Genomic DNA, 62,096 nt, shown 5'->3' with positions numbered 1-62,096 from the left:
TTTTGCTAATCACTGCCCCACAGCTGGGGCCTGCTGCTGGTGGGCACTTGACATCGGGAGGCTCCCCTACCCTGACTCTCCCATCCTCATGACCTCTTCCCTCTTGTCTGTATTTATTTTCCGCGTGTCATCGTCATTATTTCTCTCGGTTTCCAACTGTCTCACACCATCTCGTCCCTGTTTCTGTGGGCTCTGACTAGTGTTAACATCTAATATTTTGTATAATGCTTTAACTATCCCCCCACTTCCTTCCTGGCTATTTCCTCACAGACTCTGTCTTGTCTCAGCCTCTCCCTCTCTGGTCCCTACCTTAGGGAACAAGCAGCTCCTATGTTTGCAGTAAAATGTAGATCTGCGCTCTGTGAGCGCGTGCAAATGGCTGCCTTTGTTTCTGTCTGGGTGGCTGTGCTTCCTTTCAGGGTCTCCACCTTCCCTGCCTCTTCCCTGCTCACTGTGCCTGGAGGCTGGGGTCTCCCTCCACCTCAGCCTCCATCAGCAGGCAGCTCACGCCCCAGGTAATCACACTGGCGGGAGACCTGATTAACTCCTCCTCTTGCCTGCAGATTAATCTTGCTCTCAGAGCACCAGCCAGCTCGCGGGCTGGCACACCCTGCTCTAAGCTGAGATAGGACCCAGGGAGGCAGCTCTACCTAGTGGGTGAGGGGCTAGAGCTGTCGTGGGGGGCTATGTCCTGGGCTGGGGCTCTGGCCACCCTTCTGCCACCCCCACAGCTCCCCCTATCCTTGACTTCTCAGAATCAGAGAGGGGGATGGTGACCAGAGCCTGACCGCCTCCACTCGCTGCCTCATCTCCTGCTCCCAGGGCCCAAATTGTCGTCACTTTCCCAGTGAAGTGTCTGGTCATTTTCAGAAGCAATTTCAGGAAAATATGCAGCTGCTGCTCCCTGTCCTGCTTTTCCTTTCCAGGGCTGAAGGCACTGTCAGCCCTCCGGGCTGGTGGGAGGCAGAAGGGTTGGGATTCTTCCCCCCTGAGTCATGTGGATGAATGCTAGGCTGAGGAACTTGGGGGGACTGGGGGGCTGGTGGGGGTAGTTTCCTCTCTTCTTTACTCTCCCATCTCTCCTGCCCTCCTTTTCTTTTCCATCTCTGCTTCTCTTCTGGGGCTCAGGAGAGTGTGTTTTTTTCCCCTGCAGGGGCTCTGTTTCCCTACCTGTGTTAGAGGGTTTGAATTGGCTCCATCATGATGGGAAAAGCTGAAGTTCCACTGCCCACCCAAAGTCTAGGTGGTTTGAGCCTCTGCGGGGCACAAGCCATCCTGGCGTCCCCTAACCTCTATGAGGGGCCATACTAGCATCTCATGGCACAAACCACCTCTGCCTCAGCCCTCCTGGATTGGCCCGTTCCTTCCCCAGGTCTGAGGGGCTCTCCTATTCTTCGCTCTGTGGGTCATCCCCCAGCTGTTGTCCTGGCTGCAGGATGACACAGGACACAGAAGCTGTCATCCTTCCATTCTTCACTGGATCTCCATCCAGGGCCTTGTGTGGCCCTGGACCCGCCCTCAGCACCCCTCCAGGACATTGAAGAGGTCCATGCGTTGCACCAAGCTGTGCATGTGGTGGACACACACAGGCCATCTGGTGCACACAAGCACATGCTCCATCTTGACCCCTGGGAACAGTCAGCCAATCTATCTCCTCTCACCTCAACCTTTTCCTGGCCTTACCCCAACACACCCCATCAACATAGAAGGGGAGCTCCAGAGGAAGGATCTGCTAGGGACCCTGCTCTTCTGGGCCAGTGACAGGCTCAAATGAAGAGCAAGTGTTCTAAGGAAAAACACCTAGGTGCTCTGCAGCAGCAACAGCTGCTTTACATGCTATTTGCATATGATCTGTGGGCAAAGAGAGGGCCAGCCTGTCCTAGCCCTCCAAAGCCTCCCTCCTTCATCACCTCTCTGATTTAGCATCAGTTCTTTCAAGTCCTTGCTAATCCCAGAGATCAAGGGGTGATCAATTCTCCCTGCCATTCCCTCACCCCCTCCAGCCTTGGCTCCTGCCATCCTCTCTGAGATGCCTCATCATCAAAGGACATTATTCATGGTGGACCTTTGCTGAAGCCTTGCTTCCCTAGTGCCGTGGCTTGGGGGCTGGGCTGGATGGCTTGACTGGGGGAGGGAGGCTGATGCAGAGATGGGACCCAGGAGGCTTTAGTCAGCCCTCAGTCTAACATGATCTTCCTCCTGCACCCCTAATCCCCTCTAGCCTGCCCAGCTTGGACCTCCTCTCCCAGATTGATGAGGAGGGAGGAGGGGAGGAGGTGGGAGTTGGCCAGGTCCGATTAGGAATAGCACCTAAACTTTTCAAAGGCATGAACCAGTCATAGCATTTACATGTAAACAGACTTCCACTTCTACCCTTCATCCCACCAAAGGATCCCAACTTTGGGTCCTGGGCCATGGTTGTCCCACATGGCCCTGTAATTAGCTGGGTAATGGGAAACTTTAAATGAGGCCTCATTAGACTCTCACATAATACGGGGGCCTTGAGATCTAGCTGCTGCCCTGACTCGGGGTGATCGTGGGGCCCTGTGCAGCCAGAATGACTTCTCAATATGACCCAAGCCACAGGGTGAGTGGGATGGGGAGACAAATATTTGGGGACACTAGCAGGGCTTGAGAGGCTCTATGAGCAATTCCTATTGTGGGTACAATGCAAGTAGCTGGACTTGGGCTTTCTTTTTTTTGTTTTATAAAATTTTATTGAGCACCTATTATACGCCACACACTCTAGAGCTAGGAATCCAGTAGCAAACAGATGAAAGTCCTTGCGCTTGTAATGCTGACTTTCTGATGGGGAAGTGGGATGGACAGACTATAAGTAAAATCACAGTATGTCTGAGGTAACATATACACGAAGGAAAGAGACAAGAGCATATGGAGAATGGAGTGGCAGCTGATTGGGCACGGTGCTGGTGAGCAGGAGTCTTTGTAGTAAATATACAACAGAGCTATGATTCCCTTCCAGGTCCCAAGATGTAGAAGAGTACAAGATCCCAGACCTTCAGGTCTGTTGGGAAAGTGAACCTCTGCTCCCTCTGGGAGATGCCACTGCTCCCTTGCTGTTCAAAGTACAGACAAGTGCAGTAAAATGAAGGGGAGGTTTGGTGTGAGAAAAACCTGAATTTGAGGCTGTTCTCCAGTAGCTCTATGTCCAGGAGCCTGTGACTGAACTTTTTGGGCCTCAGTTCCCTCATCTGAAAATAGGGATGTTTCTTTCTCACATGGTGGTGGTGGTGAAAATTGATCGGGTTTCTCTCTGCTGAAGCACCTTGCAAATATTCAAACCCCGCACCCACTGTAAATGCTGTGAGCGATGATTGCTCTGAAGCTGGCTTTCCCTTTGCCTCCCCTCATCTCTTGCAGCAGCGTTTTTCTCTGTGTCTGTCTCAAATCCTGACTGACTCAGACTGTCCCCTGGGGCTCTCTACCTTGGGTGTGAATTGGGCAGAATAAGCTTCCTCAACTGTGGGGTGGGAACTAGAGGCTTGCAAGTTCAGGGGAGAAGATGCCTGAACTGTAGGTAGACAGATCAGAGTGGGGAGAAAATGTAACTGTGAGGAGAAAAAGAAGCAATTAAGGATCAATGCTGGAATGGGGGCGAAGATAGGGGAAGAGCTCAGCTGTGGTGTTCTGCTCCTCCTTTCAGAGATGACTACAGGAAGGATACAAGTTAGAACCCTGGAAGGATGCAACCAAGTCAGTCTGATTCAGGGCCAAGGGGAGAGGCATTAGCGCTGGGGAGGTGGCAGAGGGAGACAGACACACTGGCGATCTCTGTATTCTCTGCAGAGGGAAATGCTGACCCTCAGTTGTTCTGAGGACCAATGCATGATGGGTCAGCTTCAGCCGGAAGGGGGATAGAGGGAGAACTGAGGACTGGAAGCGGGTGTCAGACTCACTGCCCAGTCCTCAGGGTCCTGAGCCTGGTCGTCCTGATGGGAGGAGGGTCAGAGAAGCCCCTGCGAGAAATTGTTTCAGACTGGCAGTTGAGGCTGGAAGTTTAAAGGGCAAGGAGCTGGCGGGTGGACAAAGAGGAGAAAGAACCCAGGAACTGCGCCTATTGAGTTAGATCTGGCATGGAAATTTTGTGACAAACCCTATGAGACACTGTCCTTTAGCATGTCCAGCTCAGGGGCTATTGGACTGTGGGCTGCTGTAACTCCAGCTTTCTGCTGGGTTTGTGGTGTGTGTGTGTGTGTGTGTGTGTGTGTGTGTGTGTGTGTGTGTGTGACTGTGGGCTGCTGTAACTCCAGCTCTCTGCTGGGTTTGTGGTGTGTGTGTGTGTGACTGTGGGCTGCTGTAACTCCAGCTTTCTGCTGGGTTTGTGGTGTGTGTGTGTGTGTTTGTGTGACTGTGGGCTGCTGTAACTCCAGCTCTCTGCTGGGTTTGTGGTGTGTGTGTGTGTGTGTGTTTGTGTGTGACTGTGGGCTGCTGTAACTCCAGCTCTCTGCTGGGTTTGTGGTGTGTGTGTGTGTGTGTGTGTGTGGCTGCAGCCTATATCCCCCTCTCCCCCCACCAATTTTCCCCTCCCCTCCAGCCACCCTGGGATTGGTGATTCTCAGCCCCTCCCCCGGCTCCCCCAGACCCTCCCAGAGCCTTTATCAGGGAGCTGGGCTGGAGTTCCTGCCACATTCCCAGAGCCCCTCCACTCCCCCTTTCTCTCTTCACAGCAGCGCCAGCAGCGTGTGTGGGGAGCGGGCAGTCTTCGGCCAGCTCCCGGATCTTGTTAGACCATTTGCCCTAGGCTCAAAGCTGCTCCACAGGTAGGCACAAGCGGGAGAATGTTGGCTGGTTGGAGGTGGCACCATAGGACAGGGCAGAGTCAGGAGGGAATAAAGGTGGCAGCCTTTGATCGGGGAGCAGGATACTGGGAAGATTAGCAGAGTCGATAGAGGTTGATGTAGTGATGTTTGGAGGTCATGAGTACAGACTGATTCTTCCAATATTAGAAAGTTTTTGCCTAAGTCTTGGGGCTACCTAGGGCTGGAAAATAGCATCCAGGATCCTTCTTCTGGCCAACTAAGGAAATAGACCCATGCATGTCCTATAAATCTATCATCTTCCCTGGGAGCCTAGAGTCCCCGGCACCATTGCACCATTGCTCATTGGCAGGTGCACATCCTGGGGAAATACGTGATGAGGGAGCAGGGAGACCGAGCCCCTTCTGCTCAGAGACTCTCCCAGCCCAAGGCTTGGGCAGGAGGATTGGAAGCGCTGGGGAAGCAGGGTCAGGCCAGGCCGTTGATCGTGAACATCTCCTGCATTTGCACCGAGTTGTGTCTCCCTCTTTGCCTTCCTGTCCTTGTCCCTCTGCTCTCCTAGGTATCATGCGAAGCACCCTGCTCTTCGTAGCCATCCTGGCCCTCAGCTTGGCTCGGAGTTTGGGGGCTGCCTGTGAGGAGTCTCAGGAGCAGCTGATGCCCGGTGGGGGCCACAGTAAGGTAAGGCACCCCCTCTGGCTTGCCCGCCCTGGCAGAGTCCTGGGCACCACCATGGGAGCCACACTCTGCCTGTTCCACAAGCTGTAGGGAGGAAGGTGGACAGGCAGATTGGGAGTTACGTTACCCATCGGAGGGTTAGACTATCCTGCCTCTCTGGTGGCCTCACTTTCTGTCTCCCAGTATGTCTGTCAGTGTCCCTGTCCCTCTGCCTGTCTTTGATACCTTATATGTAAAAGGTACCCCACTAATATATTGTTTGGTTGGTCGATTGTCTGATCACTTGGTGATTGTGTGGTACTAGGAGGGGCAGCTAGGGTCGTCTCTATTCCTTATGGTCCAGCTCAGGTTCTGTCCCTTTGCAGACGGACAGATCTTCCCCGCTTCCTGGATGGTATGAAACACAGAATTTCTCTCCCAAATGGTCATTTGTATGCTCTTTTACCTATCAGTTTTGTGTATTATTTTGTTTCCAAAATGTAGATAAATTCCCTTATCCCCCACTCATCCACCTCTAGTAACCTCAGGTTCCTAGATCCCAAATCCTTCTTCTCTCCTCTCCCATGTCCCCCTCTAGCCTCTGCTTAGTTCAGGATAGGAAAAAGACACAAAACAAATTGGGGCCCCAATTTCCAAAGTTTCTCTAAGAAAATGAATAGGACTTGTCAGGGTAGGGGTACCAGGGGAGGGCAGAGAGGAAGTCTTTTCAAGATTTTGAAATGACAGCAATTACATTGGTACGAATGCTTTTAAGATGATTACAGGTGGAACTTATTACAAATTCAGTGTGTGAAGTCTAACTGCCTCTCCAGCTCAAATCTGTTCAGCATCTCATTACAGGAGATGCACAGAGTATTTGAACCATTTGGGGAAGTAGCTGCATGGGAAGCTATGTGCTGGGCAAAGAGAGGGATCACTAGCCTTCGTCCAGCTGGTAGGGTGTTCCAGGGCGTCATAGGCTGGCAGCTTTGCAGGTGGCAGTAGTTGCACCAGGTCCAAAGGACCAGAACCAGTTCAGAAAACATAGAGAGAGTGCCAAATATGGGCTGGACACTGTATGTGGAACCCAAAGTTCCAGCTGGAGAGAGTCAGAATATCTGGGTCTGTTGCTCCAAGACAACTTTGCTTCGAGACCTTGCCCCTCTGGGTCAGTAAGAGAAAGAAATTGCTATCCTGCCTCTTCTTGTCACAGGTCTGTGAGGATGAGGGAAATTGGGATGGGAGAAGGATAGAATATATGTGTTCCTGGGCATCCAGATTGGCACGTTTGAGGGTGCATCTTGGGTAATACGCATCTGCTTGTGCTCAGCAGCCCCAAGGACCCCTGGGCTCTGCAGAAGGAGGCACCACTGAGATTCAAGATGAAAATCTCCAAATGTGATCATTGTCATTGTCTTCTGCAGCTACAATTAGCTGGGCGTGTGATGTATACCCACCAACCATGCTGCTGTCCCCAGGTTGCTTAAAAAAAAAAAAAATCAACAAGATGATTAAGAACCCCTGCTTGGCAGTCCATTTGGCATGGGGTTCAATTGTGGAGGAGATGAGCCTTCATTGTGAGCATGCTGCCTGCTGCCTTCCTGAAATTCTAAATGCAGGGCAGAAAGGGGAGAGGGAAAGAAAACCAGAGGCAGAAACCGATGGAGAAGAAAAGAGAGGGGGAGGCAGCAGGAAGTGTGGGTGGAGAGTCATCCACAGACAGAGTGCAGAGTGGGGCAATTGCAGGACCGCAGGTGTGCCCGCTACCTGCCCCCACCTGTCCCCAGGCTGGAGTCCTATCTGTGACCCAATTATGGAGCACAGAGCAGAGGGCACTAGCTCTGTCTGGTGAGCCTTTCTTGGGAAGGATTAGTGGCTCACTCATTTAGTAGGGCAACCACATCCTTGGTCAGACCACTTCAGGAGAAAAGAACCCGCAGTGTGCCCGCTGCCTGCCCCCACCTGTCCCCAGGCTGGAGTCCTGTCTGTGACCCAATTATGGAGCACAGAGCAGAGGGCACTAGCTCTGTCTGGTGAGCCTTTCTTGGGGGACTCGTGGCTCACTCATTTAGTAGGGCAACTACATCCTTGGTCAGACCACTTCAGGAGAAAAGAACCAAGGAGAAAAGAACCAGTGGCCTTTCTCACTGAGAAGTGGTAGGAGCCGGGAGAGGGGCCTGAAGGTTAGCCCCCTTTGAGCTTGAGAGATAACGTGATCAATTGTCCCAGTTTTCCCAGGATTGTCTCAGCTTAAGCACCAAAATCCTCACATATCTGAACAAACTGGGACACTTGGTCAGCACACAGGGGTGTCCAATATGTCCCCTTAACATGTGCTTCCCAAAACTTGCTGGGCATATGAATCACCTGGAGGCCGGCTAAAGATGCTGATTTTGTCTCAGTAAGTCTGGGGTAGAACTGAGAGAATGCATGTCTAACAAGCTCCCAGCGATAATGCTGCTGGTCCATGGACCACACTTTGAGAGCCCACTTTTCCTCCAGGGTAAACAAGAGGAAATAAGATCAGGTTCAGCTGCAATGGGCTCAAGAAGAGGCCATTTCTTGTGGGAAATGAGTGAGTGGATTGGGTGTGAGCTTCCTCCTCAGCCTTCTTTGTTTCTCTTCCCTAGAAGGACTCAAATCTCTACCAGCTGCCCTCGTCGTTGCTCCGGAAACTCTGTGACAGCCGCTCCATCTCCCTGGATGGATTGCTCAAAATGCTGAGCAAGGCTAGCGTGGGTAGGAAGCAGCCCCGGGGAGAGGGGCGTGTGGGCAGAATTCTGAGAATTAAATTGTCCCAGGAGAGGAGTTCCCGTTGTGGATCTGTGGTTAACGAATCCGACTAGAAACCATGAGGTTGCGGATTCGATCCCTGGCCTCGCTCAGTGGGTTAAGGATTAAGGATCCGGCGTTGCCGCGAGCTGTGGTGTAGGTTGCAGGCGCGGCTCGGATCCCACATTGCTGTGGCTGTGGTGTAGGCCGGCAACTGTAGCTCCGATTCAACCCCTAGCCTGAGAACCTCCGTATGCCGCGGAAGCAGCCCAAGAAATGGCAAAAAAACAAAAAGACAAAAACAACAACAACAACAAAAAAATTGTCCCAGGAGACCCTTTGTGTGCGAAGAAGACTGGAGATGGTTTAGTGAATAATTGAGGGCTGTGGAGTTCCCATTGTGGCTCAGAAGTAACGAACCAGGCTAGTATCCATGAGGACACGGGTTCGATCGCTGGCCTTGCTCAATGGGTTAAAGAACCTGGTTTTGCCGTGAGCTGTGGTATAGGTTGAAGATGCGGCTCGGATCTGGCATTGCTGTTGCTGTGGTGTAGGCTGACAGCTACAGCTCCATTTCGACCCCTAGCTGGGGAACTTCCATATGCCACAGGTGCGGCCCTAAAAAATACGAAAAAAGTGAGGGCTATGATCTGAACCCATTCTGATGGTCACTTCCCAGAGTATACCACACAGTTCCATGCCTGTTCTTGCTTCACAGGTGCTAAGGAATCATCGCTTCCCCAGAAACGTGAGTAGCCTCCTCTCCGTCCCCATCTCTGCTGACCACTTGCCTAGAGCTCCATGGGCACAGGGCCCAGTGACTATGTTGGCTGGCTCCCTCTCAGCTGGCACAAATGACATGCCAGCTGCAAATGTTCAGCCAGCCTTTCCTGAATGTGAGAGGCCACAGGGAGGTAGGAGGAAGCAGATGTGAGGAGCAGGGCAGAGTCTCCTCTCCTGGCTGGTGATTGGGAACCAAGAGGTCTCTTGGTGGCTGTGAAGATTCTAGGCCAGGCACCTGCTGGGTGAGAGAATCTTAGAGAGTTCTTGGAATGTGGGAGAGGGAGAGGTAGACAGAAAAGGTGGGCCTAAGAGATAGTCTGCTAACTATGGGGGATAGTGAGATAAAGAAACAGACCAGAAACTCATCCTCAGAAGTCTTGACACATGCCAGGGGCAGTGTATTAGCCCCTCATCAGCACTGGTGACAATTGGCCCTTTTTCTGCAGGTGACATGCATGACTTCTTTGTGGGTCTTATGGGCAAGAGGAACATCCAGCCAGGTAGGAGCATGTGGAAATGTGGTGGAAGGGGTAGGGTCCTGGCAAAGATATAGCAGAAGTCAACTGCCTATATTTGTCACCAGAGGGAAAGAGAGGACTTTTCTTAGCTACAGTGAGAGTTCCTCTGCCCCTCCCACCCAATTGGCTTGGACCTGGGAGCAGAGTCGGGAGGCCTTTACAGACAGTCCTGCTGCAGCTGAAAGGGGGTCAGGGAGGCTCTGCTTCCTCCCCATCTCTGGTACAGAGCATCCCTCCTCTTCTCAACACTGTCTTCTAAGCGGTCCTGCATAGTCAGCCCTTTGTCGTTGGGTCAGGGTGAAGGTCATATGAAGAAAAATCCCTCCTAAGTACATTGTTTACCTCACCCCAGGCACTCCTGTTGATGGGAACCAAGAGAACGTTCCCAGCCTTGGCACCTTCAAGTATCCCCCCAGTGTGGAGTGAGGTAAGGATTGCTGGTCAGGGAGAGGAGAGGGGACTGTGTGTGTATGGGGTGGGGGGAGTGGCCGGAAGAGCATTTCCTCTGATGCTATGGGAGTTAATCTCATTGTTAATACCTTAAATACGCTGCCAGTGCCTGACACTTAGAACTGCGTGCTTGGGAGTTCCTGTCGTGGCACAGTGGAAATGATCTGACTAGGAACCATGACCTTGCAGATTCAATCCCTGGCCTTGCTCAGTGGGTTAAGGATCTGGCATTGCCATGAGGTGTGGTGTAGGTCGCAGACACGGCTCAGATCTGTCATTGCTGTGGCTGTGGTGTAGGCTGGCAGCAACAGCTCTGATTAGACCCCTAGCCTGGGAACTTCCATATGCCACAAATGTGGCCCTAAAAAAAAAGGGCATGCTTATTTGTGAGTGTGCATGCACACATGCAGACACACATGCACACACCCCTTTCTCATCTCTTTCCTCTGTCTCATGGACCCTGGCTGACCGTTGAGCAGGAATGAATGGTGGGAAATAGGGGTCGAGGGGCTCCCCCTGGGGCTTCTTTGATGGGCAGCTTGTGTTGTTTGGACTCCATTCTCTCCTGATCTCTCGTGCAAAAGATGGAGAGATCATCATCTGATGTTTACAGGTCCCACATCTAAGTCATAGGTGAAGCATTTTGCTTCCCAGGCAGGCTGAAACTGCCCAGGCCACTCCAAATCTTGGGTTACCAGGTACTATATAGTTCTTTGCCAGGGTGATTTAGGAAGAAATGCAAGTAACTCTGAAATCTAATGGGGAGTACCTGGAAACTATATTTTAATTGCTCTGGGTAATGTAATAGATAAAAGCATGTCCTGAGTTTGAATCCTGGATCTGCCACTCCCGAGCTGTGTCCTCTTGGCCCAATTACATAACCCTTTTGAGCCTCATCTGAAAAACGGGGGTGATGACATTGTCTCGCAGGGGTGTGGTTTTGGGTATAGGCAAAGCATTCACAATAGTGACAGGCACACATCCCTGTGTGTTGGCTTTATTGCGATTGCTGCAGTCTGGGAGGTGTGGGGAATGTCCCAGTGTTGTCCCTGGCAGGCTCTGGTCTGTCTGCCTGGAGCTGTCTGGGCTGAACCCTGGGACTGAGTGGGCTGACAACTCTCCACTTGGTATGTGGGTGAGTGCCCCCGGGGACATGTCTTGTCAAAACACGGAAACTTCCCCCTGGACACCATCTTCCCACACACAGCGATAGCAGCTCACAGACGGCTTTCTTTGCACCAAAGAAAGAAAGTGTAGGGGGAGGAAAGGGGAGGATCAGGAAGCCTGTCTTCACAGAGACTCCTGCCCCTCTCCCTGGGGCTCTGTTACCCACACTCATTGGTCTCAAGGGAGACTCAAGGACCAGGAGGTGACTCTCCATGAACTTGCCTATGCATGACTCCCCGGGGGCCCAGAGACCAGGCCTGGCCCCCCATTCAGTGTCGGGTGAAAGGGCACAAAGAGCCGTAATAACCGTAACTTGCTGATTACATGGTACTTACTGTATCATTTTACTCTCATTAGATTGTTATTTCAGTCCTGCCCACGGCCAGATAATTATATGGGCAGCTATATCTGGATGACATACTCTCTCCAACGTTATGCATCAGCCATAAAGATAATTACAGTGCAATTTTGCTATAGTATTTTATACACATGGCAGAAACAACCATATTGTGGAAATCTACTTTTAATGCTTTCTGGTGAATCTAGGCTCTTTTCAGAGGGACCAGACCCATAACTGCAGCCTTCATAATCTCACCACTGATGGTGCATCCTCACCCTGCGAGGTACAGGGAAGAATAGACATGAGGTACAGGGGGCTGGCATTTACAGGAGATTAGATGAGATGGATCAACATAGATCATTGTGCCGTCTTATTTCATTCATGGGAAACTGTTGAAAATGGAAGTGATCCGTGGGCCTGTCCTTTCTCTCAAAGCTTTCTGGAAAGAGGAAGAGGGTCTGGATGAGGCTGGGAGAGCATTAGTGCCAGGGTCCATCGGATGGGGCTGTGTGTTTGCCTGGCTCATGGGGAAAGCCAGGATGATAAGAACTTTGCCATTGCATCTCTCTGGATGGGCCCCCCAGGCTATGTGCATGGTATTTACAAATGAGTAGCCTGATAAGCTTGGCAGCAGGGAAGATGCACACACCTGCGGTTAGGCGAGTTCAGTCTTCAAGTCCAAAGGCCACAGGGAGAGCTGAGGTTAAGACTTTCATTCTGTCTACTTCTCCCTCACAGAGGCCCCTCCCTCTCTCCCCTGCCTCTCCAGTGGTTGGTTGTGATTCCTTTTTTTTTTTTTTTTTGCCGCAGCACTCCACCTCTGGACTCCTGGGCTGCATCCTGAAGACACCTGTAACCCTTTCCCAAGCCCCAGGTGCATGTGCTCCTATTTCCCTTCCTCTTCCCCATCCTTGTAACCCCCTTGTACTTTGACTCCTTCCACATCCCTCTACCCCCACCGTCTGTAGAAACTGCCTAGTGAGCATCCCCCGTTCCTGTGGGCATTGACTATAGGTTGCCCTGGAGTTTCTGTAACGTCCTAAAAACATGAAGTTTCCCGCCGCCCCTTAACAATAAAGGATTTTTACATATTATAACATAGAGTGACAATATGGTTGGTGGGTAGGTGGGTTTTTCTCTTCTTTGACTCTTCTGGCTACATCATACACATATGTCTACATCTATATGACACACACACACAGCACATCATATATAAATGGAAGTATCGTTGTTTTGTACATGATTTTTCCCAACAGTGTCTTGCTCATTGCTTCATACAATTAGTTTCAGAAGATTTATTTGGTGATTGAAAGAAGAAATAAATGAATTTGGAAGATGGTTTCTAGGCCTCAGAGACTTTCACAGACTAGTTTTAGATTCAGAAAAAAACCAAACAGTTATTCTTTTTTTTTTTTGTCTTTTCTTGGCCCGCTCCCATAGCATATGGAAGTTCCCAGGCTGGGGGTCTAATCGGAGCTGTAGCTGCCAGCCTATGCCAGAGCCACAGCAACACAGGATCCAAGCCGCGTCTACGACCTACACCACAGCTCATGGCAACACCTGATCCTTAGCCCACTGAGCAAGGCCAGGGATCGAACCCATAACTTCATGGTTCCTAGTCGGATTCGTTAACCACTGTGCCACGACGGGAACTCCAACAAACAGTTATTCTGAATGGCTCATCTGTATTTCCAGGATGGGCCTGAGAGACATCAATCCCTGAATCTGAAGGAAGGTGGGGATAAAGGCTGTGCCAAGACCTAGCCCCAGAGGAGGATGCATCCAACACAGTACTATTTTTCTATCCCCCAGTATCAAGTTTGGGTCCTGCAACAGTGAGGGATGAGGTGGTGACCCATACACAGACTTTACAGTCCAGCAGAGATATGGACAAGCAAACAGCACTTGATCCTACTAGGACGGGGCATAGACAGGAGAGTTACTGTAGGGGCCAAGAAAGAGGAGAGCAGATGTAATAATAATAATAACTTCAGTTATTATTTCCAATTCTTCCTTAATGCAAATGTTACCACCCCCTGCATTGCTAGTCTAGTAGTCTGCAGTGTATGTAAGGCACTTAAACAAGGTGTATTTGGATGTCCTTTATTAATCTGATGTGCAAACTCTCACAGCCTACTGCTCCCAAGGAGAGTTCTCTACCCTGATGGAACAGCCTGGGAAGTTCACAGGCTCCCCGTCTCAGTCTGGCGGAGGGCCCCTGGCCATGCCCCTGAACCGTCCTGATACAAAGTCAATACTCAGCTCTCCTAAGGCTGTGTAAAACAGGCCATGGGGCCAGAGGCCACTTCCTGCAGGCGTTTCACTCCAGTGAAAGTTCTCTCTTCTCACAACCTGACTGGGGCAACTTTGGACCCACAGCTCTGTGGTGGGGGTAGGGGAGAAGGGAGTGCTCACCTCCGTGTACCTGCTGTCAGGTTTATTGCCACAGGTCAAAGAATGCCCTCACCCCAAATCCTCAAGTCTTTTCCTAGCGAGTTATCTTGCTGGATTTTGAAAATTATTTATCTAGAGGGTTTAAAAGTGGGATAACTTTTGTAGAGTCTGGGAAATTTATTTGAGTCACAAAAGCTTCACAGGGTGGTTCTGCTCAGACCTGTATGCTGAGAGTTCCTAAGTGCTTTGCTAAGCAGGAGCATAAATGCAGAAAGATTGCTCTCTGGTGGGAGTGACGAAAACTGCAGTACTGGGGATTCCAGGAAAAATGAAGACAAACTTTAAACCAGATTCCCGTTTTCGTGGTTGGAGATTGAACATCTGAAGGAATTCTGGCTTTCCTCTTCCTGTCATAAAGTGGTTGATGCCTAAGGAAACCTGGTCACCAAGAGCTTGGCTGAATTTCTGGTCCTTCTCCATTTATCTTTGTGTATATATGTCATTGTAATTATCTCGTGATTTACTTTAAAGACCTCAGTATTAAAGGTTCTGGACCCAACTCAATGTGTTTGGAGGGGGAGGTTTCCCACGCCAACAAGCAATGCTCTTACACAATCTACCTGGAGATAGTATCAGATTCTATAGGTTGAGGGTTCAGTCCTATAAGACACCCCCACCCCCATTCCTTCAGATGCCAATCTTAAGCCCAGGTTGTTAGCTGTCTATGGATTGGAGATTCCCACAACCCTCTTCTTGCTGAGTTCCATTAATTTGCTAGTATGGGCCACAGAACTTGGGAAACTCATCTACTCACTAAGTAACCAGATATTGTAAAAGAATATAACTTAGGAACACTAGGTGGAAGAGATGCATAGAACAAGGCATGGGAAGAGGGGTATGGAGCGTTCATGTTCTCTCTGAGCATGCTACCTTCCTCTCCCAGAATGTCCAGGTTCCACCACCGTGGAAGCTCTCCAAGCCTAGTTCTTTTAGGTTTTTAATGAAGTTTCATTACATAAATAGGATTGATTAAATCACTGACCATGGTAACTGATTCAACACCCAGTCCCTCTTCCCTTCCTAGAGGTCAGGAGATTGGGACTGAAAGTTCCAACCCTTTAACTATAAGATTTGTTCTTTTGGCAACTAGCCCTCATTTTTGTTTGTTTGTTTGTTTAGGTGCAGCCCAAACATTACTCATTGACATAACAAAAATCTCTATGGCTCTCATCACTTAGGAATTCCAGTGTTTTAGAAGCTCTGTGCTAGAAACGAGGATGAAAACCAAATACATATTTCTTTTCTTTTCTTTTTTTTTTTTTTGGGTCTTTTTAGAGTTCCACTGGTGGCATATGGCAGTTCCCAGGCTAGTCATGGAATTGGAGCGGTAGCTGCCAGCCTACACCACAGCCATAGCAATGTGGGATCCGAGCTGTGTCTTCGACCTATACCACAGCTCATGGCAACACCACATCCTTAACCCAATGAGCAAGGCCAGGGATCGAACCTGCGTCCTCATGGATACTAGGGTCTATTAACTGCTGAGCCACAACTCTGACATTTCTTATTATAAACCATAGAATCACAAACATAAACAGTATAAACTTTAATCTACATCTTTAGGGGGCTTGTTAGCATGTGAAGTACATGTACAGGGATCAATACTCCAGCAATGGTTAAGGTGGTTGGTTTGAAAGATTGAACAGGCCAGAGACTCTTTCAAGTCTTTCAGCCTAATGACTCAGTCATGTTGGAAGTTTTGGAGTCTATTGGTTGTGTTAAAAAAAAAAAAAACCAAACAAACAGGGCAGAGTTCCTGTCATGGCTCAGTGGTTTACAAATCCGACTAGGAACCATGAGGTTGCAGGTTCAATCCCTGGCCTCGCTCAGTGGGTTAAGGATCTGGCGTTGCCATGAGCTGTGGTGTAGGTCACAGACGCGGTTCGGATCCCAACTTGCTCTGGCTCTGGCGTAGACTGGCAGCTACAGCTCTGATTAGACCCCTGGCCTAGGAACCTCCATATGCCATGGGTGCAGCCCTAGAAAAGACAAAAAGACAAAAAAAAAAGCAAAAAAAAAAAAACAAAAAAAGAGGGCAAAAATGGAGTCACTTGTGCTAAGCTCCATGTCAGCAAACTAAGACTTAATGCCTAACTTAAATGCAGTTTTGGCCTCTGCATGGAATGTTACCTTGAACTTGACAATCTGGAATTACCTGGGGTTACCCAAAGGAAGGTAACCTTGCCTGAAATGACCCACTCTGTTAAAAAACAAAATTAACTGAGTAAATTTTAAGATCTCATTGGCTTTATTCAACAACTGATTAATGAATCAGGCAGCATTCCATCCTGCAAAGAGGAGCTCCAAAGAGCTGCAGAAAAGGAAAGGTTTTTATTTTTATTTTTTAATTTTTTATTTTTTTGCTTTTTAGGGCTGCACCTGTGGCATGCGGAAGTTCCTAGGGTAGGGGTTGAATTGGAGCAATGCCAGATCTGAGCCACATCTGTAATCTATGCTGCAGCTTGAGGCAACGCCAGATCCTTATCCCACCGAGTGAGGCATCCTCACAGATACTAGTTGGGTTTGCAACCTGCTGAACCACAGTGGGAACTCCAAGAAAAGAAAGGTTTTTAAAGGTAGAAAGGGGATAGGACAAGGAAGTCGTAAACAAAATAAAGGATAATTTCAAGCAAGGTCACATTCATTTGGGGGAAGGCAGTTGTCTGTGAGGTGGACTACTTCACTAGTGCAGGCCAGGTAATTCAATATTGACTAATTAAAAGTCATGTTTCTGGGAGAGGTTTTAACCACAATTAAGTCTTGGTTTGCTGACATGCAGCTTAGCACAAGCGACTCCACTCTGGGCCTATTTCTTTTTTTAACAACTCTTTGCTCAAAAATTTCTTTTCCTGCCCACCTTTGCCTATAAAAGTCTTCAGGTTTATAGAGTACCTTCAGGTTCTTTAGAGTACCTTTCTCCTTGCTATAGATGGGATCCTGTCCATTCCTGAATTGTTGAATAAAGCCAATGAGATCTTCAAATTTACTCAGTTGAATTGTTTTTTAAGAGATTTGGTGTCAGGAGTAGGACTGAAGGAGACGTCTGATGGCTTCAGGGACAACAAGAAGCATAGATATTGTCCCTGCAAATCCTTTTGGCTTCACTGTCTCTCTCCCTGTGAGTTCCTCTCAGTTCTGAGCTCTGCTCTCTGATCTAATTGGCTTTCCAATCTTGGGGCAGGTCAGCTTGAGCTAGCAGGTGATTCCATCCAGAACCTAATCCCCTAGCCCTCGGTGCAGGTCATAATTCTCCTAATGGAGTGGAAAATCTCAGCAGTTGGTTCAATCCCCAGACTCCATGGTGAGAACTGCTGGTGGCAGCTGTGGTTCTTTATTTGTTTGGAATCAGTCCTCAGTCGCCACTTGTTGGGGTCTACTGGTTCAGTCCTTTTTCCAGTCTGCACATAATTGCTGGCGGTCATGCACATTGGCATTTTTCTTCGCCAAACTTCAGTAACATCTCTTGATTACTTCTGGTGTGTTAAGATGTACTTGTTTGTCTTGCTTAGTATTGATAAATGCTATTGTTAATGGGAATCTTGGAAGCCAAAAAGGTACAAAAATTGATTAGCACGGGTCAAGCATTTAAAAGTTGTTAGAGTGCTCATCACCAAAACCAAAGACTCTTTTTTTTTTTTTTTTTTGTCTTTCCTAGGGCAGCACCCGCGGCATGGATATTTTCTTGAGTTTGATATCAATCTTACCTATTCCAAGACCAAATTATCCTGACACAAGAGTTTTTGGGGAGTTCCCGTCGTGGCTCAGTGTTTAACGCGAATCCAACTAGGAACCATGAGGTTGCAGGTTCGATCCCTGGCCTCATCAGTGGGTTAAGGATCTGGCATTGCCATGAGCTGTAGTGTGCGTCACAGTCACGGCTTGGATCCCGCGTTGCTGTGGCTGTGGTGTAGGCTGGCTGCTACAGCTCCAATTAGACCCCTAGCCTGGGAACCTCCCTATGCACTATAAAATACCATACAGTCTCCAACCCAGTGGCACATCCCTCTTAGGTATTAGTTTGGCTCCAAAAGACCTAAAACCTTAGCTAAAAATATTACAGGATCCTTAAGATCTGAAGAGTCAAGCACAATACCATCTAGTATACCTGCCTATTTTATGTCTATGAACTATGGTCCCAGAAGTTTATGTAAATAACCAGGCCAAGTTAAATGCAAATAAATTGATATGTTATCTTTGGGAAGAGATGGGAATCATTGTAGAGAGAAAAATTATGTTTTCACCTTTGTAAACTTTAGATTCTAATTCTGCTAATTATCTTTGAGGCTTTGCAATATACCTATAAACTGGATTAGATGCTAAATTCTTCTAGTTTCCTCAAATATCTGGGTACAACACTTCAAGCTAATGTTTCCAGTTTTCTCTCATCCTTCTGACTTGGAGTCACTAATAACAAAGAATGCCCTTAAAACTCCTTGGAAAGGACTATACCAGGTCCTACCCAGATGGCAGCCAAACTTCAGAGACTTGAACCTTGGGTCCAAATCCCCCACTAAAAAGGGGGTCCTTCAGATTTTAGGAACTGTGCACCAGCTGGAGATTTCAAAATCAAATTGACAAGGGAGAAAGGTAAATGACATTGATGTAGACTTCTACGCAAGACACCAGATCTAGACTTCCTACTTTAACTAAACATGCAGCCCTTCTTTTCTTTCTTTCCTTTACTCTGGCTTTGGTCTGGAAAGGTAACACCATCATCCATATCTCCTAGGCAATTTCTAAGAGGGGTAACACTTCGGTGCCAATTTTGTCATAAAAACTCTGATCTGTCCATTAATAGTGCCACCTTAATAAAATTTGTTGGTGCCCTGACAGAGTTTATGTTTGTCTATTGTGATTATGATTCTCCTTGGGTCTAGGGAATGCCTGAAAATGGCTAGTGCATAACTGGGCAATGCCTTTTAGGAAATTGTGCCCTTAACTGTTCACAGACAGACACCTCCTGAATTTGGTCAACTCCCCTGAATTTACATCATCAAATTAGAAAGGACCTACCAGCTGGCTTTCATGATTCAGGATTTGCTTCCTTTGGCAGGTCCCTCCTCCTGGTTAGGAATGAGTACAGATGAGGCTATGATCAGGAATCTCTCCTTAACTCTAAAAGATTTTGCAGAATCTGCTGCTAAAGCACAAAAATCCTTACACTCTCTGGCCAAAGTTGTTCTTGATAGTAGGATAGCCTTCAATTATCTTTTAACTAAACAAGGAGGTATCTGTACTTTGGCCAACACCACCTACCATACCTAAATTGATACTTCTGGGGAAGCTGAAACTCAGCTACATAAGATTACTGAACAAGCCTCTTGGCTTAAAGAGGTGACCCCTTTAATGGGTTCTTTCTTTGACTTGTTTAATTTTGATTGCTTTGGGTCTTGGGGACCATGTGTCTGAAGCTCACTGCAGACATTGGGAACTGTCCTGTTTATAATAATCATAGTAGTCTTGTTGGTGCCCTGTATTCTCTCAAAAGCTTTAAATGCGTGTTATCAGCTGCTAACCACCAAGCAAATGATCTCCCTGAAACTGGAACATGAAGAAAGGAATGAAAAAATATGACCAACTAAAAAATTGTGAGCCTGAAGTTGTGCTCTGTGAATACCACACAGATTCAGCCAAAAAACTTTCATGACCTGCAAATGCTGTGAGGAGAACTTCAGAGCTGGTAATGGTGCTAATGCCTGAAATTTAGATCACATCTCTCAGTTAAGGTCGGGCAGTTTTGGGTTGATGACAGTTTTTGAGCAGGAGCATTTGGAGGGTAACTGCACTAAAGGAGAAGGGTGAGTGGAAGCAGAGAAATCGAGTTCTAGGAAGAGCTGGGGAAGTAGGAGAGGAAAAATTATTTCCCCTCTACCTTCAAGGTTCTTGACTGAGTAGTTAATGAAATATTAACAGGAAAAAAAAAAAAGAAACAGAAATTTAATAACATATATACATGGGGGAAACCCAGGAAAACTGAGTTTCTAGAGATTTAGTAACCCTTCTCTTCCTGGTGCAGAAAGCTAGACACCCTTACAAGTGGACATTTCCCTTATAAATGTAAATGTCTCTTAGAAAAGAGTAACTTCAACTGTTTTCTCCCCTATCTGCTGCTTCTTAGTAATCCTGGCAGCCAAGGAGGCATATTTTGGGGTGTCAAGTTCTCCCCTCCAGGGAAGACAGACTGCCAGAAATAGGCCTGAGCTGCCAAGGTGCAGTGGGAGCCTGTGAATTCCTTCATTTGGCCACCCAGCTGGAAGGAAGAGCCGCAGTGAGTTTTCAGAGAGTGGTCCACCAGGGGTGCAGCCCTCAAGTGCTGGTTCATTCATTCAAGCCGACTTCATTAAGCATCTACCGTATGGAACAGTGGTGTGTGGTAAGCGAGGGGAGGCAGTAGTGCGCAGAATCACAGACCCCTGCCTTCCTGAAGCTCACTGCCTAGTGGAGGAGATACAAATTAACCGAATAATCTTACAACTTTATGTAAAATTACACAGCAGACATTTTGAGAGTAAACTTCTGGGAATATGAGAGTAGAACAGGGGAGGCGATTTAAGCTTAGAGTTGGGATAGGATTCTTCAGGTATCGGCCAAGGAGGGAGTGGTCCTACACCTGGAGATGATCAGGGCTTCAGAAAAGCCCGGCCTGGGGATGGGGATTTGGAAACATCCCCCCTACAGCCCGCTGGGGGTCCAGCGGCAGTCCCAGGGCCGCGCGGTGGTTGGAGGCGGGGCCTGGCGGGGAGGCTGGTGGGCGGCCGCAGGCTCGGAGGCTTCAGCGGGCTAGCCGGGCGCCCGGCCCCGCCGTGGGGGGGCGCTGCCTCCTCCCGGGCGGCTGGGGGCGCTGCGGCCGAGCGGCGGGGGGCGCTGCCTCCTCCGGGACGGCGGGGGGCGCTGCGGGCCGGGCGGCGGGGGCGGCCCGGGCCGGTGCGGCGAGCGGCTCGGCGGATGGAGAGTCTGGCCGCGGCCGGCGGCGCCGCCTCCTCGTCGGGCCGGGCACGGCGGGCCGGGGCCTTTGTGTGAGGCGGCGGCGATGGTGCGTCGGGTCCCGCGGAGCCGGGTAAGTACGGCCGGGCCGAGGGCTGCCATGGCCGAGGCCCGACCCCCGTCCTGCTCTTTCTCTCGCTCTCGCTGAGCACCCTCCTGTTCGCCCCACTCGTTCGGACCTATGCTTCCCCAGCCGCGCGCCGACCCCGGCCGGCCCCGCCGCCCATCCCTCTGCCCTCGTCGGTCCGCGCCCCGCCGCCACCTTGGCCCCCGCTCGAGGTCGTCCCGAGGAGTCCCCCGTTGTTTGGGGAGGGACCGAGGTGCTCGGTACTCCGCAGATGGAGTGCCCCAGGCCGATCCAACGCCCTTCCTCCTGGATTCGACCCTCCGGAGGGGAGACTGTGGCGCCATGGGGTTGTTGGGGTGCCTTCTCGAAAGTTCCGAAACCGCCCCCTCCCTCTCCCCACTCGGGCTTCCCGGTGCCCCGACCTGCTGACGGTTGATGTTTGGCCACCAGGGCCCGTGAGATGCCTTGCTGGTACCCAACAATGCTCCTAAAGCTTCCTGGGCCCCAGAAAAAGTTGGGAGTTAGTCGAAAGTGGTGAGATGGGGAAAGGGGCTGTGTTGCACAGGGCTAGTCGTGAGGTTGAAGGAGAAGGCGACTAGCTTGTCTTCCTTCGATGTGTAGGACTCAAAAAGGAGAAAAAGTGGTACTGAGCAGTACTTTAGGAGTTACCTATATAACTTGATGCTTCTTACCGGCATCAAGTAAATCTCTTAGTTCTGATCAGAAGCATAAATCCTGAAAGGGGGGGATTGAAGCATATTTAGGTAATATTAAATACCACAGTTATGCTCTGCTTTGCTTTACTTCTTTGGTTCTGAGTGCTTTACTTCACCCGCAGCATACAGGGAATGTGAGAAGCGTATCCCAATGGCTCTAGGCTGTGGAAGAGAGAAGAGGCAGGTATTGCAGGTAGAGAGAGATGGGAACTCAAGAATGAGCAAGAGGTTTATTTAGGGCCTGAAAAAACACAGCAAAGATAGGAAACTAAAGCATAGAACATCCTTATCTTTTTTTCAGCAGCTAATGGAACTTGATAATTGTGTTCAAGTATGTATATGGCATTTGGCATCGTAAGGGAAGAGAACATACTCAGTGAGATAGGAAAGCTTGTAGTCAGGAGGAAATTAATATGAGAAAAATTTGAGCTGGTTTCTCTGGTAATGCTAGAAGACTGTGCCTGAGAGGATGCTTCTGGCTTGGTTTTAAGGCACAAGCTTTGGTTCAGTCAGGCCTACAGCCTCTCTTACTGACTCTTAAATAAAAACCAAGCTAACAGATTTTTTTCAGTACTTTTTGATTTTGTTATGATGACTCTGTCTTTGGAAATATGCAGGGAGAGAGGTCACTGTCCTGTCACTTTTGCTGTCTTTGCCCCCCCAGCAGGATGGAGCAGGTGTATGCCCATTCACTTCTGCTCTCTTGGAAACCTGCAGACTGGTGGCATTTTCCCTTGAGGAGCTCATCACCTGCAGGGGTGTGTTTGGCCACCCACCTTTTCCTTTTGCTGTCCACAGATTAACCGTGCTGATAAGGAGGCCACTTCGTAGGAGCTGCTAAGATGGGCATGAGAATCAAATTGCAAAGCACCAACCACCCCAACAACCTGCTGAAGGAACTCAACAAGTGCCGGCTCTCAGAGACCATGTGCGATGTCACCATCGTGGTGGGGAGCCGCTCCTTCCCAGCCCACAAAGCCGTGCTGGCCTGTGCGGCTGGCTACTTCCAGAACCTCTTCCTGAACACTGGGCTTGATGCTGCCCGGACCTATGTGGTGGACTTCATCACCCCTGCCAACTTTGAGAAGATTCTGAGCTTTGTCTACACATCAGAGCTCTTCACGGACCTGATCAATGTTGGGGTCATCTATGAGGTAGCTGAGCGTCTGGGTATGGAGGATCTCCTTCGGGCCTGTCACTCCACCTTTCCCGACCTGGAGAGCACTGCGGTGGCCAAGCCCCTGACCAGCACCAGTGAGAGCCACTCTGGAACCCTGAGTTGTAACTCAGCAGAACCTGTCCCTCCCCTTGGAGAACTCCGGGGTGGAGGGGAGCACTTCGGTCCTGATAGGAACTCTGTGTTACCTGGTGATGCTGGAGGAAGCTATAAAGAGGACGAGAGAAATGTTACCAGTGACACTAACCATAGCCTGCCTCTGCCCCAGCAGCCACTGCCGCCAAAGACAGAAGACCACGATGCCCCTGCTCCTTTCACGTCTGTGCCCAGTATGGTGACCCAGCCGGTTCTAGGTACTGTCAGCATGGGCATCCAAACCAGCACGAGCTCCTGCCAGCCATACAAAGTCCAGAGCAATGGAGACTTCAGTAAAAACAGCTTCTTCAGCCCTGACAATGCAATAGACATTACCACTGGGACCAACTCCTGTCTGAGCAACAGTGACCACTCCAAAGACCCAAGTTTTGGGCAGATGGATGAACTCCAGCTGGAGGACCTGGGGGACGATGACTTGCAGTTTGAAGACCCCACCGAGGAGATAGGCACAGCTGAGGAGGTGATTGAATTGAGTGACGACAGTGAGGATGAGCTGACTTTTGGAGAGAATGACAACCGAGAGAATAAGGCCATGCCCTGCCAGGTGTGCAAGAAAGTTCTAGAGCCCAACATTCAGCTGATCCGACAGCATGCTCGGGACCACGTGGATCTGCTGACCGGCAACTGTAAGGTCTGTGAGACCCACTTCCAGGACCGAAACTCTCGGGTGACCCATGTCCTGTCCCACATTGGTATTTTTCTCTTCTCCTGCGACATGTGTGAAACTAAGTTCTTTACCCAGTGGCAGCTGACTCTCCACCGCCGGGATGGAATATTTGAGAACAACATCATTGTCCACCCCAACGACCCCCTACCTGGGAAGCTGGGTCTCTTCTCAGGGGCAGCCTCCGCAGAGCTGAAATGTGCTGCCTGCGGGAAGACATTGGCCAAAGATTTCCACGTGGTCCGGGGCCACATCCTTGACCATCTGAACCTGAAGGGCCAGGCTTGCAGTGTCTGTGACCAGCGCCACCTCAACCTCTGCAGCCTCATGTGGCACACCCTCTCCCATCTCGGCATCTCGGTCTTCTCCTGCTCTGTCTGTGCAAACAGCTTTGTGGACTGGCATCTCTTGGAGAAGCACATGGCTGTGCACCAAAGCCTGGAAGACACCCTCTTCCGCTGCCACTTGTGCAGCCAGAGCTTCAAGTCAGAGGCTGCCTATCGCTATCATGTCAGCCAGCACAAATGCAACAGTGGCCTTGATGCACGGCCTGGTTTCGGGCTCCAGCACCCTGCTCTCCAGAAGCGGAAGCTGCCAGCAGAGGAGTTCCTGAGTGAGGAGCTGGCGCTGCAGGGCCAGCCTGGGAATAGCAAGTATAGCTGCAAGGTGTGTGGCAAAAGGTTTGCCCACACAAGTGAGTTCAACTACCACCGGCGGATCCACACGGGCGAGAAGCCGTACCAGTGTAAGGTGTGCCACAAATTCTTCCGAGGCCGCTCAACCATCAAGTGCCACTTGAAGACGCACTCCGGGGCCCTCATGTATCGCTGCACGGTCTGTGGCCACTACAGCTCCACCCTTAACCTCATGAGCAAGCATGTCGGTGTGCACAAAGGCAGCCTCCCGCCTGACTTCACCATCGAGCAGACCTTCATGTACATTATCCATTCCAAAGAGGCTGAAAAGAACCCGGAGAGCTGACTGGGTCCCAGCAGAACCAGGGGAGCCCCCAGGCAGCAGCCAGGACGTTGATTATCTAATGGCTGTTGGTCCCTCCCCAGCGGAAGTTACAATTTTGCCTTGCTCTAGGAGTTCTGTTCTGTCCTGTGTTTAAAGAAGAGAAAAAGAAGAAATAGCACATGAACACTGATACTGTTTCTGAGAAGCAACGGCCCTATCATGTTTACCTCCTTACCTTTTCCTGCCCATGGAGGGCTGTGTTTTTGATTTTTTCGAGGCTGGTTTTGGGATCTTGTCAGGCGCTCAGCATCAACTAGATCCCCTTCCCCAGTCTCTCGAGTTTTAGTTTACTGATAGGTTTTATGCTGCTAAGAATCCAACCAACAGCCTCACTGAACAGAGGAGGTGGAGAGAGGTTTTCACTGTGGGTATTTCTGCCAGACCTCCAACTGGGACACCAGCTATGAGAGAGATTTTGGGAATGTGGTCATTCAGAAAAGACTAGTCAGCAGGGCAGCTCATCTCAGGTGCCAGTCCCAGCCCTCAACAGGGGAAAGGTGTAAGGGATGGAAGGACCTGCTTGTTCCACAGCTCTAATCTGCTGATTGGACAGTAAAATCTCTTGGCAGCTAAGTCCAAATTGGGGACAAAGCTTTCTATTTAGGTCAGAAAGTTTTGGGATGAATCCTTGTCAGCCGGAAGAGGTGTCCTGCAGTGCTGCCAGAGTGGTAGCCTTGTGGACAGGAAGGGAGGTTTCTCTTTTCTCTCAATTCCAAAGAAACATAATTTTATGGAGCAGTGGCCCAGGACATCAGGCCTTCCTTGTGGGACAAAATGGACAGGGAGCCACTTTGGTGTAGTCATCTGTCATCTGGCCACCTCCATTGACCCTGAGTTTCCTGGTGGAGAGGTGGGGATGTCTCTGACAGCAGCAGCCTTGCCTTAATTTACATCCAGTCTCCCACTAGTGTGTTTGGCCTATAGTGTAGATGAGAAGACCTCATGAGGTGGAGTGGTGAACTGTGAGTCCTTCAGGATTAAAGGGACCGAAGTAACTGGTGGTGTGTAGTGGGAAGTATGTTCTCTCTGTCCCAGTTGGGTAACCTGTTTGCTTTGTGCTTTCTGGGCCAGAGCTTTGGCAGCTCACCTTTGACCTGCTGGAATTTATCCTGATCTGCCATTGCATTGCCACCAGGGGGCGCTATTGGACGACAGCTGGTTCAGGCCCTCCCTGGGTGACTGGGGAGTCTCCCTGGTCCAGGGGTTGCTGGTTGGCTCCATTCTTAGTTGCCTGTTTAGGGGCTCTTGCCCAAAGAAGGCTTGAGGGGAAGGGCCCTCGGAGCTCACATACTCACAAGGTGGCACCTCAGTAACCCGTACTACCTCACCTGCTCAGGCGAGCTCTGGGAGTCCCTGGCCTCGACCCTGACACTGCCCCTGGTGGGACTCAGCAGCACCCTGGGCTGTTTCACAAGCAAGTGGTTTTAATTAACTCACAAAGCCTTTTTGGACATTAATATTTATTTATTTTTGTTTTTGTATACATATTACCCAGCATCTCTTTTGGATAAGAGACTTCAGGAAAATGAGCTTCTCCCCAGCAAGTAGCCATGTTCCAGGGGACAGTCCTGGCCAGAGATTTGAACGAGGGCTAGACTGGGAGAGAATGGGTCAAGCCTTTAACAAGTAAATTCTTTTCTTTCTCTCCAGATTGTCTCTTGCAGAGTAAACCCAGGGAACCCTTTAAGAAATGGATGTAAGTTCTACAAAGTTGGAGCTTGTTAAATTCCTAGGCCTTTCTTCCCTTTTCCATCCTGTGATTGAGTATGTTGGGGACTGGGTTGAGGGGGATCAAGTCACATGGAGGTCCTTTTTGCATGTTTTCTCATCCTTCCTAAAAATTGGGAAGCAGTAATAAGACGTACAGGTAAACCAAAACTCCGTCCCTATTGGACCTGCTTCCTCCCTCCCCAGCCCTAAATTGATAAAGCCTCCAAGTTGGTGTGCTTGGCTCTCTGGTGGGGTGACCATTACACGAAGGGACTTGTGCAAGTGGCCAGCTTTCACCATCTTAATCCAACTTGTTAAATGTTCCTTCGGGACATTCCCGTTAGGAAAGCAGTTCTGAGATTTTGCATCCCTCACCAATTGCTCCCTTTCTTCCCATGCTGACCATTAGGCGTTTAAGAAGGAAAGTGTGTAAAAGACTACAGACGCCTATCTCCTAAGCTTTTGTCACCGATTGATGGTGAGGACTGATTTTCAAATGGCTGGATTTGAGAGTCAGGTACTCACTGGAACCCAGCCGGATAGCTGAGAGTGGGTCAGTATGCAGGAGAAATCCTTTTCCTTAGCAGAGGGGATCATGGATGCTGGGTAGTCTGTATACTTAATCTGAAACTGTGAAGTGTCCCCTTTTTGCAAGTAAACCAAAAAGCAAATCTTTGAAACTTTGTCCCTGAAACACTAAACAGAAAACTGCACCCCCTGATCCTCCTGCGGCTAAGTGGTTGAGCAGGGTGGCTTGGTTGGTTGCAGTCAGACATGTAGCAAGTCAGTAGCTCATGAGGCTCATTGACCAAACCCTGTCCCTCACCCAGTGTCCCCCATAATTGCACCTCAACCCTCCCTCTATTTGGAGTTATGCCTGCTGCCTCTGCTTTCAGCTCACCCTTTTCTGCACTGTTTTACCTGAAACACTATATTGTGGCAGAGGGTGCTCTGGAGTACCTGGTGGAAGGTATTCATTTTATTTTGAGTTTAAAATTTTTCAGCCTTCTCTTCAATGGTTGCCCTGTCTGCCCTGGAGCCCAGTTTAGCACTGTCTCCTGCTGTATTGTTCCAAGGTTTTGTTTGACCCTTGAATGTCTTTTCTTCTCCTTCTTCCCTCTTTTTCTTGTTCTGTACTCAGGACCAACTACATAATTTACAGAGCCCTTTGTTTAAAAATTAAGAATTTCAAGATGGTGACTAGAACATTAAAGCAAGCGCGAGGCCATTCCCGGCTTTTTTTCCTAAGGAAAAAGGGTGATTCTGTAATGGTACACTGTAAACAGCAGAGGCTGCTTGTGGCCAGAGGAAGGGATCAGTATCCTGGCACTCCTCTGACCATCAGTGGCTCCCTGATGCCACAGCATCCGCTGGAAGCTCTGCTGTACCCTGGTGTTTGGTCCTAAATTTGAAGACTCCATAGAGTCTCTATAGTTCATGGCTAGTTGGGAAGAAAGGAGGTGGGGGTGGGGGTGAGGAAATGGGTAAAAATTCTTTTTGGCTTTCTTCTGATCTGTCAGTACCCTTTTGTCTCTAGGACAGCCTTTGGACTTAAGTACCTTCTCCTCAGTCAGGTTTTGCTGCTGCTGAATTTTCTTCCTCTTCTGGCCGCCTGCTGTGCTCTATTCCCCAGTCTACTCAACTTTGGAAGTGAATTTAAATTAATTACAGATAGACACTGATTTTATTGTCAGGAAAGTGAGCTTTGTGGAGAAACCTACCCATCTGGGAGTCCACACGTGTCCTTTTCCCTAAATCCTGCACTGAATGAATCAGAAAGCAGGGTGCACAGCTTTTGTTTCAATGTGATTACTCGTGGTCAACTTGGCATCAGAAGGAAAACGAAGCTTTTGAATTGGATGTTTCCGTAACACCCTTCCCCTGTCCAGTCCCCCCCCACCTCTACTAGCTAAAGTCTCTTATGAAACAGAGAAGAGTTGTTGATGTCTCACTCCTTCCATTAAATTAATAAGTACTGACCTCCTAATATTTAAGTGTTTACTATCTATTGCTGTAAAGTTTTGTATATTTTGTAAACTTCTTTTCCCAAATAGTAGATGTCTAAAATCGTTGAACATCTGATTCTTTTATATTCCATTGTTCGGCACAAAGTGTGGTTTTTATTTAGAATAAAAAAAAAGGAAATTTGAAATGGGAGTTCTTTTCCTATTTACTGTGATCATGCTCATCCTTTCAGAGTTCACAGTATCTGGGTCATCACCCTTTCAGTAGCAGGATTCTGCTCAGCAGATGCCAGAATTCTTTCAGGTAGCACATTTTCCATTCCTGTAGCTGGAATTCCCCAAGGTTAATGTGACCTGTTTTTAGTGGAAAATTAACTCAATGACCCAACCTTTTCAGAGGGAACATCCCTGAGAGGAATCTTTTGGCTCAGAGAGAGCAGTGGGATTCTGCTAATGTCTAGTTGGACCAGAGATTTAGCCACAAATTGTCTTGCCGATGCCATTTAAATCCCCGTAACATCGTGTTGGAGTGGAGAGGCAGATTGAGAGGGGGCTGAGGTTTGGCATAATTTCACGAGGTTGGTAGCACATGTCCCCCAGCAGAGAAGAGTTAGGGTGTGACACAGTCCGTTTGGTCTCAGAGCGCGTTGCCCAAGCCTGGCCCCCATCAGTGCTCAGCAAATGCAGAGCGGAATGGCCATGCCGTCGGCACACCAGTTCTCATAGGCCCTAAGGAAGTATTTGTGCTGCCAGGGTGATCAGTGGTTGCCGGAGGAGAGTCCATGAGAAAAGATTTTGGGAAAACGGCCTCAGGCAGCCTGGGGTGTGACAGATATAAAACTGGGTTTCTTTTAGGGAAATTTTGGAGCCTGAGTCAAAGGGGGTGGTAATATGGGCATTAGGTGGGGGTTTGGTTTTTATGTGGGCACAAGGGTGGAAATCCTAATCTATTTAGGATCGTTCTGTTAAGCCTTTACTACAGCCCCAAGTCACGACCTGGACTCCCCTGGTTGAAAAGGAGCAGCTGACACTTTTTCAGGTTTGGGCCCAGTGAGCAGGGGAGGGAGACACAGCTTTCCCTCCATACTCTTGACAAACAGTTCTGTACACCGTTGGAGCACATGTTTAATGCCTCTGGGGAATACAGTCTCAGCTTTCTAAGGGAAGAGGGGACGGCGGTCTAGGTCAGCTGGTAGTTCTTCCAAGTTAAACATACATAGTGCACACTTGAGCAAGAGAGAGCATCTCAGTGACTGTCCAGAGGCCCTTTGCTCTCCACAGGCAGGATGAAGCGGCCAAAGTTTCATAACTGCTGGGCAGGGACCTGCTTTTAGGTTTACTTTAGTCAGGGTGCTTAATGGACATTGTCCAAGTTTCCCAAACTGATAAATGAGCCTTTTCCAGCAGACGTATGTGTTGACAGGAGGACTTCTTTTCCTGTCTATAGGACAAGTGCTAATAGAACTAAATTCCTGGGCAGGAGAATTATGAGAAGACTTGACCAGGGAGAAAGAAGTCTGAGGGTGAGAACTGACTTAGAAGAATACCAGAATTCTGCCCTGTGATGGGATTGGCAGATTTCCACTTCCCCACCCTGTGCAGGGGCAAAGGCTGAGGGTCAGAGCACCTGTCAGTGCCTGCTGCCAGCTGTCCTGAAGTCTGCTCCCAGAATGGATGTCCTGTGATATTTTCCTATGATTCGGAAAGGGAAGGACAGCAGGTAGAAGTGTGGAAACGTCCTAGACCCAGAGCTGGGGGAGATGAGCTGTGAGGAGCATGGACTCTGGAACAGCTTCTCTGTTTTTGGGGGGAGGGGGTTGGGGTGGAGTAGGGGGGCTTATCGGTAAGGAAATGGAGCTGTTTCCTGGATGGTGGGGGTGGAGAACCCTCCTGCAGTCCAGCTGCATGGTGCTGGTCTCAGGCTTTGGCTTCACCCCGCCCCTGCATTTATCATCACACTGAGGATGCACTGCTAGGAAACGGCCTGCTGAGGCCTCTTGGCTCCTTGGCCTCTGGCCTCTTGTCCCCTCAGCCTGCATGGTGTGCTGGGAGATCAACAAACACAAACACAAAAGGAAAGTTGTGTGGGGTTCCTGCGGAGCTCACTCTTTCCGGCCAGGGTGATTTCTGAAATGATCATCTAGTTTCTACTGAACATCTCTTTAGCTTCAGCTCCCTTCCCAATTTCAGCTGGTAATGCAGACTTTTTCTAAATATCCAGAGTCATGGCTGTCTCTGTTCTTTATTTCACCTTTCCCCTGCATGTCTCCCTTAGACACAAGGACCACGCCAAGTAGTACAATGCAAGAACCTGTTCTCTATCCCTCCCTGCCCCCTCCCGACCCCCACCTCAATATTTTAAGACATATTCAAAATTAGCCCTGAGTGCTCTGACCCTCTCCCCACCCTATCCCCCCTCCCCCCGCAAATCTCTCACCTACACTTCCTGCTTTCTACTTTGCTGGTGGGGGAGACTGGGCTTTTCCTCAGCTGGCTGTGCAAGATTGGGGAGCAGAGGTGGGTGGGGTATTTGCGGCCTGGAATTTCAGACTCGGTGATGGGGGCCCGCTGCAGGGGGCTGGATGCCCTCTTTGGTGATGACAATGGAATGCTGAGTGGAGGAGGAGGAGGAGGCATGTCTGCCCTCCCTGTCCTGGACCTTGGGAAGGTAGTGGACCACAGCATTGAGCAGCCGGCCCTGGAAGCTGGGGCTGAGAAAGTTGTAAAGGATGGGGTTGACAACACAGTGGAGCATGGAGAAGCAGTCGATGATGTCGTAGAAGAAGTAGAGCAGGTGGGCCAGGTAGCAGTGGAGGGAGATGTGGGTCCCGTGCAGTGTGATCAGCAGCAGGGTCACATGGTAGGGCAGCCAGCAGATGACAAAGACAGTTATGTAGGCGCACACCAGCCGGCAGTGGCGCCGGCCCTCAGGCTGTCCTGCCTGCCGCAGCCGGCAGGCGGTCAGCACGTTGAAGACCACCATGAGAGGGAAGGGCAGCAGGAAGCCCAGGACAGTGGTGGACAGGGCCGCCACCAGGGCCCACGTGCTGTACGTTTCAAAAGGTGCCATGAAGAGGCACATGGGCTCAAAGCTGTCCACCAGCTGGATGTGGACCACCTCAGGCAGCGGGATGAGGGCTGCGAGGACCCAGACCCCCATGCACACAGCCCGTCGTCCTCGGTGCTGGTGACGCTGCCAGGTTGGAAAGGCGTTGGTGAGTGTGACGTAGCGGTCGATGCTGAGGCACACCAGGAAGAAGATACTGCTGTACATGTTGACGAAATAGAAGTAGTGAGTGAAGCGGCAGGAGAAGCTGCCCCAGAGCCAGGTGTAGTCCAGCGTGACCTCCAGCATCCACACGGGCAGAGACAGGACGATGCCCAGGTCTGCGATGGCCATGTTGAGGACGTAGGGGCGCAGCAGGCCTGCGCGGTCCGAGCTGTGCCAGTTGACGCAGATCACCAGAAGGTTCTCCACCAGCCCGACGACGAAGATGGCCAGGTAGAGCACGAAGAGGGCCACTCGCTTGGTGTCCTCGCTGAGCTCCATGTGGCACTCAGGCAGGGTGTGATTGAAGAAGTGGAGCAGTTCGGTCCAGTTGTGGATCTCTCCCAAGTCGCTGGCAGGCCCCACGCTGGGCCCTGTGGTGGACATGAGGACCAGCAAGTGCCTGGTGGGAAGAAGGGAGGGTTGGAAGAGAAAGGGGGCCTTGAAAGCAGCCACCTGTCCCCAAGCTGGTAGGCCACAGGGACCTGGAGGCTTTGGGGAAAGAGTCTGGGTCAGAAGAGGGGAGAAATGGAAGGACGCGTAACATTCAAACTGTGCGTCAATAGTACACAACTCACTGGCAGCTTTGACCCAAGAGCAGAAGTGTTTTGATAAGGGGTCTCAGTGCTTTCTTCCCAGTCCCAGCCAATGCCACCCTCCTCCAGCCCAGGGGGCTCAACCGCCACTTCTCTCCTGGCACTTCACCCCTTGGCCATTTCATACAGCCTTCCTTAGGGGCTCTTTCTGTGTCAGGCTATTTGGGCCTTGTGTGTGACTGACACACACACACACACACACACACACACACACACACACACACTCTCTCTTTCAGTTCATCTTTGGAAACATCTGTGGCTTATGCAGGAAAACCAGTTGTCTCCAGGCCCCACTCACTCCCTTCTTCCCTGAGAAAGGGCGACTCTCACCTGAGCCGGTGGTTGGAGAACCTCTGGTCCTGGAGGGTGGGCAGGTCTGGACTGTTGGGGAGCTGCGATGAGGCTGGAGGGACTGTGGCTGTGGGGCTGGCTTTGCTTCAGACTTCAGGGCCGCCCCTCTCATCCGGAAAGCAGTATTACTGGCTGAGGCTCTGTGGAAGAGGGTCAGGGCTTTTCCTGCCTTCCCCCAATCCAGTTAGAGGGGAAATCACAGCAAAAGATCCAGTGTGGTGGTGACAGGGAGGAGTCAGGCTGCAAGCATTAAAATCCAGACTCTTGCAGCTCTGTGAGTTTATCTCTTTTAACCTCAGTTCTATCTTCTGCAAAATGGGACAACAGTAGTATCTACTAATAGAGGTGTTCCAAGAATTAAATGAGCTATTCAGGTGACGTGCTGAGCAGAAGGCTGGCCCTGTGGTAAATGCTTTACATATGCATTTTCCCCTCTCTAAATCAGATTGGAATCCCACTCTCCTATGTCTGTCTGGATTCTCACCAAAGCAGAACTGGCTGGGGGTGGGAGAGCTAAAAGAAATCTGAAAATTAGAATTGTTATCACTCTGACACTTCTACTCAATGGCACCCCTGGCATTCCCCAGCCTTCATCTTGCAATCCAAAGTGGGAATCTAGAGAGAGGTAAGACTGAATGCAGTGTGGTAGAAAGGGCAGTGCTGAGCTTCAGGGAGACTCCTGGATGGGGAGAGGAAGGACGGGAGAGAGAGACACACACACACACAGCACACAGACCAAGCTTAGAGAGAGAGACAGACACATGCCTCTCTCTCCCTCCAAGCCAAGGGGAAGGCTCGGAGCCCCCAATTTGTGTTATTGGTGAGCATCTTGTGTCAGCATGGCTCCTGCTGCTCAGAGCACTTTCACCTTAGTTATTTGATCCCTGGGGAACTCCTGTGGGAGGGGAGGATGGGGTTCCTTATTCAGAGACCTTGCCTGTCCCCCACAGGCCACACTGAGAAGAGAGCAGGGCCATCTGGAGCTGGGCCCATGTTTTGTAGGCTGTAGGGCCGGGAGTGTGTTGGCTGGAGAGGCTTGGATATATATAAATTTAATTAAGCTGAAATCCCTATGACAGTATTAACCATTTTAAAGTTTACAATCTGGTGGCATTTAGTTCATTTACATTGTTATGCAACCACCACTTCTATCTAAGTCCAAAATATTGTCATCACCCCAAAAGGAAACCCCACACCCATTAAGCACTCACTCTCGAATCCCATCTCCCCTCAGCTCCTGGCGATCAACCAGCTACTCTGCTTTCTGTCTCTCTGGATTTACCTATTAAGGATATTTGATATAAATGGAATCACATATGTGACCTTTACACCTTTTCTTCTACTTAGCATAATATTTAAAAAAAATTTTTTTTTTTTTGTCTTTTCTAGGGCCGCTCCCACGGCATATGGAGGTTCCCAGGCTAGGGGTCTCATCAGAGCTGTAGCCACCAGCCTACGCCAGAGCCACGTCTGAAACCTACACCACAGCTCACGGCAATGCTGGATCCTTAACCCACTGAGCAAGGCCAGGGATTGAACCCGAAACCTCATGGCTCCTAGTTGGATTTGTTAACCACTGAGCCATGACAAGAACTCCTATTTTTAAAATTTTTAATTGAAATCTAGTTGACTTACAATGTTTTGATAGTTTCTGGTGTACAGCAAAGTGGTTCAATTATATTTATTCTTTTTCATATTCTTTTCCATTATGGTTTATTATTAGGATATTAAATATAGTTCCTCATTAAAAAATTAAAAATTTTGTTAAAGTATAGTTGATTTAGGAGTTCCCATCATGGCTCAGCAGTTAATGAACCCGACTGGTATCCCTGAGGACACAGGTTTGATCCCTGGCCTTGCTCAGTGGGCCTTGCTGGCTTTGCTGTGAGCTGTGGTATAGGCCGGCAGCTGTAGCTCCAATTCAGTCCCTAGCCTGGGAACCTCCATGTGCCATGAGTGTGTCCCTAAAAAAAAAGACAAAAAAAAATAGTTGATTTATAATGTTGTGTTAATTTTTGTAGGATCTTGTTTATCTATTTTATATATAATATATAATTTGTAGTTTGTATCCACTAATCCCATACTCCTAATTTATCCCTTCCCAATCTCCTTTCTCCTTTGGTAATCATAAATTTGTTTTCTATGTCTGTGAGTCTATTTCTGTTTTGTAAATAAGTTCATTTGTATCATATTTTATATTCCACATTTAAGTGTTATTTGTTATAACATGTTGTCTTTGATTCATTTCACTTAGTATGATAATCTCTAGGTCCATCCATGTTGTGGCGAATGGCATTATTTCATTCTTTTTTATGGCCGAGTAATATTCCGTGTGTGTGTGTGTGTGTGTGTGTGTGTGTGTGTGTGTGTGCGCGCGTGCACGTGTATCATCACATCTTTATCCACTCATCTGTTGATAGATATTTAGATTGCTTGCATTTCCTGGCTATTATAAATAGTGCAGTTATGAGCATTGGAGTGCATTGTATATTTTTTTTTTTGTCTTTTTGCTATTTCTTTGGGCCGCTCCCGCGGCATATGGAGGTTCCCAGGCTAGGGGTCGAATAGGAGCCGTAGCCACCAGCCTACGCCAGAGCCACAGCAACGCAGGATCCGAGCCGTGTCTGCGACCTACACCACAGCTTACGGCAACGCTGGATCCTTAACCCACTGAGCAAGGCCAGGGACCGAACCCGCAACCTCATGGTTCCTAGTCGGATTCGTTAACCACTTAGCCAAGACGGGAACTCCAGTATCTTTTTGATTTAGAGTTTTTCTCCAGATAATGTCCAAGACTGGGACATATAGCCATATGCTGGGTCATATGGCAGTTCTATTTTTAGTTTTTTTAAGGAACCACTGTACTGTTTTCCATAGTGGCTGCACCAATTCCCACCAACAGGGTAAGAAGTTTTCTTTTGTCCAACTCCCTCACTAGCATTTATTATTTATACACTTTTTATAATGGCCATTCTGACTGGTATGAGGTGATACTGCATTGTAGTTTTGATTTGCATTTCTCTGATAATTAGCAATATTGAGCATTTTTTTCATACGCCTATTGGCCATCTATATGTCTTCTTTGGAGAAATGTCTTTAGGTCTTCTGCCCATTTTTTTTTTTTTTTTAGTCTTTTTGCTATTTCTTGGGCCGCTCCTGTGGCATGTGGAGGTTCCCAGGCTAGGGGTTGAATCGGAGCTGTAGCTGCCAGCCTATGCCAGAGCCACAGCAACGTGGGATCTGAGCTGGATCTGCAACCTACACCACAGCTCACGGCAATGCCGGATCGTTAACCCACTGAGCAAGGGCAGGGACTGAACCCGCAACCTCATGGTTCCTAGTCGGATTCGTTAACCACTGCGCCATGACGGGAACTCCTTCTGCCCATTTTTTGATTGGGCTTTTGTTTTTTGCTTTTGAGCTGTTTGAGCTGTTTATATATTTTGGATATTAAACCCTTGTCTGTCACATCATTTACAAATATTTTCTCCCATTCAATAAGCTGTCTTTTTATTTGTTTGTTTGTTTCCTCTGCTGTGCAAAAGCTTGTAAGTTTGATTAGGTCCCATTTATTTATTTTTTTGCTTTATTTCTATTGCCTTGGTTCTGACCTAAGAAAACATTGGTATGGTTTATGTCAGAGAATGTTTTGCCTATGTTTTCTTCCAAGAATTTTATGGTGTCATGTCTTATATTTAAGTCTTGAAGCCATTTTGAGGTTTTTTGGTGGTTGTTGTTAGTATTTATTTTTTATTTATTTTATTTTGTTTTATTTACCTATTTATTATTAAAGTATAGTTGATTTACACTATTTTGCTAATTTCTGCTGTACAACAAAGTTATACACATATATACCTCCTTTTTTATATTCATTTCCATTATGGTTTATCTCAGGAGACTGGATATAGTTCCCTGTGCTAGACAGTAGGACCTCATTGTCATCCATTTTAAATAGTTTACATCTACTACCTCTAAATTCCAAGTCCATCCCTCTCCCTACCCTCCCTCCTCCTTGGCAACCACAGGTCTGTTCCATTTTGAGTTTATTTTTGTGTATGGTGTGAGGGAGTGTTCTAACTTCATTGATTTACATCACTTAGTGTAATATTTTTGAGGTTCATCTGCACTGTAACATCTATCTGTGCCTCATTCCTTTTAATATTCCATTGCATGGATATGCCACATTTTGTTGATCCAGTCAAGGAGAGGATTTTTAAAAAGTCTGCTAACTGACTCTTAAAATTGTGGCAAAATTGTGAGTTCCCTTGTGGCACAGTGGGTTAAGGACCTGGCATTGTCACTGCAGCAGCTCAGGTCCTGCTGCCATGGAGTGGGTTTGATCTCTGGCCTAGGGATCAAACTTCCACATGGCATGCATGGCCAGAAAAGATTGTGGTAAAATAAACATAACATCAAGTTTACCATTTTAGCTATTTTAAAGCACACAGGTCAGTAACGTTAAGTATATTCACATTGTTGTGCAACTATCACCACTAACCATCTCCTTAGGAGGGGATTTTTTTTTTTTTTTTTTTTTTTGCTTTTTAGGGCTGTGCCCACAGCATATGGAAGTTCCCAGGCTAGGGGTCCAATTAAAGCTGTAGCTGCTGGCCTACACCACAGCCACAGCAACACCAGATCTGAGCTACATCTGCAAGCTACACCATAGTTCATGGCAATGCGGGATCCTTAACCCACTGAGCAAGGCCAGGGATCGAACCTACATCTTCATGGATACTAGTCAGGTTCGTTAACCACTGAGCCACGATGGGAACTCCGGGAAGGGATTTTTTTTTTTTGCCTTTTCTGGAGCCGCTCCCGCGGCATATGGAGGTTCCCAGGCTAGGGGTCTCATCAGAGCTGTAGCCACAGGCCTACGCCAGAGCCACAGCAACTCGGGATCTGAGCCGCGTCTGCGACCCACACCAGAGCTCACGGCAACACTGGATCCTTAACCCACTGAGTAGGGCCAGGGATCGAACCCGCAACCCCATGCTTCCTAGCCAGATTCGTTAACCACTGCACCATGATGGGAACTCCCAGGAGGGGGTGGTTTTAACTTTTCAGTTTTCTTAAAGCCTCCTATAGAAAAACTGTTTCTCTGCTCATGAAACTTTATTTTTTTTTTAGCCCAGAAGTTCCAGGGCTAGAGATCAAACCTGAGCCACACCAGTGACAATGCCAAATCCTTACCTGCTGTGCCACCAGAGAACTCTAGCTCATGACGCTTCTGATACCCAATGTGTGGAATTTTCTTCTCTATACCAATCAATTTTCCAACTCTAGTTTAGACGTCAACTGGGTGCTCTGTAATTCAATTCTGACACCGACCTCCTGGATTTAGTCTCAGATTCCTCAGTTTAGGGGCTTAGTCTCACAAGTTTGTCCTTACTTTAGATATAAGCAGTGGGTTCCCCCAGGCACCCACACTTCTGTCCAATGTGATTTCAAAGTCAGGGGTTTCCACAAGCCCCTTCCTTCCAGTTTTGATAATTTGCTAGAATGGCTCTCAAAACTCAGAAATATTTACTTATGTTTATGGTTTTTATTATAAAGGATACAATTGAACAGCCAATAAAGAGGTATATGATGAGGTCTGTCCCTGTGCTGTTGGGGTGCACCACCCTCCTGGCACATGGATGTGTACCCCAACCCAGAAGCTCTCAGAACTTCATAGTTCAGTACTTTTTACGGAGGCTTCATCATATAGGCATGATCAATTATGAATTTAATTTCCAGCCGCTCTTTCCTCCCCAGAGGATGGGGGCATGTGAGGCTGAAAGTTCCAAGCTTCTAATCAAGGCTTGGTTTTGCTGGTGACCAGCCCCATCCTAAAGCTGTTTAGGAGCCCACCAGGAGTCATCTCATTAGAATAGAAGACATTCCTATCACCCAGGAATTTCCAAGGGATTTAGGAGTTCTGTATACTTGTATTACTCAGGAAATTACAAGGGTTTTGGGAGCTCTCTGTTAGGAACTGGGGGCAGAGACCAAATATGTATTTCTTATTATGTCACATCTTCACTAACATATCACTCCTAGATCAAGAAATCTGTCATGATGAGCTATGATGATGCAAAATGTGGTTTACTTTGATATTTCAGATGGTTCTACTGTCTTTAGGATCCCAGTTTCTATCCTATGGATATCTTTTTTCAGTAAGGAGCTTTCAAAGAATCTTCACTCTCTTCTCTATGCCTTTGACGCATGCACATGAAGGCTCTCTGGACCAAGCACCCTCCAGAAAGACCCTAGCTTCTGTTCTCTCCATCCATATGGACCACACAATCAGACCCTGGCCATTTCCATTCATCTCAAGACTGCATTTTAGTGACTCAGTCTCCTGGGCCCCTGCATCTTCCAACCAGGACCTTTTCCCTCCCAGGTGGAGACATCATATGGGAGCCTGCAGCCTCACTTCCACCTGCTCCCCCAGCCCCCTTTCCCATGCCGCATCAGCATCACCCAGTGTGTATTTGCAGCAATAGGAAATGATGGTGGTTCCTTCTGGCAGGAGCACAGAGAGAAAGCTGCTCTCAGGAAGGAGCAAGTGATAGCTCTGCAGTTTTCATGTGAGTGTTTTTCTTTGGAGGGAGGAGATAGGCAGCTGGAAAGGGAGAGACTGGAAGGAAGGGAAAGAGGGAGGGGCAGGAGCCCAGGCTCCTTGCCAACCTGGGCAGGAGGAGGGGGGCAAACAGCTTTGTTTCAGGCAACAGGAGCAGCAGCAGCAAAACAATTCCTGGAAATTTATTCTTTCTCCTTCCTCTCCCTTCCCCCTCTCCCCCACCCCCCACAAATATGTAGACAAGACATTGTAATCAACAATCAGAAAGGAAGGAAGGTACCAGGGAGGAGTTGTTGGGAGGCACAGATAAAGGCAGGCAGTTTCCCAGGGTCAGGAGGGGGCCAAAGGCTTGTGCCTGGACCCTGGAGGAAGAGGCATCTCAGGAATCCCCCCACTTGCCCAGCCTGTGTGGCCAAAGACCTTACTTTGTGGGGCAGGTGGATGGTGGACAGGTCAAGGCTGAGGAGTTTGGCAACAATGGTACTTTATTCCCCAGCCAGAAGGTCGCAGAGTACAGAAGCCAAGTCCAACTTGAGAAGTCACTCTGCCATCCTGCCATGGCTTCCTCCCACCAGGGAGGCAGCTTTGTCTGCACAGGAGGACCAGATCAGGGGCTACCCAGGCTCCCCAAAGATGGATGTAGCGCAGTGACCCCATCCTTGCTCTGCTCAGATCTTCCCTGCTCCCTCATTCCTCTCAGAGACAGTGGAGAGAGCAGTAGTTTGGGGCCAGACCTGGCTTTGACTCTTTGTCCTGCCACTTAGTAGCTGTGTGATTTTGGGCAAGTTACTTTACCTTCCTGAGCCTCACTTTTTTTATATTGTAAAATGAGAATAATGGTGCTTTCTTGCAGGGTTATAGTATGGGATACATGGCATCGTATATGCAAAGCACTTGACGTAAGCATATCCCTTTTCCCACTTTTTGTGGATGAGGAGGGAGAACTCCCTTCTTGTGGAATTGATCTTGAGTCCCACCTACACTAGCCTTTTTTTTTTTTTTTCTTTTCTCTCTATCTCTCTCTGAAATGGATCAACACCAGCTTCCTCTTTTATTTAGTTGTCTGATGTTGTGTTTCTTACATGGAAGATGAAGAACCCCAAACACCATTATGAATCACCAGAGAAAGATGTAAATTTATATCTTTCTCCTTCTTTCCCTATCCCCTCTTTAAAAAAACAAATAAACAAACAAACAAAAACAAACACACACAAAAACCCAGTGAAAGTAATAGCTGGCAGTTACTGAGCACACACCATTTGCCCGCCTGATTGCAGTGTATATCCAGGTATCACCTCATTTAATCCTCATAGAAACTTAACTAAGTGGGTTCTATTGTAGACAGGGAAACTGAGGCATGGAGAGGTTAAACAACTTGCCTAATGCTAGTAGTTCAGTAAACTCTTATTACAGAAATTATTGAGCTGGATGCTGATGCTTGATGGCTTTAGGTGGTCTGTGAACTCACAGACAAATATATACAAAATCCTTGGAGTTCCCGCTGTGGCTCAGTGGTTATGAACTGACTAGTACCTATGAAAATGCAGATTCAGTCCCTGGCCCTGGACAGTGGGTTAAGGATCTGGTGTTGCCATGAGCCGTGGTGTAGGTTTCAGATACCACTCAGATCTGGTGTGGCTGTGGCTGTGGTGCAGGGTGGCAGCTGTGGCTGATTTGGCCCCAAGCCTGGGAACTTGCCTATGCCACGGGTGCAGCCCTAAAAAGCAAAAAAAAAAAAAAAAAAAAAAAAAATCCTGTCTATTGTATTAGGTCATTTTTATGGGCCTTCAAGCCTTCCTTGGATGCCCAGTGTGGTCCACGATGTCCCAAAGATTAAAAATGATGACCCTAGGAGTTCCCGTCGTGGCGCAGTGGTTAACGAATCCGACTAGGAACCATGAGGTTGCGGGTTCGATCCCTGTCCTTGCTCAGTGGGTTAACAATCCGGCGTTGCTGTGAGCTGTGGTGTAGGTTGCAGACGCGGCTCGGATCCCGTGTTGCTGTGGCTCTGGCGTAGGCCAGTGGCTACAGCTCCGATTTGACCCCTAGCCTGGGAACCTCCATATACCGCGGGAGCGGCCGAAGAAATGGCAAAAAAACAGAAAAACAAACAAACAAAAAATGACGACCCTAGAAATGTTTCTCATGGACACAGGCCGGGACCAAAAAGTAGGGTAGGGCTTCAGGGACTCAGCCCTGGGAATTCTGGGAAATTTCTTGAGTGAGGGCGAAACCCCCTCACTCTCCCTCACCTTCCTGAGAGAGTGTGGGTGGGTGTGCGTGCTAGTTTAAGGAAGAGGAGGCTTGGAGAGAGACTGAGACTGGAAGCGCCCCGGGGTACCCTTCCCCCAGGGGAGTTGGCGCCATCCATAAGCCTCTCAGAATTCCTCAGCTCTTCCCCCTTCACTTTGCTGTCCCTCCCCTCCCGCCTCTCCTTCAAATTCCCCCACCTTCTGACCTGAAGCACCTCCCCTGGGGTCTCCATAGATGTGCTGTTTTTTGCTGATTCCAGATTTATGCCATTTTTACTGATGTGTGTTAAGCACCTAATGTGTACAAGACAGAAATCTCCCTTGAAATCTCCAGTGCTTCCTGAGGCCCCAGCTTCCTAAGGTTTCCTCCTTTTTTTTCTTTTGTCTTTTTAGGGCTGCACCCATGGCATATGGAGGTTCTCAGGTTAGGGGTTGAATTGGAGCTACTGCTGCTGGCCTACACCACAGCCACAGCAACACAGGATCCCACAGCAACATAGGATCCAAGCCACGTCTTCGATCTACACCGCAGCTCATGGCAGCTCCGGATCCTTAACCCACTGAGCAAGGCCATGGATCGAACCTGTGTCCTCTGAGCAATAGTTGGGTTCTTAACCCACTGAGCCACTATGGGAACTCCAGGTTTCACCCTTTTGATGACAGCATACAGGTTCTTAGACTCTTAGAGAGCTGGAGTTCAGGGGACTCACTGAAGTCATCCTTATTCCACCACCTCATTATAAAGATGAGGGAGATGGAGGCTTTGGGGAATTTCATCTTGTCAGACAATGTAAGAAATGCAAGTGAAAAAGGATGTGGAGCAGGTTGTTGCAGTGGACACCCAGTCATCTCTGTCAGATGCGAGGCACTGCCCAGTCCTGGAAATACAAAGTGATGAGACTCAGCCTTCTCCCTCCAGGGGCTGTGAGTCAGCAGTTCGCTAGTGCTCAGCACAGTCTTGAGTGTTGCTTTATTAACAAGAAACCATTGCTTCAGACTTAACCTGCAGTTTCTGGATTTCTATCATTTCATTCCCCACAAATATGATTATTGAGTCAGTTCGTAGCCCCATGGGGAAAGGTGTTCAAGGGGTTTGGCCCCACCTCCAGAAGTCCTCTGCAGAGGATCAGGGAAAACTGGAGTGATTAGGACTCTAGTTTCTGCTAGCACTTACTGAAAGACACAAAACGCTGATGCTTCCTGTAGGGCTCCACCTGCGGCTAAAACTCATGAGCCCCACCGACAAAGAGATCCTTCTCTTCAAAGACACTCAGAGCCACAGCATATCTCACCCCACGCTCTGGTCTCCTTCCTGGGGTGGGAGAAGCAGGTCCCGTTGGTAACTTGAACAGGGCTGGAGACCAGTCCATCAGAGGCCACAGGGGTGCCATGTAGGAGTTGCACTGCTCACCAGCTCTGTTCTAATCCCTCTAGAGACTGGGATCCTCCCCTCCCTGTGAAAGCCCCTCCATACAGAGCTTTTCTGGGGACCAGTCTCTAGTCCCTTCTGGAGCCTCCTGGGGGGCAGCTCCCTTGTCCTCCCCCTCTTCACCCTGATACAAACTCAACTCCCCCCTTTTCCCAGGGATTGGGTTTCCCAGCCCTCCCCACTTGGGGGACTTGGATTTCCCATTAACTTTTGTCACAGTCCAAACCAGTCTTTTGTGCCCATCTTGCCTCAGCATCTGAGTGGTCTGGTTTCTGAGTGTGGTGCAGGGCAAGGCAGGAACTCGGCACAGATGGGCATACAGAGGGCAGTGTAGCTGGGCACCCAGGGCTGTGGTCAGGCATCTTCCATTGATTATTCTATTGGTCAAAATTTCCAATGATTATTTTACCGTTAAAACTACCAGTTGAGACATTCACGCACTCAGATGCATGCTAGAGCTTCACGGTTAATCTGATGACTCCAGATTTTTAAATTATTATATACACGTGCACACACACACACACACACGCACACACACGCGCGCACACACACATGTAAAAACAAGAGATACAGAGTAAGCCCCAGACACAGTATACAAACTGAAATCAAAGCATCAATTATTCACTTTATAACTTGGTGGTATGTGTTCTGAAGGTTTGGACGCACACCCAGGAATCCTCTCCCAAATGTCAAGAACTGGGAGGTTCCAAAGCCCTGATCTTACGGGGTCAGGGCTGCACTGAGATAGTGTCCATGGAACACAGTGTGGACTGTGACTCAAGGTCCCCAGCTCAGACAAGGCAGAACAAGACGTGCAGAGCAAGGAAAAGAAGGGCCTGCAAACCAGCCCAAGTCCTCCCCCCAGGCCCCCAGCAGAGCCCCCTTCCTCCTCCTCCAGGCTTCCTGCCTTGGGGAGGGAGCCATCTCTGGTCTGAAGGACACGTGCAGGGCTGGAACCCATGCCAAGGGGCTGCATGCAGCTGCTCTAAGGACGTTTTTCTACTCACTGCTTCCGTTGCGAGTCCTGGTCCTTTCTGAGAACAGGGTCGGTGAGTCCCCACTGCAGCTCTCACACCCTGCAAGCCCCAGACAGTCAGCCAGCACCTGAAGGCAGCGTTTTTCTGTACATTTTGGGACCCTCGCTCCCGGTAGGAGGGCTGCAATATCTCTCGGGCTGGAAACAAGCGTGCACAGTAGTGCCGCCTCCTCCCCTGGTAGCTGCTCCCCTGTTGCCTTCGGGTCCCCCTGTCAGAGGACCCATCCAGGCTGGCAAGATGGAAGGAGTGGGTGTGGGATGCCCTCTTGACTGACCGTGGTCCCGCTGAGACGCTGCGGGGCGCCAGCAGAGGGCGCACGCGTCCTCAGCAGCCCGCCTGAGGCTCACAGGTGCTGCCCTGGAATCTGGGGGAGCTGCCCGCCCAGGACGTCCCTGTGGGGACTCTTGTCAGTGAGTCTCCCTGACAGGGTCGCCTCCCCGGAACGTCTCCTTCAGGCCCTTGCAGCTCCCAGGTGAGTGAGTGTCGCCTCAGGCCGCTTTGCTCTCTCACTGACTCTCCCGACACCTTCCCTTCCCGGGAAGCTGGTTCCCACCTGGAATGCGGTTTGAAACCCCTGAGAGCCCCGCGAGCCTCACTCTAAGGTCAGGCTTCAGGAGGAGGAAGCCGGTGGCCTGAGGGCTGGGACGTTGTGCTGCAAGGCTCCTTGGGATGTTATGGCTGCAGGCTTAGTGGTCTCGGAGCAGCAAAAGGTCTGTTTCTCTGAGTAAAGAAACCGTGACCTCATGTGTCAGCAGGGGTTGTGTTTGCCCAGGATGTGCATGTCCCCTGGCTTCCCGACAGTGTCCAGGGCACCATCCTTCATCCTTGGCTTCTTCCTCCTCCCCCTGTGGAAGCCCTTGTGGGAGGGTCCCGGTCGAGCCCCAGGAGGCAGGGACGGGCTGGCTTCTGCAGGACCAGGCTCTCGATTGCTGTGGCCACCTGCCACGTTGAGGGACAAAGACTCTCAGGACCACAGTGAGCTCCTGCAGGTGACAGTTCCAAGGAGAGGCCGAGTCTGTGCCCGGCTCTGTGTTTTCCGGCTGCTGGGGTGGGTTCCAGGGGCACTTGAGCCTCTGGTTCCTCGGGGCAGCCTCTCCTTCCTTCGCTGCCAGGGCCTCTGGCCTGAGCTGCCTCAGCGGTGGGAGGTGGGAGCTGTGAGACGTGTGGACGGTGAGGCGCTGGCCAGCGCCGAGCACCTGGCTCCTGATGTCCCTGCCCCGCTCGCAGCTCGGGGCCCCTGATGGTTCCAGCCCCTTGAGCGCCTGGCATCCTCCCCTCCCTGTGACAGCCCCTGTCTCCAGTCCCTTCTGGAGCCTCCCTGGGGGGGGCAGCTCCCTCGTCCTCACCCGCTTCACCCTGGTATGAACTCAACTCTCCCCTTTTCCCAGGGATTGGGCTTCCCAGCCCTCCCCACTTTGGGGGACTTGGATTTCCCATTAACTTTTGTCACAGTCCAAACCAGTCTTTGTGCCCGTCTTTCCTCAGTGTCTGAGTGGTGTGGCTTCTGGGGGTGGTGGAGGGCAAGGCAGGAACTCGGCACAGATGGGCAGGCAGAGGGCATGTAGCTGGGCCCCCAGGGCTGTGGGTAGGGCATGTTCGGAGGATGTGCAGGGGGAACGCCTGTAAAATACAGACCAGCTTTGCGTGAGTCCTTCCATCAGCCCTCCCAGCCTCTGGGAGAAGTCTCAGCCTTGCCTTTGTCCCCACTCCCTTCTCGTCCCGCTCTTTGCCTCTGAGCTCAGACAACCCCCACTGGTGCCAGAACACCTTTGGTGTCCCAGAGAGCGACTGGGTCGGGAGAGGCCTTGCTCTCTTTGGCTCTCCTCCTAGTCCTGGAGGGGCGGAGGGGGACTTAGTCTTTCAGGAGTGCATCCTGTGTGCTGAGCCCGAGGGGAAGCCAGGCCCAGAGGCTAAGCCAGCTGCCAGGGTCACACACAGGTTGGTAGCCGAGCTGGGTTGGAAGCCCCGTGTGTCTTGATTCCAAGGGTATTCCCTTTGTAAGGACCCCCAGTTCTCAGAGACCCTGGTCACAGAATTAAATAGGAAAAAGAGAGAAGGTAGTTCTGAGCCATGATCCTAGGTTATAAAGGTCCAGAGGGTGTCTGTGTTAGTGGTGGGGTGGGGTGGGGGGGTGGGGGCGGATTGGTGTGGGTGGGGGGGAGAGCGGAGGGGGAGGGAAATCAGGAGGCGTGGGAAGGCAGGAAAGGGTCGTCAGGATAGTGCACGTTGGCCTAGTGGGTTGGATGAACGTGCAGTGTCATCTGTTGGAAATGGTGTAACACGCAAGTTTGACCAGAAGCAAGGGTGCTCAGTAAGAATGATGATCAGGAAAGACCTGAGGACTCCCTGCCAGAGAGCCTGAGGCTGACCGGCCAACCAAGAGCCTGTCTGTTCGTAAGTCCTCCTGTTTGAGCAGCAGCCAAACTCCAGTCTTACCCCAGCCTGTCTGTTTCTGTCCCCTGCAAAGCCATGTGGCTGTACCTGGCGGTCCTCGTGGGCCTGTACTACCTCCTGCGCTGGCACCGGGAGAGGCAGGTGGTGAGCCACCTGAGGGACAAGTATGTCTTCATCACGGGCTGTGACTCGGGCTTCGGGAACCTGCTGGCCAGGCAGCTGGACGTGCGGGGCTTGAGGGTCCTGGCTGCATGTCTGACGGAGCAGGGGGCCCAGCAGCTGAGGAAGCAGACGTCAGACAGGCTGGAGATGGTGCTCCTGGACGTGACCAAGACAGAGAGCGTTGCTGCGGCCAAGGAGTGGGTGAAGGAGCGTGTGGGGACAGAGGTACCACCCAGCTGTCTCACGTCCGAGTCTTGTGTCTGTGTGAAGGGGAGCCCCCCTGTCAGCTCCCCGGGGAAGAGTCCCAGCGTGTTTTCCAGGCCTTGGGGTCCTCCCTGTGTTCTTGCCCTCACGCAGCTGCCCAGCCCAGCCCCTGCCCCCCCTCCCGACCGTGGGGCTCTGCAGTTTGGGGAGAGTGTTCCCTGCTGGGGCTGTGTCCTTGCAGACCTCCTGCCTGGTGTCCCCTCCTGTCTGAGCAGGAGGTCTGGGTTTCTTGACGCTGAGTGACCAGGGTGCTCCCAGGGTGCTCAGGGCCCACTTTCTGGAGGAGGGCTGGGGCCGGGGTCTCTGGCTGGGAGGCTGCACGGGTGGCGGGGGTAGGGGGTGGCTTTGGAGCTGGGCTGTGTTCTCAGCACTTGGCAGGTTTTTTCTGGGGCCCGTATTTGTCCCTACTCTGGTTTAAATGTCACCTATTTTTGGCGATGTCATCCATTTTTGGCGATGACACTGAGCTCTCAGGACCTGTCTGAGGAAAATCAGAAAACTACAATGGTTCGTTTCTTCTGTCTCTCTAGTTAGTTCTCTCTCTTAGTTTTCTGTTTTTCTTTTTCTTCTGCTCTCTCTTTTTTTTTTTTCTTAAACTACAATTGTGCCTGTGTTTTATTGGGAAGGCAAGAACTTTAATTTCTATTGTGTAAGTGTAGATGTACCACATCATCAGTTTGGAAACTCAGGAAGTACGGGGATTAAAGCCAAACTCAAAATCTTACCACCCAGAGATAAGCACTGTTAACACTTTGCATACATGGTATTATATTTTGCACATAACTGGTATTCTGTTCTTTCCACTAAAGAAAATGTGCAATTTCATGACACAATACAAATTTCTTCAAAAACGTAGTAAGCTATGACTGAGCATATAGTATGCTTTACAACAGCATCACTTACCAAAAAGCACCCCATCGTATGAGTGTAATTGTTTCCTACCTTTCAATCATCATAGTCAGCATAGATGATGTCTTGCTAAACGTCTTTTCTACCCAATTCTCTCCCCTATAACCATGTGCGTTGATTGTGTCTTTCATGACAAATAGTTGGAGAATATACTTCCTACAAGGGCGGGCCTGTTACTGAGCAGGGGAGCGAGTCAACTCCCTGTGTCAATTCTTCCGGCACCCCTGCCCCAGCATCCCCCATACCTGTCCTGCTGCCCTGTTTCTGGTGGTTATTAAGTCTTTTTTAAAACCTTGGGATTGTGTCTGAATCTTGCAGAGAGGTTTCCCTGAAGCTGGATGGGTCTTCCCTTAGGAGGGGGGCAACAGGTGCCTCCCCTGTAGGTGGGAGGAATGGGTGGAATTTTCTGGGGTATGGGTTGAAATCTGTGTCCGAGGGTGTGGAGTAAAAGAGACCGCCTTCCCTACCCATGAAGGCATACCCATTGGAACACCCCAGATGCTGTGGGAACCTTGCACAATATTGATGCAGGTGTTTCAAAGCCAGTCCCCTGAGGTCAGTGCCAGCCCCGTGAACCTGTTCCCCCACACCTGGGATTTCGGAAACGTTTTTCCCAACCAATGTGCACCCAGATGTGACCCATCTGTTTTGCTCTGGTCTTTCACCATCGCCTCTTTTCTTCTTCTCTTCCCCTCCCTTCCTCACTCTCTCTGTCTGTGTGTCTCTTTCCCTCATACGACCTGTGCCGCTCTCAGTACTGAAGCCTCAGGAAATCTGAAAATGTAGGTGACTGTTCCTAACGTCTGCTGTGAGAACCCCACACTCAGATGCATGCTAGAACTTCATGGTTGTACTGAAGTCTCCATATTTTTCAATATTTTTATACACACAGCAAGCCCCAGACATAGTACACACTGGAATCAAATAACCAGCATTATTCACTTTACAAACTTGGTGGTATATGTTCTGAGGGTTTGGACGCACACCCAGGAATCCTCTCCCAAATGTCAAGAACTGGGAGTTCCAAAGCCCTGATCTTACGGGGTCAGGGCTGCACTGAGATAGTGTCCATGGAACACAGTGTGGACTGTGACTCAAGGTCCCCAGCTCAGACAAGGCAGAACAAGACGTGCAGAGCAAGGAAAAGAAGGGCCTGCAAACCAGCCCAAGTCCTCCCCCCAGGCCCCCAGCAGAGCCCCCTTCCTCCTCCTCCAGCTTCCTGCCTTGGGGAGGGAGCCATCTCTGGTCTGAAGGACACGTGCAGGGCTGGAACCCATGCCAAGGGGCTGCATGCAGCTGCTCTAAGGACGTTTTTCTACTCACTGCTTCCGTTGCGTGTCCTGGTCCTTTCTGAGAACAGGGTCGGTGAGTCCCCACTGCAGCTCTCACACCCTGCAAGCCCCAGACAGTCAGCCAGCACCTGAAGGCAGCGTTTTTCTGTACATTTTGGGACCTCGCTCCAGGTAGGAGGGCTGCATATCTCTCGGGCTGGAAACAAGCGTGCACAGTTAGTGCCGCCTCCTCCCCTGGTAGCTGCTCCCCTGTTGCCTTCGGGTCCCCCTGTCAGAGGACCCATCCAGGCTGGCAAGATGGAAGGAGTGGGTGTGGGATGCCCTCTTGACTGACCGTGGTCCCGCTGAGACGCTGCGGGCGCCAGCAGAGGGCGCACGCGTCCTCAGCAGCCCGCCTGAGGCTCACAGGTGCTGCCCTGGAATCTGGGGGAGCTGCCCGCCCAGGACGTCCCTGGGGACTCTTGTCAGTGAGTCTCCCTGACAGGGTCGCCTCCCCGGAACGTCTCCTTCAGGCCCTTGCAGCTCCCAGGTGAGTGAGTGTCGCCTCAGGCCGCTTTGCTCTCTCACTGACTCTCCCGACCTTCCCTTCCCGGGAAGCTGGTTCCCACCTGGAATGCGGTTTGAAACCCCTGAGAGCCCCGCGAGCCTCACTCTAAGGTCAGGCAGGCTTCAGGAGGAGGAAGCCGGTGGCCTGAGGGCTGGGACGTTGTGCTGCAAGGCTCCTTGGGATGTTATGGCTGCAGGCTTAGTGGTCTCGGAGCAGCAAAAGGTCTGTTTCTCCTGAGTAAATAAAACCAACCGCGACCTCATGTGTCAGCAGGGTTGTGTTTGCCCAGGATGTGCATGTCCAGGCACCATCCTTCATCCTTGGCTTCTTCCTCCTCCCCCTGTGGAAGCCCTTGTGGGGGGTCCCGGTCGAGCCCCAGGAGGCAGGACGGGCTGGCTTCTGCAGGAACCAGGCTCTCGATTGCTGTGGCCACCTGCCACGTTTAGGGACAAAGACTCTCAGGACCACAGTGAGCTCCTGCAGGTGACAGTTCCAAGGAGAGCCGAGTCTGTGCCCGGCTCTGTGTTTTCCGGCTGCTGGGGTGGGTTCCAGGGGCACTTAGCCTCTGGTTCCTCGGCTCCTCTCCTTCCTTCGCTGCCAGGGCCTCTGGCCTGAGCTGCCTCAGCGGTGGGAGGTGGGAGCTGTGGACGTGTGGACAGTGAGGCGCTGGCCAGCGCCGAGCACCTGGCTCCTGATGTCCCTGCCCTGCTCGCAGCTCGGGCCCCTGATGGTTCCAGCCCCTTGAGCGCCTGGCATCCTCCCCTCCCTGTGACAGCCCCTGTCTCCAGTCCCTTCTGGAGCCCCCTGGGGGGGGCAGCTCCCTCGTCCTCGCCCCCTTCAACCCTGGTACGAACTCAACTCTCCCCTTTTCCCAGGATTGGGCTTCCCAGCCCTCCCCACTTTGGGGGACTTGGATTTTCCCATTAACTTTTGTCACAGTCCAAACCAGTCTTTTTGCCCGTCTTTCCTCAGTGTCTGAGTGGTGTGGCTTCTGGGGGTGGTGGAGGGCAAGGCAGGAACTCGGCACAGATGGGCAGGCAGAGGGCAGTGTAGCTGGGCCCCCAGGGCTGTGGGGAGGGCATGTTCGGAGAGTGCAGGGGGAACGCCTGTCAGACCAGCTTTGCGTGAGTCCTTCCATCAGCCCTCCCAGCCTCTGGGAGAAGTCTCAGCCTTGCCTGTGTCCCCCACTCCCTTTCTCGTCCCCGCTCTTTTGCCTCTGAGCTCAGACACCCCCACTGGTGCCAGAACACCTTTGTGTCCCAGAGAGCGACTGGGTCGGGAGAGGCCTTGCTCTCTTTTGGCTTCTCCTCCTAGTCCTGAGGGGCGGAGGGGGACTTAGTCTTTCAGGAGTGCATCCTGTGTGCTGAGCCCGAGGGGAAGCCAGGCCCAGAGGCTAAGCCAGCTGCCAGGGTCACACACAGGTTGGTAGCCGAGCTGGGTTTGGAAGCCCCGTGTGTCTTGATTCCAAGGGTATTCCCTTTGTAAGGACCCCCCAGTTCTCAGAGACCCTGGTCACAGAATTAAATAGGAAAAAGAGAGAAGTAGTTCTGAGCCATGGATCCTAGGTTATAAAGGTCCAAGGGTGTCTGTGTTTAGTGGTGGGGTGGGTGGGGGGTGGGGCGGATTGTGTGGGTGGGGGAGGCGGATGGGGGAGGGAAATCAGGGCGTGAAGGCAGGAAAGGGTCGTCAGGAATAGTGCACTGGCCTAGTGGGTTGGATGAACGTGCAGTGTCATCTGTTGGAAATGGTGTAACACGCAAGTTTGACCAGAAGCAAGGGTGCTCAGCAAGAATGATGATCAGGAAAGACCTGAGGACTCCCTGCCAGAGAGCCTGAGGCTGACCGGCCAACCAAGAGCCTGTCTGTTCGTAAGTCCTCCTGTTTGAGCAGCAGCCAAACTCCAGTCTTACCCCAGCCTGTCTGTTTCTGTCCCCTGCAAAGCCATGTGGCTGTACCTGGCGGTCCTCGTGGGCCTGTACTACCTCCTGCGCTGGCACCGGGAGAGGCAGGTGGTGAGCCACCTGAGGGACAAGTATGTCTTCATCACGGGCTGTGACTCGGGCTTCGGGAACCTGCTGGCCAGGCAGCTGGACGTGCGGGGCTTGAGGGTCCTGGCTGCATGTCTGACGGAGCAGGGGGCCCAGCAGCTGAGGAAGCAGACGTCAGACAGGCTGGAGACGGTGCTCCTGGACGTGACCAAGACAGAGAGCGTTGCTGCGGCCAAGGAGTGGGTGTGAAGGAGCGTGTGGGGGACAGAGGTACCACCCAGCTGTCTCACGTCCGAGTCTTGTGTCGGTGTGAAGGGGAGCCCCCCTGTCAGCTCCCCGGGGAAGAGTCCCAGCGTGTTTTCCAGGCCTTGGGGTCCTCCCTGTGTTCTTGCCCTCACGCAGCTGCCCAGCCCAGCCCCTGCCCCCCCTTTCCCGACCGTGGGGCTCTGCAGTTTGGGGAGAGTGTTCCCTGCTGGGGCTGTGTCCTTGCAGACCTCCTGCCTGGTGTCCCCTCCTGTCTGAGCAGGAGGTCTGGGTTTCTTGACGCTGAGTGACCAGGGTGCTCCCAGGGTGCTCAGGGCCCACTTTCTGGAGGAGGGCTGGGGCCGGGGTCTCTGGCTGGGAGGCTGCACGGGTGGCGGGGGTAGGGGGTGGCTTTGGAGCTGGGCTGTGTTCTCAGCACTTGGCAGGTTTTTTCTGGGGCCCGTATTTGTCCCTACTCTGGTTTAAATGTCACCTATTTTTGGCGATGTCATCCATTTTTTGGCGATGACACTGAGCTCTCCAGGACCTGTCTGAGGAAATCAGAAAACTACAATGGTTCGTTTCTTCTGTCTCTCTAGTTAGTTCTCTCCTCTAGTTTCTGTTTTCTTTTTCTTCTGCTCTCTCTTTTTTTTTTCTTAAACTACAATTGTGCCTGTGTTTTATTGGGAAGGCAAGAACTTTAATTTCTATTGTGTAAGTGTAGATGTACCACATTATCAGTTTGGAAACTCAGGAAGTACGGGGATTAAGCCAAACTCAAAATCTTACCACCCAGAGATAAGCACTTTAACACTTTGCATACATGGTATTATATTTTGCACATAACTGGTATTCTGTTCTTTCCACTAAAGAAAATGTGCAATTTCATGACACAATACAAATTTCTTCAAAAACGTAGTAAGCTATGACTGAGCATATAGTATGCTTACAACAGCATCACTTACCAAAAAGCACCCCATCGTATGAGTGTAATTGTTCCTACTTTCAATCATCATAGTCAGCATAGATGATGTCTTGCTAAACGTCTTTTCTACCCAATTCTCTCCCCTATAACCATGTGCGTTGATTGTGTCTTTCATGACAAATAGTTGGAGAATATACTTCCTACAAGGGCGGGCCTGTTACTGAGCAGGGGAGCGAGTCAACTCCCTGTGTCAATTCTTCCGGCACCCCTGCCCCAGCATCCCCCATACCTGTCCTGCTGCCCTGTGTCTGGTGGTTATTAAGTCTTTTTTAAAACCTTGGGATTGTGTCTGAATCTTGCAGAGAGGTTCCCTGAAGCTGGATGGGTCTTCCCTTAGGAGACGGGGCAACAGGTGCCTCCCCTGTAGGTGGGAGGAATGGGTGGAATTTTCTGGGGTATGGGTTGAAATCTGTGTCCGAGGGTGTGGAGTAAAAGAGACCGCCTTCCCTACCCATGAAGGCATACCCATTGGAACACCCCAGATGCTGTGGGAACCTTGCACAATATTGATGCAGGTGTTTCAAAGCCAGTCCCCTGAGGTCAGTGCCAGCCCCGTGAACCTGTTCCCCCACACCTGGGATTTCGGAAACGTTTTTCCCAACCAATGTGCACCCAGATGTGACCCATCTGTTTGCTCTGGTCTTCTCACCATCGCCTCTTTTCTTCTTCTCTTCCCTCCCTTCCTCACTCTCTCTGTCTGTGTGTGTCTCTTTCCCTCATACGACCTGTGCCGCTCTCAGTACTGAAGCCTCAGGAAATCTGAAAATGTAGGTGACTGTTCCTAACGTCTGCTGTGAGAACCCCAACATGGGCTGTGAGAACCCCAGACTTTACCCCCCAAATTCCAGCCGATGGACCCACTAGCTTTCCTCAGCCTCAGGCTGTGCCTTCCTGAAATCTGGGTCCTTGCCCATTGTCACCAGGCAGGGGCTGGGCAGTGAGGACTGAGTCAGGAGGAAGCTGCCTTCTGTCTCCAACAGCTCCCAGGGGCTGCACTCCCCACCACCCGCAGGCAGCACGTTGTTATGTGTTCCAGCGCTCCCCATGCAGCCTCCCTCCTGAGGTCCCCACTGGATGGCAGGTGACATGGAACCAGGGCTGAGTCCTCACTCATGGGCCCAGCACAGGGTGGTCCTTTGCCCTCACTCTTCCCAGGACTCTGGGCCTGGTGAACAACGCTGGCATTTGCACGCCCATGGCTCCCAATGAGTGGCTGACCAAACAGGACTTCATGGTGATGCTGGATGTGAACCTGTTGGGGATGGTGGACGTGACCCTGCAGCTGCTGCCCCTCGTGAGGAAGACCAGGGGCCGTGTGGTCAACGTCTCCAGTGTCATGGGCCGGGTGTCCCTCTTTGGCGGCGGGCTACTGCCTGTCCAAGTACGGCGTTGAGGCCTTCTCAGACTCCCTCAGGTATGTCCTGGGACAGAGACCCGCCTGGGTCCTCCTGCTTCTGTGCCTCTGGGGCCTTTGCGTGGGTCTTGTCATCAGAGATTTAGAGGCTCTTCCCTTGAGCTCCCTCTGTCTTGCTCTGAGTAGGGCCTCTACTGGGAGGCAGCATTTTGTGTTTGGGGTGTCCACGTGGGGTCCCAGGCCCATAGAGTTTGATTCCGCATCTTCCTGCCTGGGATGAGGGCCCACATCAGAAAGTGTCGGAGGCAGAGTTGGAGCTGATATCACTTGGATGTGCAGCCCTCCCACGGGCTTCACTGCGATGGTATTTAGGTGCTGGCGGCCTGTGGGGAGTGTTCCCATGAAGCGGTTGATGAAGGGAGCTACTTAATCAACTCAGGGGTAGATAGTCCACTGGCTGCAGGGAGGAAGGTGGCTCTGATTGTGTGGGAGCTGTGGTCCACAGGCAGGTGGATGCTCTTGGGAGGACAGTTGGCAGAGGGTGGCTAGTGTAGCAGAAGGGATGGGGAGCCTGGGCAAGATGCAATGTGCAGAGCTGGTGACTGTTTGGATATGAGGGGAATTTGAGGGGATAGCGTTTGAGTGGTGCCTTGCAGCATGGTTGCCGGGGTTTAGAGCTGATAGCACAAATGTGTACAATGACTGGAAAAGTAATCAAGCTCTCTCTGGCAGCAAGACTGTCCTCACATGCTTTTTCCCCCCCAGGTTCTGTCCTTAACAAGCTCCCAGAATATCCAGCTTATTCCACCTTAATCGTATATTGGTGTCTTTTTTCATTTTTGGGGGGCCCAGGGCTATGGATTGAAGCCGCAACACAGCAGGGACCAGGCTCGATCCTTAGCTGCTGGGCCCCCCAGGGAATTCCCTGTGTTGTCGTTTACCATTTTTTCATGTTTTGGTTTGGAAGACCCTGACGTCCTTGTCCCTGTGTCTTCTTGCAGGAGGGAGCTCTCCTACTTTGGGGTGAAGGTGGCTATGATCGAGCCTGGCTTCTTCATGACCAATATGACCGCCGCTGAGGTGTTTTAATGGAAACCTCCAGGCAGCATGGCAGCAGGCCAGCCCAGAGGTCAAGGATTCTCTATGGAGACGCATTCATGGCTAACTGTGAGTGAGCTGTAGACCCTGGGGAGAAGAGCAAACCCTTGTCTAGGAGCCAGGGTCTGTCATTAGCGCCTCGTCCAATCTCAGGTCCTTCCTCCAGGCTCTGACTGCCCCCCACAGTGAGGGCATGTGCTCCATCCCCAGGGCCCTGTGTGGCCAACTGGTGACCTCAGGATCCAGGCTTGGTCGACTTGGGGACCACTGTCTCTCCGAAACTCTCATTATTTGGGGAGGATACTGAAGCCCGAGAGGAAGGACACCGTGGACTCATGGCAAGCTGGTGTTAGAGTCAGCTTTCTTCCAGGGGCCTAGATTCCTAGTGTTTGTAGACACCTCCAGTTTATGCCATGGACATGTTGCCAGGATAGATCCCGAGGAGGCTGAGTGTGGAGTGAGGTTCCTGGGCTAAGCGTTAGGGCCCCCCCCGCCCCCCGGTTGTACCATGGTTCCAATTTGGAATATGATTTGGAGGACCAAGCAATTTTCAGAAACTTTCGGGTTGCTCTGAAAGTGCGTGGGTTGGGAAGTGAAAATAGTTTGGATGGTTTCTTCTTCTGGACAGTCATGAAGACATATGACCTATTGAAGCCCCAGTGGTCTGGGAATCTGTCTTTGGTGACCAACTGCATGGAGCACGCCCTGACCTCCTGCCACCCCCGCACCCGATACTCACCTGGCTGGGACGCCAAGCTCTTCTACCTCCCCATGAGCTACTTGCCCACCTTCCTCGTGGATCTCATGATGTACTATGGTGCCCCTAGGCCTGCTAAGGTCCTGTAACCCAAGACCTGAGGTGCATGGCAGGGGGAGCTGGGGACCGTGTGAGGCGGGGATGCATCAGTGGGAGGGAAACAGAGTGGAGAGAGGGCTTCTCCCATCCCTGGGGACACCCATGCCCCTCCTCCCCAGGCTCCTCTGGGGACATGACTCAGGACTCTGGGAATATTAGGGAGAAGGGAACACGTTTTGTGGCTGAGTGACAGGGGCTAATAGCATAACCTGTGTCCTGTTCCTTGAGTGGTCTCTCAGTGCCGCCTTCTTCTTCTTTTTTTTTTTTTTGCTTTTTGGGGCCGCACCTGCAGCAACGGAAGTTGCCAGGCTAGGGGGCTGCTTAGAGCTACCACTGACGGCTTGTGCCACAGCCACAGCAACTTGGGATCTGAGCTGCGTCTGTGACCTACACTGCAGCTCTTGGTAAGGCCGGATCCTTAACCCACTGAGCAAGGCCAGGGATCAAATCCGCAACCTCATGGTTCCTAGTCATATTTGTTTCCTCTGTGCCACAACGGGAACTCCTCTCAGTGCCTTCTGATCCCCGTGCTACTGTGATAAATCCATACTTTTGGGGAGGGTGTGGGTTCTTGGGGTTTTCAGCCCCCTCTGCGCTGTCCCTGTCCACCTCTTCAGATGTGTCTTTCACGTGTCCAATTTCCGTCTTCCACAGAACATATGTGGACAGGGTTTGTGTGTGTGTAGAAACTTCTCTCCCATGAAAGTGTTACTAGAATGTTGGTACCGGCATCCCGGTTCTTGTTCATGGCAGTTGAAGAATGAACTCCGTGAACACACAGGCAACAAGCAAGCAAAGTCTTTATTAAAGGAAAGGAAATAGCTCCCAGGGTTGCTGGGAGGGGGGAGAAGAACCCCCTTCTTTATTGTCCTATAGGGATTTTTATTTCTTAAAGGTGGGAGGGGCACCAATGTGGGGTCCAGGAAAGATGTGGTTTTCTCCATTGGCCTTGCTCAATACCTGTATTGGTCCTTGTCTAAAGGGGGTTTAGGGTTGGAAATGTCCCGTGAGTTTTATGGTTTCTTTGTCCTTTTCTTCCCTTAGATTAAGTCACCTTTCCTCTCATTCCTTTTCTATCAGTTGAGGCGTGGGTAGAGATTCACATTTTCCTATAGTAAACATAGTCTGTGGGGAATGCACATTTCCTATAATAAAACAAGGCCTGTGGAGGGTTATCCCTGGAGCCCTTAAGCCACAAAGGTTAATCATATCATATCAAAGGAAGGTATGGGACCCCCAAGCTCCTAAGCTGACTACCTGAGTTAATGTTCTGCCTCAAAGGTACCTGTTGAACTAGAAGGTGACAAGCAGCCTGCCCCACCAGCGTAGGCGCCAACTCAGTAGACCTTGGCTGGAGAGGGGTGTCCTCAATGGGGGCCCTGACAGAGGATCTGGACACCAGTGCTTGGTTTATCATGGAACCAAAATTTTATTGATTATTTTTCCCCTAACATAACACTTCAAAGATCACCCACTCAGATGCATGCTAGACTTCATGGTTTGTACTGAAGTCTCCATATTTTTCAATATTTTTATACACACACAGCAAGCCCCAGACATAGTACCACACTGGAATCAAATAAACCAGCATTTATTCACTTTACAACTTGGTGGTATATGTTCTGAGGTTTGGACGCACACCCAGGAATCCTCTCCCAAATGTCAAGAACTGGGAGGTTCCAAAGCCCTGATCTTACGGGGTCAGGGCTGCACTGAGATAGTGTCCATGGAACACAGTGTGGACTGTGACTCAAGGTCCCCAGCTCAGACAAGGCAGAACAGACGTGCAGAGCAAGGAAAAGAAGGGCCTGCAAACCAGCCCAAGTCCTCCCCCCAGGCCCCCAGCAGAGCCCCCTTCCTCCTCCTCCAGGCTTCCTGCCTTGGGGAGGGAGCCCATCTCTGGTCTGAAGGACACGTGCAGGGCTGGAACCCATGCCAAGGGGCTGCATGCAGCTGCTCTAAGGACGTTTTTTCTACTCACTGCTTCCGTTGCGTGTCCTGGTCCTTTCTGAGAAACAGGGTCGGTGAGTCCCCACTGCAGCTCTCACACCCTGCAAGCCCCAGACAGTCAGCCAGCACCTGAAGGCAGCGTTTTTTCTGTACATTTTGGGACCTCGCTCCCGGTAGGAGGGCTGCATATCTCTCGGGCTGGAAACAAGCGTGCACAGTTAGTGCCGCCTCCTCCCCTGGTAGCTGCTCCCCTGTGCCTTCGGGTCCCCCTGTCAGAGGACCCATCCAGGCTGGCAAGATGGAAGGAGTGGGTGTGGGATGCCCTCTTGACTGACCGTGGTCCCGCTGAGACGCTGCGGGGCGCCAGCAGAGGGCGCACGCGTCTCAGCAGCACCCGCCTGAGGCTCACAGGTGCTGCCCTGGAATCTGGGGAGCTGCCCGCCCAGGACGTCCCTGTGGGGAACTCTTGTCAGTGAGTCTCCCTGACAGGGTCGCCTCCCCGGAACGTCTCCTTCAGGCCCTTGCAGCTCCCAGGTGAGTGAGTGTCGCCTCAGGCCGCTTTGCTCTCTCACTGACTCTCCCGACCCTTCCCTTCCCGGAAGCTGGTTCCCACCTGGAATGCGGTTTGAAACCCTGAGAGCCCCGCGAGCCTCACTCTAAGGTCAGGCAGGCTTCAGGAGGAGGAAGCCGTGGCCTGAGGGCTGGGGACGTTGTGCTGCAAGGCTCCTTGGGATGTTATGGCTGCAGGCTTAGTGGTCTCGGAGCAGCAAAAGGTCTGTTTCTCTGAGTAAAGAAGAAACCGACGACCTCATGTTGTCAGCAGGGGTTGTGTTTGCCCAGGATGCTCGCAGTGTCCAGGGCACATCCTTCATCCTTGGCTTCTTCCTCCTCCCCCTGTGGAAGCCCTTGTGGGAGGGTCCCGGTTCGAGCCCAGGAGGCAGGGACGGGCTGGCTGCTGCAGGACCAGGCTCTCGATTGCTGTGGCCACCTGCCACGTTGAGGGACAAAGACTCTCAGGACCACAGTGAGCTCCTGCAGGTGACAGTTCCAAGGAGAGGCCGAGTCTGTGCCCGGCTCTGTGTTTTCCGGCTGCTGGGGTGGGTTCCAGGGGCACTGAGCCTCTGGTCCTCGGGGCAGCCTCTCCTTCCTTCGCTGCCAGGGCCTCTGGCCTGAGCTGCCTCAGCGGTGGGAGGTGGGAGCTGTGAGACGTGTGGACAGTGAGGCGCTGGCCAGCGCCGAGCACCTGGCTCCTGATGTCCCTGCCCTGCTCGCAGGCTCGGGGCCCCTGATGGTTCCAGCCACTTGAGCGCCTGGCATCCTCCCCTCCCTGTGACAGCCCCTGTCTCCAGTCCCTTCTGGAGCCTCCCTGGGGGGGCCAGCTCCCTCGTCCTCGCCCGCTTCACCCTGGTACGAACTCAACTCTCCCCTTTTCCCAGGGATTGGCTTCCCAGCCATCCCCACTTTGGGGGACTTGGATTTCCCATTAACTTTGTCACAGTCCAAACCAGTCTTTTGTGCCCGTCTTTCCTCAGTGTCTGAGTGGTGTGGCTTCTGGGGGTGGTGGAGGGAAGGGCGGGAACTTGGCACGGGAGGGCAGGCAGAGGGCAGTGTAGCTGGGCCCCCAGGGCTGTGGGGAGGGCATGTTCGGAGAGTGCAGGGGGAACGCCTGTCAGACCACGCTTTGCGTGAGTCCTTCCATCAGCCCTCCCAGCCTCTGGGAGAAGTCTCAGCCTTGCCTGTGTCCCCCACTCCTCTTCTCGTCCCCGCTCTTTGCCTCTGAGCTCAGACACCCCCACTGGTGCCCAGAACACCTTTGTGTCCCAGAGAGCGACTGGGTCGGAGAGAGGCCTTGCTCTCTTTTGGCTTCTCCTCCTAGTCCTGGAGGGGCGGAGGGGGACTTAGTCTTTCAGGAGTGCATCCTGTGTTGCTGAGCCCGAGGGGGAAGCCAGGCCCAGAGGCTAAGCCAGCTGCCAGGGTCACACACAGGTTGGTAGCCGATGCTGGGTTTGGAAGCCCCGTGTGTCTTGATTCCAAGGGTATTCCCTTTGTAAGGACCCCCAGTTCTCAGAGACCCTGGTCACAGAATTAAATAGGAAAAAGAGAGAAGGTAAGTTCTGAGCCATGGATCCTAGGTTATAAAGGTCCAGAGGGTGTCTGTGTTAGTGGTGGGGTGGGGTGGGGTGGGGGCGGATTGTGTGGGTGGGGGGGAGCGGAGGGGGAGGAAATCAGGAGGCGTGGGAAGGCAGGAAAGGGTCGTCAGGAATAGTGCACGTGGCCTAGTGGGTTGGATGAACGTGCAGTGTCATCTGTTGGAAATGGTGTAACACGCAAGTTTGACCAGAAGCAAGGGTGCTCAGCAAGAATGATGATCAGGAAAGACCTGAGGACTCCCTGCCAGAGAGCCTGAGGCTGACCGGCCAACCAAGAGCCTGTCTGTTCGTAAGTCCTCCTGTTTGAGCAGCAGCCAAACTCCAGTCTTACCCCAGCCTGTCTGTTTCTGTCCCCTGCAAAGCCATGTGGCTGTACCTGGCGTCCTCGTGGGCCTGTACTACCTCCTGCGCTGGCACCGGGAGAGGCAGGTGGTGAGCCACCTGAGGGACAAGTATGTCTTCATCACGGGCTGTGACTCGGGCTTCGGGAACCTGCTGGCCAGGCAGCTGGACGTGCGGGGCTTGAGGGTCCTGGCTGCATGTCTGACGGAGCAGGGGGCCCAGCAGCTGAGGAAGCAGACGTCAGACAGGCTGGAGACGGTGCTCCTGGACGTGACCAAGACAGAGAGCGTTGCTGCGGCCAAGGAGTGGGTGAAGGAGCGTGTGGGGGACAGAGGTACCACCCAGCTGTCTCACGTCCGAGTCTTGTGTCTGTGTGAAGGGGAGCCCCCCTGTCAGCTCCCCGGGGAAGAGTCCCAGCGTGTTTTCCAGGCCTTGGGGTCCTCCCTGTGTTCTTGCCCTCACGCAGCTGCCCAGCCCAGCCCCTGCCCTCCCGGGACCCCCCTCCCGACCGTGGGGCTCTGCAGTTTGGGGAGAGTGTTCCCTGCTGGGGCTGTGTCCTTGCAGACCTCCTGCCTGGTGTCCCCTCCTGTCTGAGCAGGAGGTCTGGGTTTCTTGACGCTGAGTGACCAGGGTGCTCCCAGGGTGCTCAGGGCCCACTTTCTGGAGGAGGGCTGGGGCCGGGGTCTCTGGCTGGGAGGCTGCACGGGTGGCGGGGGTAGGGGGCGGCTTTGGAGCTGGGCTGTGTTGTCAGCACTTGACATGTGTTTGTTTTGTTTTGTTTTTGCTTTTTAGGGCTACACCAGAGGCATATGGAACTTTCCAAGCCAGGAGTGAACCAGAGCTACAGCTGCTGTCGTATACCAGGGCCACTCCAAAATCATTTCCAAGCCATGTCTGTGACCTATACCACAGCTCTCCGAAACACCAGATCTGTAACCACTGAGTGAGGACAGGGGTTGAACCTGCGTCCTCATTGAGGCTAGCCAGATTCGTTTCCGCTGAACCACCAGGGGAACTCCCTCTCTTTTTCATCTATAGCTGTCACTGTGTTTTACTGGAGGAGGGAAGAGCTTAATTTCTTTCATCTTGGTATACATGTAAAACATGGTCAAAAAACAAAAAAAAAGATTAGTGGTTCCCATCATGGCGCAGTGGAAATGAATGTGACCAGGAACCATGAGGTTGCGGGTTCAATCCCTGGCCTTGCTCAGTGGGTTAAGGATCCAGCATTGCCATGAGCTGTGGTATAGTTTGCAGACGTGGCTTGGATCCCCAGTTGCTGTGGCTCTGGCGTAGGCCTTCTTCTACAGCTCTGATTAGACCCCTAGCCTGGGAACCTCCATATGCCGCAGGAGCGGCCCGAGAAAAGGCAAAAAGACAAAACAAACAAACAAAAACCCAACCACATAATTTTTAATGATGGAATATTTTACCCTTTAGAATAGCATTACTTACTAAAGTGTGCATTATGGCATGATATGTAACTATTCCTATATTTTTAAAATAAGATTTTAATTTTTTCTATTATAGTCGATTTACAGTGTTCTATCAATTTCTGTTATACAGCAAAGTGACCCAGTCATATATATGTACATATTCTTTAATATACATATGAGTTCATATATATATGAATATATATATATGAATATATATATATATTCTTTTTTGTACATTATCTATCTCTATC

General features: G+C 50.9%; 3 protein-coding genes and 2 pseudogenes across 4 annotated transcripts; 4 read left to right on the top strand and 1 right to left on the bottom strand.

The window, feature by feature from the left end:
* Window positions 1–4,632: 4,632 nt before the first annotated feature.
* TAC3 (tachykinin precursor 3) lies at window positions 4,633–12,559 on the top strand. 2 transcript variants are annotated; one of them, XM_047786977.1, is made up of 7 exons: window positions 4,633–4,781; window positions 5,341–5,459; window positions 8,069–8,174; window positions 8,926–8,955; window positions 9,437–9,490; window positions 9,861–9,935; window positions 12,276–12,559. In XM_047786977.1, the coding sequence occupies exons 2-6, from the start codon at window positions 5,346–5,348 to the stop codon at window positions 9,932–9,934; spliced, it is 378 nt and encodes a 125-aa protein (XP_047642933.1). In that variant the 5' UTR covers window positions 4,633–4,781; window positions 5,341–5,345; the 3' UTR covers window position 9,935; window positions 12,276–12,559. The 2 variants fall into 2 exon arrangements, with proteins under 2 accessions (XP_047642933.1, XP_047642932.1); XM_047786976.1 differs by having other exon boundaries at window positions 4,637–4,781; window positions 8,066–8,174.
* Window positions 12,560–20,832: 8,273 nt separating this feature from the next.
* ZBTB39 (zinc finger and BTB domain containing 39) lies at window positions 20,833–28,565 on the top strand. Its single transcript, XM_047786973.1, has 2 exons — window positions 20,833–20,976; window positions 22,485–28,565. The coding sequence occupies exon 2, from the start codon at window positions 22,529–22,531 to the stop codon at window positions 24,662–24,664; it is 2,136 nt and encodes a 711-aa protein (XP_047642929.1). The 5' UTR covers window positions 20,833–20,976; window positions 22,485–22,528; the 3' UTR covers window positions 24,665–28,565.
* Window positions 28,566–29,390: 825 nt separating this feature from the next.
* Window positions 29,391–32,903, bottom strand: GPR182 (G protein-coupled receptor 182). Its single transcript, XM_047786975.1, has 2 exons — window positions 32,572–32,903; window positions 29,391–32,048 (listed from the first exon to the last, which is right to left on the bottom strand). The coding sequence occupies exon 2, from the start codon at window positions 32,030–32,032 to the stop codon at window positions 30,923–30,925; it is 1,110 nt and encodes a 369-aa protein (XP_047642931.1). The 5' UTR covers window positions 32,033–32,048; window positions 32,572–32,903; the 3' UTR covers window positions 29,391–30,922.
* Window positions 32,904–46,520: 13,617 nt separating this feature from the next.
* On the top strand, window positions 46,521–55,959 carry LOC125130389 (retinol dehydrogenase 16-like; annotated as a pseudogene).
* A 4,188-nt stretch (window positions 55,960–60,147) lies between these two features.
* LOC125130977 (retinol dehydrogenase 16-like) overlaps window positions 60,148–62,096 on the top strand; it is a 7,672-nt pseudogene continuing 5,723 nt past the window's right edge.

This window comes from Phacochoerus africanus, chromosome 7 (genome assembly GCF_016906955.1).
Source record: "Phacochoerus africanus isolate WHEZ1 chromosome 7, ROS_Pafr_v1, whole genome shotgun sequence".
Lineage (NCBI taxonomy): Eukaryota > Metazoa > Chordata > Mammalia > Artiodactyla > Suidae > Phacochoerus > Phacochoerus africanus.
The sequence above is the reverse complement of the archived record's forward strand: the minus strand, read 5'-3'. Positions and strand labels throughout refer to the sequence as shown.

Excerpts from the sequence above, each read along its gene's own strand:
- TAC3 (XM_047786976.1), top strand. The coding sequence starts at position 5,346 with ATGCGAAGCACCCTGCTCTTCGTAGCCATCCTGGCCCTCAGCTTGGCT. Across the intron at positions 8,956-9,436 it reads ATCATCGCTTCCCCAGAAAC|GTGACATGCATGACTTCTTT; the intron begins GTGAGTAGCCTC and ends CTTTTTCTGCAG. Across the intron at positions 9,491-9,860 it reads CAAGAGGAACATCCAGCCAG|GCACTCCTGTTGATGGGAAC; the intron begins GTAGGAGCATGT and ends ACCTCACCCCAG.
- ZBTB39 (XM_047786973.1), top strand. The coding sequence starts at position 22,529 with ATGGGCATGAGAATCAAATTGCAAAGCACCAACCACCCCAACAACCTG.
- GPR182 (XM_047786975.1), bottom strand. The coding sequence starts at position 32,032 with ATGTCCACCACAGGGCCCAGCGTGGGGCCTGCCAGCGACTTGGGAGAG.